Source organism: Helianthus annuus, chromosome 5, assembly GCF_002127325.2.
Source record: "Helianthus annuus cultivar XRQ/B chromosome 5, HanXRQr2.0-SUNRISE, whole genome shotgun sequence".
NCBI classification, from domain to species: domain Eukaryota; kingdom Viridiplantae; phylum Streptophyta; class Magnoliopsida; order Asterales; family Asteraceae; genus Helianthus; species Helianthus annuus.
This window is the reverse complement of record NC_035437.2, coordinates 123,270,356-123,342,444: the sequence shown is the minus strand read 5'-3', so window position 1 is coordinate 123,342,444 and position 72,089 is coordinate 123,270,356. Positions and strand designations below refer to the sequence as shown.

The 72,089-nt window shown below is 40.5% G+C and overlaps 2 protein-coding genes across 4 annotated transcripts; one reads left to right on the top strand and one right to left on the bottom strand.

Annotated features, from left to right (window-relative positions):
- The first annotated feature begins 28,733 nt into the window (after positions 1-28,733).
- Positions 28,734-34,034, top strand: LOC110943534 (membrane protein of ER body-like protein). Of its 3 annotated transcripts, none has more exons than XM_022185279.2 (8): positions 28,734-29,281; positions 30,261-30,386; positions 30,611-31,099; positions 31,194-31,514; positions 31,833-32,219; positions 32,313-32,561; positions 32,648-32,709; positions 33,303-34,034. In XM_022185279.2, the coding sequence occupies exons 1-8, from the start codon at positions 28,933-28,935 to the stop codon at positions 33,744-33,746; spliced, it is 2,427 nt and encodes an 808-aa protein (XP_022040971.1). In that variant the 5' UTR covers positions 28,734-28,932; the 3' UTR covers positions 33,747-34,034. The 3 variants fall into 3 exon arrangements, with proteins under 3 accessions (XP_022040971.1, XP_022040976.1, XP_022040980.1); XM_022185288.2 differs by lacking the exon at positions 28,734-29,281 and adding an exon at positions 29,441-29,629; XM_022185284.2 differs by lacking the exon at positions 30,261-30,386.
- A 1,290-nt stretch (positions 34,035-35,324) lies between these two features.
- On the bottom strand, positions 35,325-48,146 carry LOC110878094. Its single transcript, XM_022126350.2, has 5 exons — positions 48,037-48,146; positions 47,866-47,956; positions 47,501-47,545; positions 35,659-35,756; positions 35,325-35,571 (listed from the first exon to the last, which is right to left on the bottom strand). Exons 2-5 carry the CDS (start codon positions 47,917-47,919, stop codon positions 35,502-35,504), a joined length of 267 nt encoding a protein of 88 aa, XP_021982042.1. The 5' UTR covers positions 47,920-47,956; positions 48,037-48,146; the 3' UTR covers positions 35,325-35,501.
- Positions 48,147-72,089: the final 23,943 nt, after the last annotated feature.

Below are 72,089 nucleotides of genomic sequence, written 5' to 3'. Positions count from 1 at the left end.
TCTAACCCTTAAAAAAATCAAATGTCCACATAAAAAAAATTAGCGGAATCATTTAAAAGTTTAAGCTTTGATAAATTTCTGTCGTTTTGGCTGATTTGGTCGTATTGTAATGTAAAAGCGACGGAAGCTTAGCCATCTTTGTTTGCTTCTATAAGCTTCATAGTAGTGGTTATACATTTGCAAATATGTTTATATCCTAAAAAATCAAAATACAGTATCTGAATAATTTGTGAGGATGAGGTTGAACTAAAACCAATAAAATATCTTTAAAAAAATCGAATTCGGCTCCTTAATAAACTTTCAAACACGAGTTCAACGTTTTTCTACCCGGCGTCTTTGTTATTATATACTAAATACTAGGTTAGAACCCCGTGTATTACACGGGTTGAATAAATGTAATTTTATATACTAAATTAAAACAATTATTTTTTAAAAAAACTCGTTTATTACACGGGTTGAACAAATGTAATTTTATATATTAAATAACAAAAAAAATTATAACTCTAAGAACCCCATGTAGTGTACTGAATAAATGTAATTTTATATACCAAATAATAAAAACCCGTGCATTGTACGGATTGAATAAATCTAATTATATATACTACATAATAAAAAAGTTATATTTTTAAAAACACTGTGTATTACACGTGTTAAATAAATGTAATTTTGTAACCTTGTATATTACACGGGTTGGATAAATGTAATTTTATAAACTAAATAATAAAAAAAGTTATATCTTTATAAACCCCGTGTATTATACAGGTTCAATAAATCCAATTATATATACTAAATCATTATCATCATCATCATCATACTCAGTAAATCCCACCAATAGCAAAGCTAAGGTAGGGTCTGAGGATGGTAAGATGTAGACAGCCTTACCTCTATCCCGTATGAATAGAGAGGCTGCTTTCAGTGAGAGCCCGATGGTAGTTTTGCATCATGCCTTGGATATAAGGCACATAACACTCAACAATCGGAACAAAGACCGATTAGTGCATGGTCCCTTTTGTCTTTTTACTATCAACGCCACCACATGATGATGATACATGATTAACCGTCCTCCGCTTTTAACGTTATTTTCATGAACTGAGTAAAATAATGTTAAAATTAGTGCAATTTCACTTTTGCCTTCCGAGCGTCCACACATATACATTATATGCGCATACCGCAAGCGGGGCGAATCTATACTATATAATAAAAAAAATATCTTTAAAAACATCATGTATTACACGGGTTAAATAAATGTAATTTTGTATAGTAAACAATATGCTATTGGATTCGGTTTAAAAAAACATAAATTTGGTTCGGTTTAATTCGAATCAAGTCATAAACTTGGTTAAGTTTAATTCGAATTGATTAGAATCCCAATTTGAAAAATCGAAAACAGAATTATATTATAAGCTTCTCTTCCTAATTAGTGTTTTTTAAAGTTTGATCTAAGGTCTAATAACTTATTTTGTATATTTTGTTTGTATTTTAAATTTTTTTTATGAGCGTATTATTGTTTTTTTAAGTTTAAAATTATTGTTTTGTGTTATTATTTAAAAAATCTTTAATTTATAATTTAATTTAAAGTAAGATAAGATTTAATATTAATTGATTATTTATTATTTAATTATTAACTGATATAAGATAAGTATGAAAATGCAGGAAATTAAAATCTAGACGTCTTCAATGAGTGACACGTGTCCCAAAATTGATTTCTTTTATTATATTATTATTTTATATACATGTATAGTTATGGATTGTACAATCAAATACAAAGTATAGAATAAATAAAAAGGTAAGAAGAATTTTAGTCCATATATCTTAGATTTTAAAAGTTGAGTTTAAAAAAAAATAGTTTTTTTTTTTTTAACGGCAAATTTGGATCACTAACGGACCATTGGAGTATCATCGAGCCACCAGCGGAACCACCCGATCATATCTATCTCCACTAGGCATAATGCCTATACACCAATTCAGGAGGAAACCCAATAAATATGGGAAATCCCCCTTGTGGGAATCGAACCCGAGACCTATTGATCCCAAAGTCTTATCCCACCACCAAAATGTCACTAGGCTATAAAGCCATGGGCTAAAAAATAGTGGAAGTCCATAAACGAAATCCTACATTTATTGATTTTCTCCTCCCACGACCAAGTCACATGTCAATTCTTCATCAATTTAAAACGTCCATTATTTTTTTATACGGAATTTTTTAAAATACAAAATCACTATTATAACAAACGTTTTTTTAATCTTTAATATGAGTATAATATTCCTATAAAAAATAAAATAAACAATTCCACTTTTAATGAGTTTTCTTTGTATTGTGTTAAAGGTTCTGGTTATTGTGTCTTTCAATTGGGTTTTGGTCATTACGTTTTTACTATGGTTTCTAAAATATCCATTGTGTTTTAATCTGCTGTCAATTGTGTTTTAGATTGTTGTTCATGCGTTTTTAGCCTGTTGTCCATTGTGTTTTAGTCTATTATTCATTGTGTTTTACTCTATTGTTTATTGTGTTTTAGTCTGTTGTTCATTATATCTTTTATTTGTTGTCATCAATTGTGCTTTTAATCTACGTTGTTAGTTTGATATTTATTGTATTTTACATTCCATTGGTGTCTCTTACTCTTACAACATTAAAAATTGTAGAGTTTTTAAATAAAAATAAACATATCATATGCATAAAATGAAAAATAGATAATTTCACTTCACTTTTTTTAATGACTACATTTCATGAGGATTAAATACATGAACTTACCCCAAATGTTATCTAATTCAGCAAAGCCATCATACTATTCCCAAAAGTGGATATTTCACTTCACTTTGATATATTAACTATGTTAAAACAAACATAAAGTAATGTGCTTCAATTTCAACTTAAGATTTTTCTTTCCAATTGATGAAACAATGGTTAACTGGGCAGGGTTAACTCACTGGTCTCGTCAAGAAGGGTTAATCCTTTCCTCTCGAGGATCGCTGGCTGGATCACCGGTGGGTTGATCTCCTGCACAAGGAAACAAACCGTGACTCGTAACAAGGAGGATGGGGTGGGGGGTGCTCCTTGTTACCACTCTCCGGCGTGAGAATCAGTAGTTTGCTTGGGAAGCAAAGTAAGATAGTAGTAGTAGTGAGAGAGTTGTGAAGAGATACCTCAAACCTGGTTTGGGGTTGGTATTTATAGCCGAGGAGTGAAGGAGGAGGTGGATGGATAGACTGACGGCATGCTGCACCTTTGCAGGTGTGTCAGACATGTCGGCCGTTGAGACGACGCCATGTCAGTCTGTCGCTTCCGTAGATCTGACAGGTGACTGCCATTGGTTCCACTTGCACTGTGGTGTCAGTCCCACTTGTTGAGCGTATAGGATGCGGTGCTAGCCGCATCGCTGTCTGCGGTAACATCTGATGTTATCGCGTCTCTTGCTAGTGATCAAGAAATACGCGAGATGCGGTGCTGGCCGCATCGTCGCCTGTGGTGACTGTTGCTGTTATCCAGCTTCCTTGTATTGATAGAAGTGTTCACTGGACGCGGTGCGAGGCCGCATCGCTGTGAATACTTCCGTTTTCATACACCAGATGTGATGCTATGTCGCATCACTCTACCGTTCTCATGTTCCATGTAAGTCCTCCTTCGTTACTAGATAGATTGGATTCACCCCTTGTGTCGATGCGTTCTCGCATGGGCACAAGTAGGTTGTTAACTGGTGGGGGTTTTGATAAGGGTAATGGTCACTCGCGGTCGATGCTGACGCGAGATCTGGGACCATACCCCTTCAAGTCCCCCAGTCTAGTGTTGCTGCCACATACAAGTTGTATGTGGGAGGAGTACTGGACTATGGTGTTTAGAAGGTAGTTTGGAGTCTGGAGAAGATCCTAGACCATGTGGATGGTCTTTTCTGTTTGTAGATCAAGCTGGAGGTCTGGAAGGGTCATTTGACGCCTCTTCCGTACCGGTGAAAATGTTTCGTCTGATGCGAAATTCTCAGCCTTTGGCTGGTTGCCACCTGTTGGTGTGCCGAACCAACTGTAGGAATTAGTTGGAGGAAGTGTACAAACTTCGAACCAATCTTTGAGATGTGGTTGAAGGTGTGCACAAACTTCGACCCAACCTTTGAAGTGGTGAATGAAGAAGAGAGCATGTTGTTCCCATGATTGGATATCTAATGATGATTCCGTTCGTGGGGTGTTCATGTTCTTCCCATTAGCTCTCAAGTAACCGCACGTCTTTTGCGGTTACCTCGTTGCTTGACATTGTTGGCCACGGTTGTGGGAGCAACGTTGGGTACTTGCGTCATTGTTGACCATGTTTGGTCGAACAATGTGATTCTGGATAACGGTCAAATAAACATGATCATAGGCATGGTAATGCCCATCATTGTTTATTCTATCCAACGTACAAGTAGGGTAACAAAGTCATAAGCAGACTTGTTACCGCTTGTTCGACCGCTTGTTGTTCGACAAGGGCTCGTGTGAGTATTGTGGATTTCGTCCGCATCTCTTCCTTAGGCACCTTCCTTCCCGCTCCAATACCGAGGAGTTTTCCTTGGAGTAGTTTCGTCCCTCGATGTGGAGTTAGTTGTGGCTCCACCGTAGCAACCATTTCCGGAAGCTATGGTTATGTCCGCAGTGACTCATGAGTGTCACACCCCGACCCGCAGCGGAAAAAGGTGATCGGGGCATGATCGGGTTAACTCGAGAGCTTATGACTTGCTATTACTTGTTTTAACTAATAATTTATGCGTAACAAATGTTTCACATGACAAATAATTCGAATAAACAATTACAAAATAGACATTTATCAACAACCACTAAGCTACACTAATCCGTTTTTTGTTAACTAAGGCCCATCCTATGTCCACTCTTCTCTTCGTACCTGTTCACCTGTATCATGTGTAAAAATGGTTTTTGGGTCAACAAAAGTTGGCGAGTGAACCTTATTGTTTTTGAAAAAATAATATGTTTAAGTTTGATTTATGTGAAAACGTGCGTTAACCAATGTAAATAAATATGTTGTATGTCATATATCATAACTCATAACACAATCTTAAACAATAAACAAGCCAACTGAAATGATTCAATAAATGCACACATGTTGCACGGTATTATGGTGTGCCAATGAATGAATGTATGTTGCACGGTATTATGGTGTGCTGCAAGGTCTAAGCTCAATCAAACGGAGCTGACCTCGTATGGGTGGCAACGTCAAGTTCCGCCCATAGGTAATGGGGAACCGACGAGCCTATGATGATGTGATATCCCAAAATGTATGAAATGCACCAAGTGATAAACAACCAAACAACAAATAACACATCCTCAAACAATAAACAAACCAAATATAATGATTCATATGAATGTATGCATGTTGCACGGTATTGTGGTGTGCTGCAAGGTCTAAGCTCAATCAAACGGAGCTAACCTCGTATAGGTGGCAACATCAAGTTCCGCCCATAGGTAATGGAGAATCGACGAGCCTATGATGATGTGATGTCCAAAATGAATGAAATGCACCAACATGATAAACAACCAAACAACACATAACATAGATACTCCACATAATGGTAATTGCACGGAATTGAACTTGTGAAATGCGGTAAAAACATTGCGACACATGATACACCCCAAAACGTATAAATAAAATGGAAAAAAAAAGGGGAGTTGTAAGATTCACTCACAGTGGTTGCGTTTGCGATTTCTTGTAAAATAAAGCACGAGTAAAGATTGAGAAAGTCCAAGAGAACGAACGTAATGATTACCCTAGATATTTAAGATAACACATAACGAACTCGTTATTATTTAGGTTAAAATTTTAATATTCAATTTACAAATAATAATTTTCCTCCTTATTACATTTGATGCTATAATATTCTAGTTAATTATTATTTGTGTTTAGGTTTCAAGTTTTATAAGGAATAGAGTTATACATACACCGTTAATTAAAAAGAAATGTTTTAAAGATTTAATTAACAAGAAAGTAAATTTAAATATTGATTAAAAAAAGGAATTAGCATCGATCATGAACAGATACTAGCATCCTTCAGGAGTTGGTTTTATTATCAAAAAGAAACAAGTGGAGCGAACCCGGATCGAACCCGTCACCCCCGTGTTCATCGGAGGTGTACAGAACCGCTGGACTACTTGTTTTCTGATGTGTGTTTTGATTCAATTTAATATTTGATCATTTAGCAGATGATCGTCTTCTTCGTTTTATACCCAACCCGGTGCCCTAGTTCAAACTTCCCCAATGCTCAAGTGATACAGGTTATAACCATCGTCATAAAGATGAGGGTTTCACTACAGGATTAACAAGAAATCAAAAGATGATGATAAGGTATACCAAAACGGAAAGTGAAGGCTCGATGTCTTACTTTGGTTTTCATTTTGTTTTGAACAAGTCATAATATGATCATCTTCTTTATAACAAAAGTACTGTTAACATGTTTTATATACATAATTTCTTTTCAAAACTTTCAAGTAACTTCCTTTGAGCTTAAATGGAGGTTATGATGAATGTTAAATACAATTCACAAGGAAGATTAACAGGGATAAGATTTATACCGAACAGCCTCGACGGGAATAGGCAACGCATACCGAAACAAAGCGAGGCGGTCGTCCAATCAAGCGCCCAAACAAAACGAGTCGAGTCAAGTCCCGTCAAAACTCCGAATATCACCGGCGACGTTGCGGGTCCTCCAGCACGATCTCCTTAACTCCGGCGATGTGCAAGTATGGTTTTGTGTTTCGTGAGAAAAGATGAGATCGTTGGGTGTGCGGATGTCGTTTAAATAGAGTTTCACATGTCTCGCAAAGTATAGAAATGAACTTTTGATTGATTCGTATGTGTGTTATAGCATAAGTCCAGGTTCGTGATTCGGCTAAAAACGGAAACGCGGGACACATATAAGTTTCGAACAATCAGTGAAACTATACAAAAGGAAACTAAATTGATAAATTCTTCGTTGACTTTCATTTTTGAGCGGCAAACTTACTGAACAAGAAGTCACATTTTGAAATTGAGGAAGTATGGTTATATTGACACATTTGGCCCCTGAAGTTTGTGACACTTTTAAATAAAGCTAATTCTCAATATACTTTCAAATAATCGCATAATTAGTCCCTTGAGTTTCAAGATTTAACTAGCTTAAGTTATATTAACTTTACAACAAAACTAGCTAGGTTAACTTGTGTTACCATAAGCTAACTTTAAAACCTAATGAGACTAACTAGATTATTTTTATAAAATTTAAAAGAATAAAACTTTTATTTGTAAATTTAATTAATTTAATTAATTAATTAAACTAATGAATAATTAAATGACCATATTATAACGAATTAAACGATTAATTATTTCGCGAAGTTTTCGAGTTTCAAGGGTTAGGATCCAAATCTTCAAAACGGGTCGGATTTTTAGGAGCTCATTTTTGTCGGATGTTACAGTCTCCCCTACTTTTAGGAATTTCGTCCCGAAATTATGAGGGAACCATAATTGGTAACTGTTTTAGCATTTCCTAAGGGTTTACATTAAGGTAAAAGTAGAGTAGGATTTTGGTTCAATTGTGGCGGTAACGTTCCTGGTAGAGGAATCGTTCTTTGTTGCCAGAGGGATAAAAAATGAAAAGCGTCGTAACACAGTGATGGCTGGTATCATGACAAGGATTTACTGTTGAGTTGTAATCATGATGTCTAATTGGGATTTCCATCATGACAAGGGATTGAGAGACATTTGAAATGTCATTTTGATAGAGTTACATATGAAATCACAAAATGAAAATCATCAACACATCGTTATCCACTACTTCACAGAACCTCTCATGACAATCTAACAATGCTTTTGATCCTTTGACAAGAACACTTATATATAGGAAGTACCAGCGGCGTATCCACCATGTCCTTGTCAAATTTTCAGGCTTTGTTATCAGGTCATGATTAGTTCTATGTGACTCATCCTAAAATCTACCAAACATAATCAAACACAACAACCAATGCTTGAGTCTCGTATCAAAAGAAAGCAAGACTAAATGATGGCGGTAACTCTAGCTTGTGTTATAAGGAAGTGGTCAGTCTATGAAAAAGTGAGACGTGACCCACTCTACCTATAAGTTATGAGACGAGGTCCACCATGATGTATGGTGACATGAAATGATATGAATCAATGTAAAATGACATGATGTGCACAATTAGCATAGCATAATATTAATTGCAACAATGGAATTTATATGAAATAATGTTAATCTTGAAACGTTAAAATCCGAATTGAAAACAATGGTGACTTGGATAGTCAAAACAAGAAATAGAATTGACAAAAGCTTGAAATAAAATAAATAAATAACGGAGCAGAGCCTTGAGCCTTCATGGTGAGGAAAAAAAAAACTAGTTGGGTTGCTCGTTCGCACCATTGTCGTTGACTTCAACTGGGTTTGCGATTGGGGGTGCTGGGTTTGTCTGGTTCGCTTGGTTAACTGGGTTTGCTTGGGCTTGAGCGTTGATGATGTTAACCAGCATGGGGCACGTGTTTCTAAAATGTGTAGGGTCACCACAATTAAAGCAAGCTCGAACATATGGAACCATGGGATAAAGTGGTTATTGATAGAGTTGGATCACGTTTTGGGTAGGAGGTGAGGCTTGGTTTTGAGGTGCACGAAAAATGTTGCTTAAATGGCCATATCGTCCACAATTGACACACAGTCGGCAAGGACGGTGGGTTGATGGTGATAGTGGCAGGTGTTGCATTGAGCGTGTGGTGAGGACCAGTGTAGGGTTTCTTGTTTGCGATTTTACAAGAAATCGCAAACGCAACCACTGTGAGTGAATCTTACAACTCCCCCTTTTTTTTCCATTTTATTTATACGTTTTGGGGTGTATCATGTGTCGCAATGTTTTTACCGCATTTCACAAGTTCAATTCCGTGCAATTACCATTATGTGGAGTATCTATGTTATGTGTTGTTTGGTTGTTTATCATGTTGGTGCATTTCATTCATTTTGGATATCACATCATCATAGGCTCGTCGGTTCTCCATTACCTATGGGCGGAACTTGATGTTGCCACCTATACGAGGTTAGCTCCGTTTGATTGAGCTTAGACCTTGCAGCACACCACAATACCGTGCAACATGCATACATTCATATGAATCATTATATTTGGTTTGTTTATTGTTTGAGGATGTGTTATTTGTTGTTTGGTTGTTTATCACTTGGTGCATTTCATACATTTTGGGATATCACATCATCATAGGCTCGTCGGTTCCCCATTACCTATGGGCGGAACTTGACGTTGCCACCCATACGAGGTCAGCTCCGTTTGATTGAGCTTAGACCTTGCAGCACACCATAATACCGTGCAACATACATTCATTCATTGGCACACCATAATACCGTGCAACATGTGTGCATTTATTGAATCATTTCAGTTGGCTTGTTTATTGTTTAAGATTGTGTTATGAGTTATGATATATGACATACAACATATTTATTTACATTGGTTAACGCACGTTTTCACAATAAATCAAACTTAAACATATTATTTTTTCAAAAACAATAAGGTTCACTCGCCAACTTTTGTTGACCCAAAAACCATTTTTACACATGATACAGGTGAACAGGTACGAAGAGAAGAGTGGACATAGGATGGGCCTTAGTTAACAAGAAACGAATTAGTGTAGCTTAGTGGTTGTTGATAAATGTCTATTTTGTAATTGTTTATTCGAATTATTTGTCATGTGAAACATTTGTTACGAATAAATTATTATTTAAAACAAGTAATAGCAAGTCATAAGCTCTCGAGTTAACCCGATCATGCCCCGATCACCTTTTTCCGCTGCGGGTCGGGGTGTGACAATGAGTGTCTGCGGTTTTGCATTCCCATATTCGCTCGAAACGGGTGTGTTGCTCGGATGTGGCTCTTGAAGGTTCAGGAGTCAGGGTTGCTGATGTGCGCGTGCGTACATTCCCTTCCTTCTTCAAGTTAAAGAAGGTGTTCATGTACCCTCTGCGGTTGTGAACCGAACAGGAGGGATTTGAAGCTTGAAGAGAATGAATGCAATGCGGTTTACCTATTTCTGAGATGCGGTTCAGTCCAAAGAACAACGCTGGTTCTGAGTATCTGACACACCTGAACGGGCTCGTGTGTGTCATTTCCGCATATTCCACGTGTGCTCGTGGGTAGTGCGGAAAGGTATTATACCCCCTTATAGTGTGGAGATATATATTTTTGCCTATTTTTAGGGGTATGTAAAAAAAATGATATGCGGTATGGGTTATGGTGCGGTATACCAGAGAAACCGCATACCGCTTGCAATTGGATAAGGTAGTCGCTTTTTGTTACATACGTGGCTGAGCGCACGTGTGAGTTGGTGGAAGTTGGTGAGATTATCTGGCATGTGCTGAAATGAAAGGACATTTGCACTGCCCGAGGCATTAAATGCACTGTAGCAAAGAGTGTAAACGTCTCTTATGTCAGGCGCGTGGGCGGCCACGCGCGCGTGATAACCGTCAGCGAAAACGGCGCTGGACACGTGGTGTCGCGCAATTCGTTCTTTTTGAACGTGATGATTCGTTTTCTCTCTCCGCATTAATTGCGATGGGTATATAAGGGGAAACCGTTCGTGGTTTCCCCTCACTTGTTCAAAATTTCAAAAAATTTGCCGGTGAGAGAAAAGAAGTTACTTTGTCTTCTCCGATCAATTGTTTGAAGTTTCCGGTGAGATTTTCTGAGTTTAGTGTTTCTACTCACTTTCTTTCGTTTCTTCGACATTTCTGATGGCTGAACCATCAAGTCCACACAATGTGGAGGGTGAAAACCCGGAGCCTTCATCGCCGGTGGTGGCGGAGGAAGAAGAGGAGGGAGCCGTCGGTGGTGGTTTACCGGTGTTAAAGTGGACCAAGAAGACCTTTGATCGTCTGATTCGTGATATCCAAATGCCCCCTGAATATGGGGTATGTTACCCATCGGATGGTGACACCGGTGCCGATGCTCCGGCCGGTTATGTGACCATGTGGGCAGACTTTTTTGGTGACTGTAATCTCCGGTTACCTTTGCCTGTTTTTGTTGTTGAGGTTTTGGAGTGGTACAAGGTCCACATTTCTCAACTGAGTCCGTTTGGTATGATTCGGATTCGGAATTTTGAATTCACCTTTCGTGCTCTTGGCATCGAGCCTACCGTTGGAGATTTCCGACGGTTTTATCAAATGACGGTCTCTTTGGGGTTCTTTTCTTTCTGTCAACGAGAGGGTAGTCCCAAGCTGATGACTCCTCCCAAGGGGATGACGAAGTGGAAAATGAAGTTCTTTTACATCAAAGCTGCTGCGATTATTGGCAATATGACGTTTCGGAATGTGACCGATACGATCATATCAGAGACCATTGCAGTCCCTAGCACGAAGTCGGTGGAGTGGTTTCCGCAGTTGCAGAACATTGAGTCGGTGAAGCTGAGCAACACACAGTTGTGGGTGTTGCGCATGATGCTGACAAGGAGGAACAAGAAGTCAAAGCCCGTGGTGCGGGAGAAAAGTGGTGGTACGTACTTTTCATTTGTTTAACTTCCTTATCCTCGTATGCGTTACTGACTTGTGCGTTTGCTATCAGAGGATGCTCCGTTATGGAGGATGTTTGCCCCGGATTTCCAGGGTCAGGTTGAAACAGTTGTTTGTGCGGATGGCGAGGAGGAGTTTAATGTTATCATTCGAGATAACTTCCGGGTGCCTACTGAGGCCGCATTAGCAGTTGAGTTGCCGCGGGGCAAAGGTATGTTTAGGAATCCTTTATTCTTGTGATAACAATAATGGTTGCACTGACGCACCTCTTGGATGGTTTTCATGCAGGTGATCTTGGGGCCTTAGGGGACCCTGATGCGAAGGGTGTGCCTAAGAGGCAAACGGTGAAAGGCGTGCGCTTTCGCCAAAAGAAAATACCGGAGGTCACTGTTGTGCCTCATCTGGTACTGCAGGCGGCAGGTATCTCTCACTCTTCTTTCCGTAGATACTTGGATTATGTGATAGTATCTGATACCCTTGAGGGTTTGGGTACAGCTGCGGGCTCGCTGTCTGGTGCTGGGAAGAGGGAAGTAGAAGAGACGGTCGCTGGTGCCGGTGGACCGAAACGTCGGAGGTTGCAGTCTAAGAGGACTGGTTCGACATCAAAGAAACCGGCGGGTACTGTTGGTAAGTGTTGTATTGCTTGTCTCAAGTGTTATGTACAACTTGTGTTTTGATAACTATTTGACTTTGTTTTGCAGAGCTTCAAGATAAAGATTTTTCTATCTTTGATGCTCCATTGTCACCTCCGCATGCCACGGGTGCAGGTGCGGGTGCGTCAGAGGAACCTTCGGCACCCTTTGTCAAGGTGGTGCCTGATTCGACCGTGCAAACGGAGGGTACCGCAGAGAAGGTCGCGACCCAGATATTCGATATCGTTAATTCGTCCAACAATCTGATCTCTCCCAATGAGGGTGATAACTTGGGTCTGCGGTTTTCTGATTCTGGGAAGCAAAAGTCTGATGCAGAGCCGCAAAAAACTGATGCTGAGGTGCGGCAGCATGATGCTGAGCCGCAGAAGTCTCCTGCTGGTGAGAAGGGTACCGGTTCGTCTGCTGGTGGTGCGGGTTATGATTGTCACACCCCCAAAATCCCACACGCGGAGTACCACCGCTTGGAGGCGTGACTGACCAGGATCAAACCATCAATTATATCAAACATAGCATTTAATAATAATCATAAGTATAATTGATGTTCAAAACCAAACGTTATATATGTAGCGGAAGCATTAAATGTAAAACCCAAATCGTAAGTATCAATGTGTGAATGTAAAAGTGTTTAATATGCATTCATATGTCCTTGTCCACAACGACCCGCTTCTCCTCTGGTGCAAGCTCCAAATATACCTAAGGTCCTGCAAGGCATGCAGCAAATAATCAACAAACTAGTTGAGCGAGTTCACAGGAAGTAAGGTTCTAACATGCATAAGTGTAGCTAGTGGGGGCTTCCCATGTTCATCCTGGTTAATGAGGGCTTCTCATCAACGGTACTTACTAGACTAACTTCCGACCATGTGTTCTTCTTTACCGAGAACAGGAAAACGTACGGGGTCACGTAGGCTTTACGTGACGTGCCCTTCCCCGAGGACAGTGGTACGCGTGGGGGCTACGTAGGCTTTACGCAGCGTGGCCTTCCGATCTGGAAGCCAGTGAATGGTATTGGGTTACGTAGGCTTTACGTAACGTGTCCTTCCCGACCCGGGAGACATATGGCAAATATACTGGGTTACGTAGGCTTTACGTAACGTGTCCTGACTAACCTGAGGACGATGGTCTATAGTCTGGTATATGCGTAAGTACGAGTAATCATTCCACATTCATCATATCCAACCCAATTCCCAACCCGGGAATCCCATGCCTTGGCTGTGTGAACTCACCTTGGTTTGCTCGGCAGATACACAAGTGAACAGGTAGCAAGTAATGGTTAATCACGTCCTATCATGCATTTATTCAAGTCAGGTTCGATTCACGTATAGCACGTAGGGTTAAACAGAGGTAACAAGTTGCAAGCATAAGTCATGGCCCAAACAAAACTAATCAAATTGTGCGAGTGGTGACCAATCCGTCCGGATGGGCATTCCGTGCGGGTGGCATTTCGTGCGGATGGCCACTGGTCCATCCGGGTGGAAATCCGTGCGAGTGGCACTCATCCGGGTGACAGTTCGTGCGGACTGACAATCCGTGCGGACTGTCAGCTCGTGCGGATGGTCTGTTCGTGCGGTTGTCAGTTCATCCAGATTGGGCCTTTCGTGCGGTAGTTGGTTCGTGCGGATGGTCAGTCCGTCCGGATTGACAATCCGTCCGGTCGGAAACTCGTGCGGAACAGTTGGTGTGGTCCGTCCGTGCGGACAGTCCGTGTTATTCGGCCCAACAGTTCACTCGTACGATCGGATGTGTAACCGGACCAGCTTGTGTGTGGGTATCTTGTGCAAACAGATTACTTGGTGCGATTGATTCAATAATCCGAATATCATGCAAGCTGGTTACGATTAGATTATCAGTTACCTAATACCCTATCAATTAACACGATTTCCACAAGTCGTTTAACGTGAAATCGATCAAACAAGCACATTTAGTATTCAAGTCACATGAACCCTAATTGAACGATCTAACCAATTAACCAAGTTAATCATTCGATTACATGTGTATAACCGGTTCATGTTCATAACCCCAACCCTATCCGATCGATTAACAAGCAAGTCCGGCCGGTTATCAGGCCTATCCGGCCGATCAACAAAAACTAAATCAATATGTTATCATCAAACCGTATTATCTAATCATCCATTTAACCGATATCAATTCACAACCGATAATATAAGGGCCGATTAATAAACAATATCCGGCCGGTTAACAAACACGTCCGGCCGGTTAATCAAACATGTTCGGCCGATTCATTAAGCACATAAATCATTCAATTAACAAAACAATTAAACACTAACCGATTGAAAGGACGAGAATGATATCCGAACGATAAAGATTCGAGATGGTTGCCTTCGATTCGCGAACGAGAGGGAGAGAACGGGAGCTAGGGTTTGTGTGTGTATCCTTGTGTTGTAACAATTGAGAAAGTAACTAAGTCCCTAAGGTGTATAGTTGTTCGCGCATAAGGGGAGTGGGCCGGCCCATCCGCTTGGGCTGCCCTTGGGCCGTGTGTTATGCAATTCGATTTTTAATAACAACAAACACATTAAACACGTAATACACGTAGCACATAATAACATAACGTTCATTTAAATCGTAGCTCGTATAATTATAACACGTTCACATACGCTACACAAGGTAGGTCTAAAGTCCGAGTTGTCACATTATCCCCAACTAATTGGAAATTTCGTCCCGAAATTTGGTATGCACTCACTGAGGAAGCTAGGTAAACTGTACTGTTCACTGATTTTCCTGGGGTGTCACATCCTCCCCCCGTTGATCTGGAATTTCGTCCCGAAATTCCGAAGTAGTAGCTTCATCCTCAGTAGTGGTTGCCTTGTTCCCGAATAACTGGGGGTACTTTTCTGTCATTCTGTCTTCGCGTTCCCAGGTGTACTCTGGGCCACGTTTGGAGTTCCAACGAACTCGGACAAGAGGGATTCTCTTGTGTTTGAGGACCTTCACATCCCGGTCCGTGATTTCTACTGGTTCCTCAACGAACTGCAACCGCTCGTCGATAGTGAGTTCCTTAAAAGGAATGATGAGATTTTCATCTGATAGGCACTTCTTTAAGTTCGATACATGAAAGACATTGTGAACTGCCCCGAGTTCAGCTGGTAGGTTCAACTTGTAGGCTACCTTGCCAATCTTTTCTATGATTTCAAAGGGTCCGACATACCGCGGATTTAGTTTGCCCCGTTTGCCAAAACGTACCACACCCTTCCAGGGTGAGACTTTCAATAAAACCCGGTCCCCGACCTCAAATTCCAAAGGCTTTCTACGCTTGTCCGCGTAGGCTTTCTGACGGTCGCGTGCTGCCGCCATGCGTTGTCGTATCTGTGCTATCTTTTCTGTGGCGTCCACAACAATCTCTGGACCCGTGATCTGACTATCTCCCACCTCTGCCCAACAGAGAGGTGACCGGCATTTACGCCCGTACAATGCCTCGAACGGAGCGGCTTGAATGCTGGTGTGATAACTATTATTATACGAGAACTCCACCAAAGGGAGATGCTTTTCCCAGCCGTTGCCGAAATCGATAACGCATGCTCTTAGCATGTCTTCAAGCGTTTGAATGGTTCGCTCAGACTGCCCATCCGTCTGAGGGTGATATGCTGTGCTCATGTCTAAACGTGAGCCGAAAGATTTGTGCATCGCTTGCCATAGCTCTGACGTGAATCGTGCATCGCGATCCGAAATGATGGAGATGGGCACCCCGTGCCTTGAAACAACTTCCTTAAGATAGATGTCTGCGAGAGTGGAGAACTTATCCGTTTCCTTGATAGGTAGGAAGTGTGCAGACTTGGTGAGTCGATCTACGATCACCCATATAGTATCGTTTCCACGCTGCGACCTTGGTAAGCCCGTAACAAAATCCATGGAAATTTCTTCCCATTTCCACTGTGGTATCCTGGGCTGCTGTAGTAGACCAGCTGGTTTCTGATATTCGACCTTGACCCTCGCACAGGTCAAGCATTTTCCAACATACGTAGCAATGTGGGCCTTCATACTAGGCCACCAATAGGTTGTGCTGATGTCGTGGTACATTTTATCCGACCCTGGATGTACCGAATAGCGAGACTTGTGAGCTTCATCCATCACAAGTTCGCGTAGACCGCCATGAAGAGGGACCCAAATCCGGCCCGTTACATAGTAGGCGCCGTCTTCCTTCTGTTCCATTTGCTGTCGTGAGCCGCGTAAGGCTTCAGCCTTGACATTTTCGGGCTTCAATGCTTCTATCTGAGCATCTCGTATCTGTGTAGGAAGGCTAGACTGAATCGTAAGCTGTAGCGCTCGCACGCGCCGTGGTAGAGTGTCTTTCCGACTGAGGGCATCAGCCACAACATTGGCTTTGCCTGGATGATACTTGATAGCGCATTCGTAGTCGTTCAGTAATTCGACCCATCGTCGTTGACGCATATTCAAATCCTTCTGCTTAAGGATATGCTCGAGACTCCTGTGATCGGTGTAAATCGTGCACCTGGTACCGTACAGGTAGTGTCGCCATATCTTAAGCGCGAAAACAACAGCTCCCAGCTCTAAATCGTGCGTCGTGTAGTTCCGTTCATGAACCTTGAGTTGACGAGAGGCGTAAGCGATAACCTTGTCGCGCTGCATTAACACACATCCAAGTCCCCGAATGGATGCATCACAGTATACTACGAAGTCATCTGTGCCCTCTGGCAGTGAAAGAATAGGTGCGCTGCAAAGCCTATCCTTCAAGTGCTGAAAAGCAGTCTCCTGGGGCTCTCCCCAGCGATAGGTAATACCCTTCTGTGTTAATAGCGTAAGCGGCTGAGCAATCTTCGAGAAATCCTTGATAAACCGTCTGTAGTAACCTGCCAGACCCAAGAATTGTCGTATTTCTGTCGGTGTACGCGGTGCAGGCCAGTTCCTGATCGAATCTACCTTGGATGGATCGACATGGATCCCATCCCTGTTCACCACATGGCCTAAGAAGTGGACTTCACGAAGCCAGAAGTCGCATTTAGAAAGTTTGGCGTACAGCTGTTCCTTCCGAAGGAGTTCCAAAATAAGACGAAGATGCTGCTCGTGTTCCTCCTGACTCTTGGAGTAAATCAGGATGTCGTCGATGAATACTATGACGAACTTGTCAAGATAGGGTTTGCACACCCTGTTCATAAGATCCATAAATACAGCAGGCGCGTTCGTTAACCCGAATGGCATGACGAGAAACTCGTAGTGACCATAACGAGTTCTGAAGGCTGTCTTGGAGACGTCCTCATCCCGGACTCTCAGCTGATGGTACCCTGACCTCAAATCTATCTTCGAATAGTAGCACGACCCTTGCAACTGGTCGAATAAGTCGTCTATGCGCGGAAGAGGATAACGGTTCTTCACCGTCACCTTGTTCAGTTCCCTGTAGTCTATACACATCCTGAACGTACCGTCTTTCTTCTTCACGAAAAGTACTGGAGCTCCCCAAGGCGAAGAGCTTGGACGAATGAAACCCTTTTCCAAGAGTTCTTGCAGTTGCTTTGACAGTTCCTCCAATTCCGATGGAGCTAGACGATATGGTGCGCGAGCTATGGGTGCTGCTCCTGGAGCGAGCTCGATCTGAAATTCGACCTGACGATGAGGCGGTAAGCCAGGCAAGTCTTCAGGAAACACCTGAGGATAGTCACGTACCACTGGTATATCTTCCAGTTTCCTTTCCTTTGCTGATGCATCTGAAACAAGAGCCAAAATGGCTGTGTGACCTTTACGTAAGCACTTCTGAGCTTTCAAGAAAGAGATGATGCCAACCACTGCACCACTCTTGTCGCCTTGAACTTCTAGAGGTTCCTGACCCAAACGAGGAATGCGAATAACCTTTTCGCTGCATAAAATTTCTGCCTGGTGTTGAGATAACCAATCCATCCCAATTACGACGTCGAAGCTACCCAAAACTATGGGAATGAGATCAATAGAGAAGGCTTGACCGGCTAAGATAAGATTACAACCCTGAACTACGTGCGTGGCTTCTAGACTTTTACCGTTAGCTAACTCTACTACGTGTTTGGTGGGTAAAGGTGTTGGTGCACGTTTTAGCAGTTGACACATTTTCACAGACATATAGCTTGTATCCGCACCCGAATCAAATAAAACAGTAACGTAAATATTGTCGAGGAGAAACTTACCCATAACAACGTTGGGATCGTTCACTGCATCGCCTCGACCTAGCACAAAAGCACGACCACGAGCTTCATTGCCGTTGTTGTTGTTGTTCCCGCCGTTGTTGTTCCCGTTGCCCTGGTTATTGTTGTTGCGGTTCTGGTTCAACTGAGGGCAATCGCGTTTGAAGTGACCTTCAGCCCCACACTGGAAACATCCCCGGTTTCCACGCTGTGGCTGCTGCTGCTGCTGCTGGTTCTGTGGAGCTGGTTGCTGAGGCTGCTGATTCTGATTCGCAGGCCGTGGACTCCTACAGTCTTTGGCCTCGTGCCCCATCTTAAGGCACCTTTGACAACGACCCTTGTTACACGGGCCGTGGTGATGCCTGTTGCAGTTGTGGCACCTGGGTTGACTACCCTGATATCTCCTCTGCCTGTGACCACTAGAGGATTGCTGACTGGGACTCTGGTAGTGATCGATTTTCTGCTGCTGAGCTTGTGGCTGAACAGATGCTGAACCTTTGCTGGAATCCCCATCCCATTTTCTTTTACTGTCACCAGATGTAGCAGGAGTAACTGAGGTGGTGACGTTAGCAGTAGCATTAACACGCTTGGGCAGTCTATTCTGTTCCACTGCCTGATCAGTGATGCGATGAGCGAGGCGCTGGATTTCCTGGATGTTTTCGAGGTTAGCCGACGTCACGTGGCTTTGAATCTCTGGCGCCAATCCCTTGAGATACAACTCAATGCGCTTGTATGGAGGATCCACCATAGTAGGACACAGAACGGCCAGCTCATTGGACCGTTTGGTATACGCTTCGATTTCCGATCCAACCATTTTCAAGTTATAAAGCTCGTCTTCCAGCTTGTGAATATCCTCACGTGTACAGTACTCACGCTTGATGAGTTCCTTGAAATCGTTCCATGGGGTGGCGTTAGCGGCTGCCAACCCTAAGATCTGAACTTGGGCGTTCCACCAAGTCAGTGCTATCCCTTCCAAAGTGCCGGTGGCAAACTTGACCTTGCGAGCCTCAGGGCACTCGCACATTTCAAAGACTGATTCTAGCTTCTCGAACCAGTGGAGTAGTCCCACTGCTCCTTCCGTGCCACTGAAGGTGTTTGGACGACAGTCCATGAAATTCTTGAAGGTACACACAGATTGTTGCGGAGCGGGTTGACCTGCTTGAGCGGCTGCAACTGCCGTAGCAATGAGAGCCTCTAGCTGGGCTTGTGTCATGTTAACTCGTCCAGACATGATCTTCATTGTAAAAAGGTAGCGTAGGTAAGAATGGTTCGCGAACAGGGCGATGACAGAAAAGCATAGGCATATAGGTGTTCTCATGAATTCAAAGCATGTGTATCTAAGCGTAATGCGAGCAAAGTTCTAAACAGTTCTAGCAAACAGGCAATAACATAAACCTTATTACCTAGGATGTCGAGTCTTGCACGTGGAGCGAAGCGTCGTTGTGGATCGTTGAGAGCACTGTTCTGGTTATAGTCCGGTTTTAATAAAAGCGTTTACCCATATTAAAACCAAGTTCTCTATAACCAATGGCTCTGATACCAATCTGTCACACCCCCAAAATCCCACACGCGGAGTACCACCGCTTGGAGGCGTGACTGACCAGGATCAAACCATCAATTATATCAAACATAGCATTTAATAATAATCATAAGTATAATTGATGTTCAAAACCAAACGTTATATATGTAGCGGAAGCATTAAATGTAAAACCCAAATCGTAAGTATCAATGTGTGAATGTAAAAGTGTTTAATATGCATTCATATGTCCTTGTCCACAACGACCCGCTTCTCCTCTGGTGCAAGCTCCAAATATACCTAAGGTCCTGCAAGGCATGCAGCAAATAATCAACAAACTAGTTGAGCGAGTTCACAGGAAGTAAGGTTCTAACATGCATAAGTGTAGCTAGTGGGGGCTTCCCATGTTCATCCTGGTTAATGAGGGCTTCTCATCAACGGTACTTACTAGACTAACTTCCGACCATGTGTTCTTCTTTACCGAGAACAGGAAAACGTACGGGGTCACGTAGGCTTTACGTGACGTGCCCTTCCCCGAGGACAGTGGTACGCGTGGGGGCTACGTAGGCTTTACGCAGCGTGGCCTTCCGATCTGGAAGCCAGTGAATGGTATTGGGTTACGTAGGCTTTACGTAACGTGTCCTTCCCGACCCGGGAGACATATGGCAAATATACTGGGTTACGTAGGCTTTACGTAACGTGTCCTGACTAACCTGAGGACGATGGTCTATAGTCTGGTATATGCGTAAGTACGAGTAATCATTCCACATTCATCATATCCAACCCAATTCCCAACCCGGGAATCCCATGCCTTGGCTGTGTGAACTCACCTTGGTTTGCTCGGCAGATACACAAGTGAACAGGTAGCAAGTAATGGTTAATCACGTCCTATCATGCATTTATTCAAGTCAGGTTCGATTCACGTATAGCACGTAGGGTTAAACAGAGGTAACAAGTTGCAAGCATAAGTCATGGCCCAAACAAAACTAATCAAATTGTGCGAGTGGTGACCAATCCGTCCGGATGGGCATTCCGTGCGGGTGGCATTTCGTGCGGATGGCCACTGGTCCATCCGGGTGGAAATCCGTGCGAGTGGCACTCATCCGGGTGACAGTTCGTGCGGACTGACAATCCGTGCGGACTGTCAGCTCGTGCGGATGGTCTGTTCGTGCGGTTGTCAGTTCATCCAGATTGGGCCTTTCGTGCGGTAGTTGGTTCGTGCGGATGGTCAGTCCGTCCGGATTGACAATCCGTCCGGTCGGAAACTCGTGCGGAACAGTTGGTGTGGTCCGTCCGTGCGGACAGTCCGTGTTATTCGGCCCAACAGTTCACTCGTACGATCGGATGTGTAACCGGACCAGCTTGTGTGTGGGTATCTTGTGCAAACAGATTACTTGGTGCGATTGATTCAATAATCCGAATATCATGCAAGCTGGTTACGATTAGATTATCAGTTACCTAATACCCTATCAATTAACACGATTTCCACAAGTCGTTTAACGTGAAATCGATCAAACAAGCACATTTAGTATTCAAGTCACATGAACCCTAATTGAACGATCTAACCAATTAACCAAGTTAATCATTCGATTACATGTGTATAACCGGTTCATGTTCATAACCCCAACCCTATCCGATCGATTAACAAGCAAGTCCGGCCGGTTATCAGGCCTATCCGGCCGATCAACAAAAACTAAATCAATATGTTATCATCAAACCGTATTATCTAATCATCCATTTAACCGATATCAATTCACAACCGATAATATAAGGGCCGATTAATAAACAATATCCGGCCGGTTAACAAACACGTCCGGCCGGTTAATCAAACATGTTCGGCCGATTCATTAAGCACATAAATCATTCAATTAACAAAACAATTAAACACTAACCGATTGAAAGGACGAGAATGATATCCGAACGATAAAGATTCGAGATGGTTGCCTTCGATTCGCGAACGAGAGGGAGAGAACGGGAGCTAGGGTTTGTGTGTGTATCCTTGTGTTGTAACAATTGAGAAAGTAACTAAGTCCCTAAGGTGTATAGTTGTTCGCGCATAAGGGGAGTGGGCCGGCCCATCCGCTTGGGCTGCCCTTGGGCCGTGTGTTATGCAATTCGATTTTTAATAACAACAAACACATTAAACACGTAATACACGTAGCACATAATAACATAACGTTCATTTAAATCGTAGCTCGTATAATTATAACACGTTCACATACGCTACACAAGGTAGGTCTAAAGTCCGAGTTGTCACAATGATGGGCCTCCAATTCAGCCTTGGGAGTCTGAATTGGAGTATTATTACCGCACCTATACCCAGGGTCGAAGTACTGTTTATCACCGACCCCCCTGGACTGTTATGCAGGGGGATGATATTTCCAATGACCCTTCTGCGTGTAAGGAGATTCTGGGTGGTTTGGGCACCCCCTTTGAAGTGGAACGTGCCCGTGCCGCCCCCCGTGAGTTGCGCATCGTAGTAGTGGTCCTAGGTATGATTTGCGGTATAAGATATCGTCTCCCATTTGATAATGGCACGCCTTGTATTGTAGCTTGCGTGCCTCTGATTTGCTTTCGGGGGTCACACCTGATTGCAGATATGCGATAATAGGTGCCATCCATGATGTTGTACCGTATTGAATGACGTTGACTTGGCGCAGGGGTACCGAAGGATTTTGCAGAATTTCGATGCGTATCTCCTTTGCCAAGTGCTGGAAGCTGGTGGATGCAAGTTTTGATAGTGCATCCGCGGACTTGTTTTCACTTCGATTAATATGTCGGATATTGAACAAAGCGAATTTGGATGTTAGTTGCAGGGCTTGCTCGAGGTAGAGGATCATGATATCCCCCTTTGCGGCATAGTCGCCGCGTATTTGTCCTGCAACCAACAAAGAGTCGACGTGTGCTTCCAGATGCTGCACGCCGAGTTTGACTGCTAAACGTAGTCCTGCCAGTAGGGCTTCATATTCGGCCTCGTTATTTGTGCTTTTGAAATCGAGGCGGATGGCATATGTAAGTTCTTGGCCATCAGGGCTGACGAGTCGCAGACCTGCGCCCGCACCTTCCTCGTTGGAGGCACCGTCGGTAAATAGTGCCCAAGTTTCTGAGGAACATGGCGTTGGTGCAGGGTTTTGTGCTTGTTCGCTTTCTTGGATGCGATTCACCGGTACTTCGGCAGCGAAATCAGCTAAGATTTAGACTTTTATCGCGGGGCGCGGTTTGTAGTTCAACGTGTGCGCGCCCAGCTCTATTGCCCATTTTGCTAATCTCCCAGAAATGTCAGGTTTGGATAGGATCGGGCCGATCCTGTAATTGGTTAGCACTGTGATGACGTGATTTGCGAAGTAGCGTCGCAACCGTCTTGAGGCGTGCACCAATGCTAGCACCAATTTTTCCATTATTGAGTACCTTGTTTCTGGGTCGTTGAGCATCTTGCTGATATAATAGATGGGTGTTTAAACCCCCTCCCGCTCCACTATCAATACCGCGCCTACCGCGTTGTCCGCGGCAGATAGGTATAATATGAGTGGCTCCTCCTTGCGTGGTGCGGTTAAGGTTGGGAGTTGTATCAAACACTCATTCATTTCCCGGAAGGCGTTTTCGGCCTCTGCGGTCCACTGGAATTGTTCTTTCTTTAAACAGTTCCGCAGGGTTTTGATGAAAGGGTAAGACTTAGCTGCATGGTTGGCTAAGAATCTGTTGAGTGCCGCTAGCCTGCCGGCTAGTCGTTGCATTTCTTTCATCGATGAAGGCGATGGCATGCGCTCGATCGCCTGAACTTTCTCCGGGTTTACCTTGAATCCATCTTTTGTCACGATGAACCCAAGGAACTTGCCTTCTTCCATTCCAAACGAGCATTTCCCTGGGTTGAGCTTTATGTTAACGCTTCGCAGAGTCTGGAATGTTCTTTCAATTTCTGTGAGCATGGTATCTTCCTCCATGCTCATGACGACTAGGTCGTCCATGTAGATTTCGACACTTTTGCTTATTTGGCCGCGGAAAGTGTCGTTCATCAGCTTTTGATAGGTTGCGCCCGCGTTGCGCAACCCAAACGGCATTTTTGTATAACAGTAATTCCCGGTGGGAGTGCAGAATGCCGTTTTGTCTTCATCCTCAATCGCCATTTGTACCTGATGGTACCCTTTGTAGCAATCGAGGAAACACTTCCATCTGAATGGTGCGAGATTATCGACCTTTTCGTCGATTTCCGGAGGTGCGTAACAATCATTGGGGCAGGCTTTGTTAAGGTCTTTGTAATCGACGCACATGCGCCAGCCTCCGGATGGTTTTTCTACCATAACTGGGTTGGATAACCAAGTCTGGTATTTGACTACCCGCAGGATGCCTGCGGAGAGCAGTTCTTCGACTTGCTCTTGGATCGCCTGATTTTTAGCGGACCCAAGGTGGCGTTGGCCTTGGATCACCGGCTTGATATCTGGTCAGGTATTCAAGTGGTGTTGCGCAATATCACGCGGGACCCCTGTCATGTCTGCGGGTGTCCATGCGAAAATGTCTTGGTTCCCGAAGAGAAGCTGCTTCAGGTGCGCTCTTGTGGTCGGGGACAAGGCGTGACCCAATGTAACCTTTTGTTCTGGGTATCTCGCGTTGAGAACCCATTTCTCTGGTTGGTTACTGGGGGTAGGCCTTGCGACCTTGGTCGGACGTAGTTCGTCCGTCATCATGACGTCTTTTCGTGCGTAGATTATCGCGACCCCCGATTCGGTTGGAAAACCGACAGCAGAGTGGGGGACGGATGTAATCATATTGAAATCGCCTTGGGATTCTCTCCCAAGGAGTACGTCATATCTGGAGGTGTGAGGTAAAACCATGAAGTTTACCTCCTCTATTCTTGTGTGTCTACCGCTGGTAAGACGCACAGGAAAAGTGATCTGGCACAGGGGAAAGACAGTTTCCTCTGCGAACCCGGCCAATGGGTAATCTACTGCTTGCAATCGATCTTTGTCCTCCTGTTCGAACTGGTTGAAGCATTGTTCGTAGATTATGTCAGAAATACTGCCCGGGTCGATGAATAGACGCTCGGTGCAGTAATGTGCCAATTGGCCTGTAATAACGACGGCGCGCCTATCGCGCGGTCCGCCTCGGACTTTTGGAAAGACGACTTGCTCGTCTTTCCAGTCATTGTCCGGCCTTCTCGCCGCTTTGCGCGGCCTACCTTTGCCTCCGTTGATCATGTGGGAGGAAGCCACGTACATGGTTCTCTTTCCGGAGGAGGTACCTTCGCCATGAGGGGTGATGCGCTTCGTGGGTTTTTGCCCACCCGGCAAAAGGTGTTGCAGTTTCCCCTCTTTTAAGGCCCGCTCAATCTCCAGCCGGAGACTGATGCAGTTGTTGGTGGTGTGGCCCGAGTCCTTGTGATACTCACAGTAGAGTGTGAGGTCCTGATTTTTCTTGGACTTCATCGGTTGGGCCGGTCGCAAGAATTGCGGGTCTGCAAGAAGGACCTCGCTCGGCGACATGTTTATCTCGGTCAAGTTACGGTCCCGAGAATCTTTCTTTGGTGCCCGGTTGTCCCGTTGAGGGCTGCGTTTCCTCGGGTCAAACGGGTTGGTCCGCGGGACGTATGGTTTGGAAATATCGCTATTCCCTACATCCCGGTTGCGTTTATTGTTACGCTTGGACCCGTGGTTGGAAGTTTCGGCCTGGGGTTCTGCCTTTGTCACATGCGGTTCGAGGGACCGCTGTGTCTGGGCATATGTCTTGACTGCGGTCATGACATCTTCCCATTTTTTAGGCAAGCCTTCTTTGCCGGAGATGGTTATAACCATCTGCCTATCTTTCACGGCCCTGATGAAATGGTTCCGTGCCATTTGATCTGTCACGTCGCCTATTTCCAGGCACTCCTTATTGTATTGGACAACGAATGCTTCTAGGGATTCGTTGTCTCTGCGCCAGATATTCATGACGTCCAACGAGTCACGCGTGTGACGTCGTTGTTGGCTGAAATGAGCCAGAAACTTGGCATGAAAGTCCTCGAATGAGTCCAGTGATACCACTGGTAAAGAATCGAACCAAGCCCTGGCCAGACCCGTAAGGGTCTGGGGGAAAAAATTGCACCAAGTGGGTTCGTTCCACTGGCCGTTGCACCCTGCGCCTATAAAAATGTTCATGTGGTCATCCGGGTCGGATGAACCACTATATTTCCCAACGTTGAATGGGAATTTTGTTGTGGTGACGTGGGCGTGGGCTATTCGCGGGGCGAATTTGGAGATTTCGGCCGCAGCTTTCGACCTATAGGGCTGGTTTTCAGGGCGTTTTGCAGCCCTGAGGTATGTACTGCGGGGGTGAGTGGGAGGAACATAGTTGCGTCCTCCCGGTCTGCTGCAGGTGTCATGTGAATCCCCACAATATGTACGGCCGTCCGGGTCGGTACGACCATACCCTTCGGTGTATGGTTGTGGGCCCAACCGGCTCTGAATTCCAGAGCCATGTCGGGATGCAGACCGTCGTCTGTCCTCAACATAAGGACCTAGGCGGGTATGCACTGGTCCCCTGGTGTGGGACTCGTATGCGGAATCATCCTCGTTGATTGTGTGGACCGAACAGTAAGATGATCCGCGGTCCTCACGTCTGCTTCTCGAAGCTGGACGTGAACGCGCCCTGCCTTCGTATTGTAAAATACGATCGGCAAGGGTGTGCGGTGCTGGGGTTGGCCCAGCTTGTATGTGCGCTTCCGCACAAGCGCGGTTGTATGTTGCGGCCAGCAAGGTGGCCTGTTGGTCATACCAGATGTGGGGGTCCATGTTCGGGGGGATCACAGATGCGTACTGTGATAAGTCATGCCCGAACATTAGGGATGGACCCCTTTGCGTTGATGTGCCGATATGGCCAGGATTCGGTTCCGGTGGGGTACTCCCCACATTTCCTGTGTTGGTGGGGAGTGGATTATCCCCTGTAGTATTGTTTTGGTGATCAGTCATGATTTTGAGAGAGGACAAAGGATGATCGAAAAAGTGCTAAGAGTAGCGGTGGGCGCCAATGATGAAACAATGGTTAACCGGGCAGGGTTAACTCACTGGTCTCGTCAAGAAGGGTTAATCCCTTCCTCTCGAGGATCGCTGGCTGGATCACCGGTGGGTTGATCTCCTGCACAAGGAAACAAACCGTGACTCGTAACAAGGAGGATGGGGTGGGGGGTGCTCCTTGTTACCACTCTCCGGCGTGAGAATCAGTAGTTTGCTTGGGAAGCAAAGTAAGATAGTAGTAGTAGTGAGAGAGTTGTGAAGAGATACCTCCCTGGTTTAGGGTTGGTATTTATAGCCGAGGAGTGAAGGAGGAGGTGGATGGATAGACTGGCGGCATGCTGCACCTTTGCAGGTGTGTCAGACATGTCGGCCGTTGAGACGACGCCACGTCAGTCTGTCGCTTCCGTAGATCTGACAGGTGACTGCTATTGGTTCCACTTGCACTGTGGTGTCAGTCCCACTTGTTGAGCGTATAGGATGCGGTGCTCGCCGCATCGCTGTCTGCGGTAACATCTGATGTTATCGCGTCTCTTGCTAGTGATCAAGAAATACGCGAGATGCGGTGCTGGCCGCATCGTCGCTTGTGGTGACTGTTGCTGTTATCCAGCTTCCTTGTATTGATAGAAGTGTTCACTGGACGCGGTGCGAGGCCGCATCGCTGTGAATACTTCCGTTTTCATACACCAGATGTGATGCTATGTCGCATCACTCTACCGTTCTCATGTTCCATGTAAGTCCTCCTTCGTGACTAGATAGATTGGATTCACCCCTTGTGTCGATGCGTTCTCGCATGGGCACAAGTAGGTTGTTAACTGGTGGGGGTTTTGATAAGGGTAATGGTCACTCGCGGTCGATGCTGACGCGAGATCTGGGACCATACCCCTTCACCAATATAATTTGAGTTTTGGAGATAGGGTGGATAAAATCTCGGTGATTTGCTACTTATTGTGTACCCAATAAATCTAATCAAATTCTCTACATAAAAAAGGTCTAAAATATCCTCTTTATGTGTTTAAAATAAATCAAAATCAATACATTAGTTACACAACAACCACAACCAATAAAAGCCATGCCACAACCAATAAAAACCATTGATTGTCATTAATAATTTTTGTTCATCTACTTGCACTAAATCCTCTTCTAGAATAAACGTCCACACAAGACACATATATACGTATGACATACTAGAGAGTTACTCACGCGATGACGTTACATGATATATAATAAGGAGATTATACACAAAAAGTATAGAAAGCAACCATGATATGTCACATGTCCAAGGTAATTATGGGAATAATAAAACACACATAATAGATTCTTGAAAAATATGCGCCTCGCACCATTATATATTTTTAAACGCACCGTTATACATTCTTTACGCTTGAAGTGTGTGTATTATAATACTTATAAGGGAGATAAAAATGATACAATCATTTTAAACATATCGTTCACTTTTAATATAAAGAACTACCCTACGATTTTAAAACGACCACACATTTTTCATACGATAGTATTTAAAATTATATATCACAAAACAAGTATATCTATATTATAATGTTGTAGTTTTCTTTTTATTTTTATAAAACATTACGTAATTACCTGTGTATGTGTTTCTGGTCGCATCACACGGATACCTCTTCAGTGTATCAATGTATGTGTGTGTATATATATAGAAAGAGACCAATGATCTTTTGGTCTAGTGGTTAAGGAGGAGGTTAGAGCCTCAGAGGTGAGAAACTTTGTTTCTGTTGGAGGTTTTGGGTTCAAGTCTAGGCAAGGGGTTTTAATGCTAACTTGATGATACTAACATACTAACCTGTTAGCGATATGCTAACTATACGCCGCTAAAAAAAATACAAGAGAGAGAGGTGGGCCCATGAAAGTTTGGAAGATGGTTGATTTATTATTTATTTGAACGATGCATGAATCCTTGAAATTGCAGCAAGATAAGCTAGTTTATTGTATTTATGTCAAACATATATCACTGAAAACTTATAAAATATATATCATCATTAAATTTCCAAGAGTTTTACTTACCACCAAACAACACCTTATCCCACCCTCCTTTCACCAGCCTCCACATTTTCATCTTTTACAAAGCTCCTTTCACTCAGACTATTTGTTCCTTTCTTCACAATGGAAAATTCAGAGGTAGAAGAACATGAAGATCATCCATGGGACCAAGAAGAAGAAGAACTGGAGGAGGGTAATTTGGTTGCTAGAAGAAAGATTCTCAACCAAACTCCAATTTCCACCACCATTAATGCTGATCATACCACCAACAATGTTGACTTAAATGGTGTCACCGATGCTAAAGATCATCATCATCATCAACAACAGCAACATGAAGAAGAAGAAGAAGAAGAAGAAAAAGAAGAAGTGAAAGATTCTATCCAACAAGATGACATAAAAGTTGATGGAGATGAAAAAGAAAAAGAAAAAGAGAAACAACCTGAATTTCTTGTTTACTATGACACAGATAAAGGTAAAAACTTGAAGATCTAAAGTTCTAAATCCAATAGCACAGTAGTTGCATACTTGCATTTGAATTTGTTTTTTTATTTAAAAAAATTGAAAAAAAAAACATTTTTTTATTAAAAAGTTCTGTATTTTCCTTTCTTCTTGCAACTTCAGTACTTATCCAGAGAGAAGTGGGGTTGTTTGGGGTGGGTGTCAAAAGACACAAATACCCATTTGGACCAATCAATTCTTCTTCTTCTTCTTCTTCTTCTTCTTCTTCAACCTACCCTACTTGTTTCTACTTAATAAAAAATACCCAACAATTTTCTTTACATTTTAGACTGAGATCTCTTCTTCTGCTTCAAGATTTAAGGTGATTCTATGGTTTATTCTTGCTTTTATTTATTGTTTCTGCATAAAAAGATTACACCTTTATTTGGGGATTTGATCTTTATATTTTCTTGAAAACCTTTGTTTGTTTAGACAGGGTCCTAGATCATGTTTAGGTATATAAAGTTTCAATCTTTTTTGTTAATTAATTGGAATTTTTGATGAAGTTAGACATATTTAGTGTAATCTAATATGTGGGGTTGCTAAAAACCCTAAAGATTAGAGAATTTAATCCAACTTATCTGTTATATTTATTACCCCTTTTATTAGGATTCATACAGTTGACCTTATGTATCAAAGAAGTTACTGTCACATTTTAATATTGATGTGTGGGTGTTTATTTAATATCTGAGGAAATATAGGTGAGTTCATTAAGAACTATAATTGGTGGAGAAAATGTAATCAAATAGACAGTAATTTAAGATATGGCAAATACAAATTTGACTTTCAAAGTCAAAGGGTGGAACTAATATCAAAACAATTATAAAAGTCTATTTTTTTTTTTTACAATTTGTGACATAAATCTTAGGCTATTTGGAATGAATTGCTAGATCTGGACTTCAAGTATAGGTAATTGAGAATTTGCAAATTTTTTTCGTGTTTTATGACTGAAGGAATATGGAAATGTCGAATCTGCTCATGGGATAATCAGGGTAGAACATGTCTCACTCATCATAGTCAGCATCCTAGGTGGCACTCGCGTATGCTGGCGAATGCGAAAACCGTATATGAAACCAAAGGTATCTAGACCCTGTGATTTATGATGAATATGTGAAAGTTGCCATCATATGTAGACCGCAATTAGCATAGTTTATTTTTATTTTATTTTTTTGTCACCGTTAGAACCCGTTACCTTTAAATTCAGAGGATCTCTCCAATACCCTGCTAACCAATGTGATCAGGTCGAAAGTATGATGTTTCTCTCTTTTTTTAATTCATTATATTTTTTTTTTCATTTTTGCAGGTAACGAGAAAATTCACGAGCCAGAGAACACTGATATAACAACTAATAATCAAGAAAACGGGAATGGCATGCACTCGGTGATCAGCAAACAGAACGGAGAGCATCAAAAGCATGAAATATCATCGGAGGGTGACAAAAGTGCTTCATCATACATAAGCAACAAAACCGAAATCACGATTGATGAAATAACCGAATATGACGTGGAGACAATTTTAAAAAAGCAAGACACTCATGATTTGTTCTGTCCTAATTGCAATTCTTGTATAACCAAAAGGGTCATACTTCGTAAAAGGAAACGTAGAATCCCAGTTCCTGGTGCAGATGGAAAACGTAACAAACCGGAAACTCCAGTTTCTTCTGAATCGAACGTTGTTTTAGCTGATTCAACCGACGATCAAGTTCAACCACCAACATCTAATGAATATGATCCGCAAAGAGAGCCAGATGTATTCAGATGTTTGTCATGCTTCAGCATTTTCATGCCCACAGGTATCAATCTCATCTATCTATCTATCTATCTATCTTTCTTTTTTTTTTTTTTTTTCGGTTTTTGTGTTTTTATATAAATTGTTTGATGTTGCAGGAAATGGGTTTAAGTTGTTTCGCGGGTTTGGAAATAAAAACAGCAAAGAAAAAAGTGAACTTTCTGAGAAGGAAGTGCCTGTAAAGAAAAGCTGGTTTTCGAACATATTTAAATCGGAAAAGGTGGAGAATAATGTCACTAATCTTAACGTTTCAGTAGCCGTTCAGCGTTTAGATCCGGAAAATAACGTTGGTGAAGTCTCTTCTGTATCTTCTAACCTAAATCCGTCAATGCAAGAAGCTAGCGTGCGTATCTCCGACGGTACAACAGATTTGGAAAAAAATCAACTTCAGTCAGATAAAGTTATAAGCGAGAGCCACGGTCAGTAAATTTATTCAGAACATATTTCCGGATCAAATGAGAACCAATAAAAAATCTAATCAACATGAATACAATTAGTGAATACACTATACGAGTGTAGTGGCATTATCGTAATTAACGTGAACCATGTGTATTCAGTATTCACCAGTGAATACACTATACTACAAATGAATCGAATTTTGACTTGACGTGTTTTCACGTTAATTACGAAAATGCCACTGAGTAATAAAATCTTCATGAAACAGATCCGACGCCTATGTGTGTGTGTGTGTGTCTGTTTTAGTCAAATTACACAACTGCCCTTGCATTTTGTTACAGGAAATATGGCAACAGACCTTCCATTAGCAGACACTAACGGGCAGTTACTTACCTCGTACCATATCGAGAAAGAATCCAACAGCAAAAGTGAATATCCGGGTATGTTTGTGGTCAAACCGCCTTTAACTAATAACGTGGAGCCCACAGAAAGTTCAATATCTTCAGTTCAACATGACGGATTGAAGCTTCTTGTTCCTCCAAATGTGGGATCGTTAATCATTGACAATTCGCAAATGAACCAAGAGCTTGATGTAACCATTCAACACACTGTTCAAAACAATGTTGAAATTCACCTTGAAGAGCCTCTGAAGGTCAACAAAGATATCTTAACTGACGGTCAACAGGTTAATCTTCTTGATGATGTGAAGAACATTGAAAGGAACAAAGGTAAAACGTGACTAATAACGTTTAAGATTAATGACATTACATTCTGTTATGTATCTCAAAACAAGAATTCTTACAAATTTTGTACTACTATAGGAGAAGATACAATAATTACCATAGAAAGCAAGCAACTTGATGCATCTGCCTTTCAAAGACCACCTGACGAACTTGGTGAGACGTCAACTCCAGCACCGCAGCAGGCGGTGGAACGTGGTGGTGTTACCACGGCAACAAGAGGCAGTCGTAGCGTGGACATGGTTAAAAGTATTGTTTATGGTGGCTTGATAGAACTGATTGCGAGCCTAAGTGTTGTGGCTTCTGCAGCTGGTGCTGATGCCGCCACATGTAAGCATTACATTTGTCGCAAAAATATTTTAAAGAATGCTTCTGCGGTGACAAGCTATATAATCTTTGTTATACAATGCTTGCAGTGAATGTGCTAGCTCTGGGATTGGCTAATATATTCGGTGGGTTGTTCGTGATCAGTCATGATGTAAGTTGTATATTCCTTTCAACTTCGGTCTATTCTTCATCTCATCAGGGTGTGAATTTCTGACACGACACCAACCTCCTAACATGACATTCGCGGGTTTGGGTTTAGTCTAGACGGGTTAAGGGTCAGTTACAGGTCGACCCCATGATGTTTAGCTAAACGGATCGTGTTCGGGTGTTCGTGGGTTGACCCGTTCTGCCTGTTTATTCTTATAATTTAAAAAGAATTATGTTCATGTCATAACCTAAATGAACTGAATATTCCATGCCACCATATAAAAGAGAAATGAACATTATGTGTTATAGTTTAAACATAATTCTTGTATATACACATATGTATTTTTTTGTTGTAATTTGCAATCTTCGTATTAATATGCAAGAAAAATTAAATAAAATAAAGTTTTTGGGTTAAACGTATCGTGTTCGTGTCAACCCCTCATAAAAATACTTGTCGTGTTGAGGTTCATGTGTCATACATGAATTTCAAGTTCATGTCAAATTTTTGGGTTGGCACACGGAACACGTAAACATGGCCCATTCATTACCCCCTACATCTTATAGACCCGATTGAGTATTAACATGTAAACTTCACAGCTTTGGGACCTTAAAAACGAGCGAACAAGAAAGACAGAAGACCGATACCAACTCCTTTTGGGGCAACGAGCCGATTTCCCACTTCACATGACGGTTTCTCTGTTATCATACCTCGTATTTGGATTCGTTCCTCCACTTGTCTATTGCTTCTCCTTCTATGAGAGCAATGACAAAGATCTCAAGCTTTTGACAGTGGCCGCAGCCTCCATTTTAGGCATCATGATTCTGTCTGCCGGAAGAGCATACGTTCAGAGCCCACCAAAATTTTATTTCAAAACTATCAGTTACCATGTCATGCTTGGGTTCACGGTTTCAGGTGTTTCGTATTTGTCTGGTGGCTTGATTATCAAGTTACTGGAGAAATTGGATATATTCCAGGAAGGTTCAGTGGAGAACCTGAGAATCTATGGAGCGGGTTCAAAACCGGGCCTCGCGACATTCTAATGTCAAAATTGTCCTCATGTGGGCATTTTTGTTTCATGATTTTGTAGCTTTGTGTTATTAGCTTTAGAAGGAATAAGTTTTAGGTTTTAATTGTTAGCATGTTCAAGTGAAATTGTTCAAAGTCCAAGTTCAGTATGCATTTACTACAAAATCTGTAATGAGTTGATATCATATCAAACTATCAAAGCATCAGGTAGCTCCATAGTGTAGACAAAGAATTTTATGGTCAATCACATATGAAATGGTTAAAAAATTGTTGGGATACGGTTTGGAGTTATTTAGAATGAAGAGGGAGTTCCATATGTATTTTCCTTTTCTTATCACCAACATGGGATGATAACTTATTAGGCAGTTTGTATCGTATAGAGAGAGAACAATAAAAACTATTTAAGGTGTTGCTCACTTTGAAGCCAAGGGTTCGAGCCCCGTTGAAAACGTATTTAATGTAATTTAAGCCGTTCAAAAAGAAGGTAAATTTGGTGTAATTTAAGCGATTAAAAAAAATCATAAATATGCATATAAATTAATATATGCAAAGCTGTCAACTGTAAGCTATAAAGTATTTATTTTATTGTTACCAACTAGTTTTTGCCCCGCCCGTGTTGCGGAGTAATAGACCGAATATTTCTCTCTCATAACATGTATGTCTGTACAGAGAGTAAAATCGTAATTATATTTTGAACTGGATGCGAAATCATAATTTTAAACTGAGAGCAAAATCATAATTTTGAGCTAGGGGGGAAAACATAATTTTATTTTGAACTGTGGGAAAAAACGTAATTTTGAGCTAGAGGAGAAAACAACATTTTTTTTTGAACTGGGGGCAACAACGTAATTTTAAACGAAGGGCGAACCCGTAATTTTAAACTGGGAACAAAATTAAAAATGAGTTTTTGAACCGAGGGCAAAAGCGTAATTTTGAGCTAGGGGCAAAATTATAATTTTATTTTGAGCTGTGGGCAAAAACGTAATTTTAAACGAAGGACGAAAACGTAATTTTAAACTGGGAATAAAATTAAAATAAAAATGGGTTGGTCTAATAGGGAAGTGCCAAGCAAACGTAATTTTGAGCTAACGTAATTTTGAACTGAGGGCAGAAGCGTAATTTTGAGCTAGAGGAAAAAACAACATTTTATTTTGAAATGGAGGCTAAAACGTAATTTTAAACGGAGGGCCAAACCATAATTTTAAATTGGGAACAAAATTAAAAATTAGTTTTTGAACCGGGGGCAAAAGCGTAATTTTGAGCTAGGGGCAAAATTATAATTTATTTTGAGCTGGGGACAAAATCGTAATTTTAAACGAAGGACGAAAACGTAATTTTAAACTCGGAATAAAATTAAATAAAAAATAGTTTGGTCCAATAGGGAAGCTGCCAGGCACTATTCCCTGAGCTTGTAAATGTAAATGTAGGTAATACAAATGTAGATAAAGTTGATGATTGTTTTACAGAAAAATAAATCACGAAAAAGAAGAGAAACTAAAATTTCGCTTTCAAAATATGTTTACCAACTGTTTTGATTCAGTTTGGTGATTGGGTGGGTCGTCTCGGTTCGATCTCACTTGAACAGTAATATCTGGTGCAAATAACTTGAATGAAACAGATTTAAAAAAACTACCTTTGTCATGGTATGGTGCAAATAACTTGAATGAAACAAAGAAATCACTGGCAAATTCAAGTTACAAGTGAAATTATTCAATAAAGATGCCCAAGAGAAGTCAAAATCAACTTCCTTCTAAAAGCAATTATGATCTTCAGCTGAATTTTCTGCCTGTCATTGCCTCAGCCTCATATAATATGTGATTTATAAGTCCTCTTGCAGCACTGCAATGCATATGTAAATGTACCCTTTGATTCGATAATCTGTTGCAGCCATAAACAAGACAACAATGAAAAACCAGCTTAACTTACTCATCTTTCAGCTTCTGAATCTTCTCTGGGTCGGTTTCATGCATGTTTTTCCTGAACTGCTGCCTCACCATTTGAACAACGAGCTCTGTGTTATGTTGCTGCAGTTCAGTGGATCAAATTCAGAACCACATATCTGCTCATCTCACAACTATCCCAACACTTCTACTATAAGTTTAATCTCGAACAAGTCATATCAAAACACAAGTCAAAATCTAGTCTCTGTTCAAAACTCAAAAAGCAAGATGTTACTGTTGGATATAATGTTCAATTGTCCGATTAAAATTCGAAGTTGCCGTCAAGGTACGACCCAAAGAGTTACACTTTGGGCAACGAACATATAACGGTGTTTTAATCGTTAATCACCGGATCACGAAATAATAAGCGTAATGAAAGAAACATGTAATTATTTAGAACAATTACGGATAGTCGAATTAATATTATAATTAATTGTTAATTATAAATAATTATTAGATAATTAGAAGAAAATAGATAATTGTTATAATTATGAGATAATTATGAAGAGTTGTAATTAGATTACAAATCTTAATCCTTTTATTATCTATTAAAAGTTTGGTACCTATTAAAAGGGAATACCTCATATATGTCTCTTTGGTGATATACGGAAGTGGGATTCCAAGATTTTTAAGGTCTGCCAAGGCTTTTGAAAATCAAGAGTTTTCATACTTGATTAGAGGTTTTTGTAAAAACTCTACAATTCATTCAAAAGGATAACCTACTGGACGTTCTCACGCAATTGCAATATTTCAAAAGGGATACACAAAGCTTGTTGTTTCTTCAATTACGCAAACAAGGTAAGTAAAGTTTATGAACTTTATTTTTCTTTAGATTATGGTTTCGTTTGAAATCGTTTCAAACGAACAAATATGATTTCGTGGTCAACGATCATCTAGCGAGATCGTTCGTTGAACCAAGGTGTCTTACTTGGTAGTCACGATTCTTTAATTTTATATAACCTATTTTGATTGTAGTGAGATCACTGGTGGAATCGGTTTAGAACCGAACCTCGTGTACATGTTTTCCGCTGCGTTCAGTTTGTTTGACAAATTGATTAATTTTTTTTTTCCAAAAGTTACACGAAATTTCCAACAGTGGTATCAGAGCCACCTTACAAATCAAAGTAGGCTAATTTTATGATAGCGTTTATAGATCTATAAAATAGTTATAGAATTGCATGCTTAAAATCGAGTAGATTTGGCATAGGAACCTGTCACGTATAATAGTTATAGGCAAGTTTTATTAAGGCCAAACATGAACACTTGTCAAAGTTCTCTTTGACAAAATACTTGGCCTTAACCTATTTCGTTTAGCTTAATTATCGTACTATGCAAATTCGGGTTTAAAAAAAAAAAGAAATAATTTAATGACATCTGGCAAAGCTTGTATGCATTGACAGCATAGGAGTCCATGATTACAAAGGTAGAGGTGAACAGTTTGACGACTATGATTAATTTTCCATATTTCCCCATGGAGACTTTATTATCACATTTACTCCTGTGCTGTCTCCATTTACTTGTGGTAATTAAAAATTAACGTATAGCTTAATTTTATTTTAATTATCGGAAATTTAATTTATAAAAAAAAAATTTTTTTTTTGGATGGGATCCAAGATTAAGTGGGAGCACAAAAGGGTTTGTGCTACACTTAATGGGCTCGGTTCATGTTCTTGGGCTCGAACGAACCGAACATATTCTGAACCCGGAATTGCATATTTATTTATTTTATTATGCTTTTTGCCATGAGATGTTTGTTACGTACATAAAATTAATAATTAATACACGATCATTAAACAACAATTTTAATAAAAGGTTTATTAAGTATTGGATAGGTAATTAAAATAAACAGTTTATTTTAAAATACAAAAATCAAAATTGGTTTTACAAAAATTAAAAGTTAATTTGAAAACCGTAATTAATAAAAGTTATTAATTAAAATAAATTTGCGACACAACCAACTTAGATTAAATAGGGTATTTAAAATTAATCGGTCGAGTGATTGAAAGGTGTTTCAAGTCGTCACAAATTAAAACGTAAAATTGATTTTTACAAAGGAATTGTATAGCCTATGTTCATGCCATAGGCCGTACAAGTATTTTAAAACGACACGAACTGGTAATTTTAAAATATAACCCAAATTAAAATCGATATCCTACGCCACCCTAAATTAAGAACACCCGAACTGATCTATCCGAACCCCTGGTGCTAGTGTTTACCCTGCATCCAGGCCTATGGTTTTGGTTAGGGGTAGTTCCGCGATTTCCATGCTTACATGGGCCGGGCTACAGTTCTGATTTGAGGACAAATATCACTTTTGCGACACGAGAGCAAATGTTAGTGTTTACCCTGCATTTGTTTTCTACGGTTGTGAAAGTGGGCGTAGTTGGGGTTAACGTACCAATGCTTGACACTACTCGTCATGCGACCCCAAACCGAGAATTGTGTAATTGACACAATTGGTGATCGTCACCTACCCTTCAATCTATGCCAGTGAAGAGTGCTAAGTCCATTCACTGAGTTATGGGGAGATGGGTTCTCATCCTAATTACTAAAATTTTGTAAATCTTGGGTCAAAATTGAATTAGGTTAATGCATGAAAATTACTAATAAAATTTTCTTCTAAATTCTACAGATGTCTACAAACAATTCTGATAACACCAAATTCTCGCTTAAGTCCATCCTTGAAAATGCTAAACTTGATAATTCTAACTTCATGGATTGGTACCGCAACCTGAAAATTGTTCTCAGGGCGGAGAAAAAGGCTTATGTCCTTGAAGGACCAATTCCCGAAGCACCTGCTGCTAATACGGGTGCAGCCCGTAGGACATGGGAAAAACATGTTGATGATTCCCAAGATGTGACATGTCTTATGCTTGCTATGATGATTCCAGAACTTCAGAAGAATCTGGAAAACTTGGGCGCATATGAGATGAGTGAGTAGCTGAAAAACATGTTTCAGCAGCAAGCTCGTCATGAGCGTTTTGAGGTGATGAGATCTCTCATTACATGTCGCATGCAGGAAGGTACTTCGGTCAGTGCTCATGTACTGAAAATGAAGTCTTTCGTTGATCAACTGGAGCGTCTGAACGCACCCCTTAGTAATGAGTTAGCTACGGATGTGATCCTTAACTCGCTACCCAATTCATATCATCAGTTCGTAATGAACTATAACATGAATGGGTGGGAAAGAACGATCCCAGAGTTGCATCAGATGCTAAAAACTGTTGAGACAAACATCCTAACTAAGGGCAATCCAGTGCTGGCGATCAGGGAAGGAAGAATTACCAAGAAGAAGCAATCCAAGGGAAAAGGCAAGGCGAGTAAGCAAGACAAGGGCAAAGGCAAAAAGGTTGCCACTCCGAAGGCAAAGCCTCATAAAGATGCCAAGTGTTTTCACTGTGATGAGATCGGGCATTGGAAGAGGAATTGTCCCAAGTACCTGGCTTAGTTGAAGCTTAAGAAGCTGCAGATTGAAGAATCCTCAGGTATACATGTTATTGATCTATTTTCCTTTTCGAGCAAATCTTGGGTGTTTGACACTGGATGTGGTTTTCACATTTGTAATGATTTGCAGGGACTAAAAAGGATTAGGAAGCTGAAGCAGGGTGACTTAGAGCTGCACGTTGGGAACGGGCAGAATGTTGCTGTGAAAGCAGTTGGAGAATTTATTCTTGAATTACCTTCTGGATTGTTTATTACTTTAGACAATGTTTTTATGTTCCTAGTTTGACTAAGAATATTATTTCTGTTTCTGCTTTAAGAGAACAAGGTTTTAATTATGCTTTTGATATTGTTAATGGTAACATTTCTGCATTTTTAAATGGTATGTTCTATTTTGAGGCTAAGCCTCACAATGGTGTCTATGAAATAGATACTTCTAACAATAGATCAAATAATATAGTATGCTCTCTTTCCTCTAAACGTGTTAAAACTAGCTTTAATCAAACATATCGTTGGCATTGTCGTCTTGGCCATATTAACATCAATCGCATGAGGAAGCTCCAGACTGCAAGGATTCTAGAATCCACGGGTCAGGAGACTTATGATTTATGCGAATGTTGTCTAAGTGGCAAGATGACTAAGGCCCCTTTTACCGGAACTAGTGAAAGGGCCAAAGACTTGTTAGGACTCATACATACTGATGTATGTGGTCCATTCAGGACTATGTCAAGGAACGGGGAAAGATACTTCGTTACATTTACTGATGATTATAGTAGATATGGATATGTTTATCTTATGAAGTTTAAACATGAAACCTTTGAAAAGTTCAAAGAATTTCAAAATGAAGTACAAAATCAACTAGGGAAAACGATTAAGGCACTTTGATCCGATCGAGGTGGTGAATACATTAATCAAGAGTTTGATGAACATCTCAAGAAGTGTGGGATTATATCCCAACTAACTCCACCTGGAACACCACAACTCAATGGTGTGTCTGAGAGGAGAAATCGAACCTTATTAGATATGGTTCGATCAATGATGTGTCGTACAAACTTACCACACTCCTTTTGGAGTTATGCTCTTGAAACTGCTACACGTCTTGTAAATATTGCTCCTACTAAAAAGGTAGAAAAGACACCATATGAGATGTGGCATGGTAAACGACCTAAAGTCTCTTACCTTCGCATATGGGGATGTAACGCTTATGTTACCAGTGAGTCTTCGGACAAACTTGATCCTCGCGGTGAAAAAGTTGTTTTCATTAGATATGCATATCCGGTTGGTTATTATTTCTATAATCCTGCTGAAAATAGAGTTTTCACTAAGCGTCGAGGAACATTCCTAGAGGATAAGCTTATGGCGCGAGGAATTGGAGATAATCTTGTGGATCTTGAGGAAATTCGAGAACCACAAATTGATCAACCAGTAGTCGAATCTGCCTCTCAACAAAATATTGTTGAACCTGAACCTAAGAGGATTCAGGAATCTGATGTAACACTAGGCATCCGCAGAAGTACGAGGGATCGTCATGAACCTAATCGGTATTCACCTGATAGGTACGTCTTGATAATAGATCAAGAAGAGCCCTCAACCTACAAAGCTGCGATTTCAGGTAACGAATCTGAAAAATGGCTCGAAGCCATGGGCGTCGAGATGCAATCCATGTATGACAACCAAGTCTGGGATTTGGTTGACCTTCCTCCCGAATGTCGGACTGTAGGAAGTAAATGGGTTTTCAAGTTGAAAACAGACATGGATGGAGATGTGCAAACCTATAAGGCTCGGTTGGTTGCTAAAGGTTTTACTCAGACTCAAGGAGTTGATTATGAGGAAACCTTCTCGCCAGTAGCCGTGCTTAAGTCTATTAGGATTCTACTTGCCATAGCCGCGTATTATGACTATGAGATATGGCAAATGGATGTCAAGACCGCGTTCCTAAATGGACACCTTACAGAAGATGTCTATATGGAGCAGCCTGAAGGTTTTGTAGATCCTAAGAATCCTCATAAAGTTTGCAAGTTGAATAAATCCATTTATGGATTGAAACAAGCATCTCGAAGCTGGAATCTTCGTTTTGATCAGAAAATCAAACAGTTTGGTTTCATTAAAAACGAAGATGAGCCGTGTGTTTACAAGAAGGCAAGTGGGAGTTCTATTACTTTTCTAATCCTGTATGTAGATGACATACTTCTCATTGGAAACGATATCCCAATGCTGCAGGATGTTAAATCCTGGCTTGGTAAATGTTTCTCAATGAAGGATCTTGGAGAAGCTGCTTATATTCTAGGAATAAAGATTTATAGAGATAGATCTAAGCGGCTACTTGGACTTAGTCAAAGTACGTATATCGATAAGGTCATTCGGCGCTTTTCAATGCAAGATTCCAAGAAGGGTCTCTTGCCAATGGCAACTGGAACCGTACTGAATAGTCATCAGTGTCCCAAATTGGACAAAGATAAAGAGGATATGAAAAATGTTCCATATGCCTCTGCTATCGGTTCTATCATGTATGCCATGTTATGTACTAGACCGGACGTATTGTTTGCTCTGAGCTTTACTAGCAGATATCAACAGAATCCTGGTAAAAGTCACTGGATTGCTGTGAAAAATATCCTAAAGTACTTAAAAAGAACTAAGGATATGTTTCTGATATTTGGCGGTTTGGAAGAAGAGATGAAAGTAAATTGTTACACTGACGCAAGCTTCCAAACGGATCGAGATGATTCACGATCGCAGACAGGCTATGTTTTTACTTTAAATGGTGGTGCTATAACTTGGAAGAGTTCTAAGCAAAGCGTGGTGGCCCAGTCGACCACTGAATCAGAATATATAGCGGCTTCAGAAGCTGCTAAGGAGGTTGTTTGGATGAAAAAGTTCATTGCTGATCTCGAAGTTATACCAAGCATACAGAAGCCTATCGAGATATTTTGCGACAATACAGGTGCAATTGCTCAGGCAAAGGAACCAAGGTCGCATCACAGCACGAAGCATATTCTCAGAAAATTCCATTACATACGGGAAGTTTTGGAAAGAGGAGACATCGTAATAGAGAAAATTGATACTGATCAGAATCTAGCGGACCCGTTTACTAAGCCTATACCTCAAGTGAGACACGAGAAGCATGCTGACTGTATAGGTCTTAGATATGCTAGACAGTGGGTCTGATTTTGTAATTTAGTAATTTGGTGCATTTTGAACTGTAAACAGTATTTTATGTTTATTTGAATTTAATGGTTGAATGTCTTTTAAACTATTATATATGTGTTCAAATATTAGTACGTTAAGTATCTCTGAATATTGTATTCTAAAATGTCCGTAGTCTATCAGATTCGTGAGAACCAATCTGGTAAAAGACTATTATGAATTAGATGGTTGATCCATATAATGGATACTCAAAGTGTTGAGAACCATATTCACTGATATGATTAGTTGAATCATATTGGGCGTAACTCGCTTCAAAATGATCTTCATGGATCTTAGTCATAAGACGTTTTGAATAGGTACGATCATTGTATCCTTAGACCTGCGGTACATACTAGAACTAACTTAAATGAATGGTTGCTCTTTGATTCTATCTAACGCTGTACGTAACTGGCAGTAATAAGGATAGTTTTGGGAATGATCTGAAGTTTAGTGGGAGTTGTTTGTAGCCAAAGGGATCTGTACTTCTATACTTAGTAGAAGAACACTCTGGCGCCTTTCGTTGGTTTGAACTGGTGTTAATGCGTGGCCACGCTCGAACCAGTAGTAGTTTGATAAACCACTTCAAACCAGGAACGGATGTAGAAATGGTTGAATAATATATGAGAATGAATTGGATCCATGTCTCATGTTCAACAAGTGTTCAATACAGAGGGATAAATGAGTCGATAACCAGGGCTATAGTATTTGCATAACCAAAGGATTGATTAGTGCAAAGAATTAGTTGACATAAATTTGTCATACCTTACCGGGGGCAATATGATGCAGCTAGGCACCCACTATTGTCTACTTTGAAACTTAATCGGCCAATCGAGCAAGTGGGAGATTGTTGGATATAATGTTCAATTGTCCGATTAAAATTCGAAGTTGCCGTCAAGGTACGACCCAAAGAGTTACACTTTGGGCAACGAACATATAACGGTGTTTTAATCGTTAATCACCGGATCACGAAATAATAAGCGTAATGAAAGAAACATGTAATTATTTAGAACAATTACGGATAGTCGAATTAATATTATAATTAATTGTTAATTATAAATAATTATTAGATAATTAGAAGAAAATAGATAATTGTTATAATTATGAGATAATTATGAAGAGTTGTAATTAGATTACAAATCTTAATCCTTTTATTATCTATTAAAAGTTTGGTACCTATTAAAAGGGAATACCTCATATATGTCTCTTTGGTGATATACGGAAGTGGGATTCCAAGATTTTTAAGGTCTGCCAAGGCTTTTGAAAATCAAGAGTTTTCATACTTGATTAGAGGTTTTTGTAAAAACTCTACAATTCATTCAAAAGGATAACCTACTGGACGTTCTCACGCAATTGCAATATTTCAAAAGGGATACACAAAGCTTGTTGTTTCTTCAATTACGCAAACAAGGTAAGTAAAGTTTATGAACTTTATTTTTCTTTAGATTATGGTTTCGTTTGAAATCGTTTCAAACGAACAAATATGATTTCGTGGTCAACGATCATCTAGCGAGATCGTTCGTTGAACCAAGGTGTCTTACTTGGTAGTCACGATTCTTTAATTTTATATAACCTATTTTGATTGTAGTGAGATCACTGGTGGAATCGGTTTAGAACCGAACCTCGTGTACATGTTTTCCGCTGCGTTCAGTTTGTTTGACAAATTGATTAAATTTTTTTTTTCCAAAAGTTACACGAAATTTCCAACCATAGTCACCTAATACGCGGTTCGCTCCGGTTCGGGTACGCGATTCGGGTTCGCGATTCGCTAGTTGCGATGAATTCGGTTCGGAGGGGGGTAGGTTCATTTCGGTACGATTCGGTTCGGTGTATCATTCCGTCCGGTTCGGTATACACATTTCTTAATGAAATAAGAAAAAAAAAGTAAACAATTAATAAACGTTTTAAGTTAAAGTTGATAAAAAATAAAAGTATTGAGGTCTAAGGATGAAATATGTAACTTAATAAAAAAAGCTATAGATTAAAAATTATAATAACACAAACATAAAGGATGAAATATGTAAATAAAAGAGGTTTAGGTTAAAATAGATTAAAGAAACGCAGCCGTCATATTATGTCAGCCTCCATCTCCATCGTCTCCTCCATTTTCACTAGGGTTCATCATCATATCACAGGTAAGGTTTAATTTTTTCATCTTCGTCACCATTCTTGTGCATAAAAGTTTAATTTCACATCTTTGTACATAAAAGAAATTCGCTGAATTGATAAAGGAAATTCGCTGAATTCATGAACCTGATGCGCTGAATTGAAGAATAAGATACGCGAATTGGCATCGTATTATACGCATACGAATTCCGTATGGTACGAAACGTACCAAAACGAAATTCGCATCTTTTTGAGCGAATTATGTGACTATGTTTCCAACAGTTACGCCTTTACTCGTCTTCTGCCAGTTATATTGCTGACGGTGTTACTTCAACGTTGTGCTTACATGTTATGTTGGAATTTTTATTCTGTTACAAAGTTCTGCACTTCTACGTTCTAACTTAGTTTAAACTTCATATTGCTGTTAGTATAAACTTTATATTGCTGTTAGATATTCAATTTTAAATTTATTACTGCTGTCATTATAAGCATCATATTGCTGTAAGGTATGATGCCCAGTTTATACATACGTATGATTTTCTGTCAACCTTTCTTTTAATCAATTCCATCGATCCAGTTTATAGAACTATCTATATTTACGTACGATTTTCAGGTTTTATAATCTGATTGTGAAAAGAACCCAACAAACGTTGGTGTTTCTGGTTCCAATTTTCAGTCACCATCGGATACAATGGACCCAGCTAAAATATATGCTACAGTTGACCCCGCATATAGGAACATGTTTACTTTCAATTTTTGCTTAAAACAAACTAACGGAAGAGCATTTCAGTTAAGCAATACTTGGTTGGATGGTTTGTCAAAGAATGCCTCAGGTATCCCGAGATCCATTCCGAAGTAAAGAACTTTATGATGAAAAAGACCATAGAAAAGCAAGCAATTAACCCACTGATCGATGAATTTCGCGAATATGGTGAAGAGGATGAAGATTGTATGGTCACAACTCACATGTGTGAAGATGGTGAGTGGCTCAAGACAAGCAAGTATCCATAAAATGCAAGACAAGTCAAAAGTGTCCTATCGATATGTTCTTACTTCTTCGTTTATAAGCCCGAAGATATACTCAAAGGTAAAAAAGGAGAAAAACAACATACCATTAATGAACTGTGTAAAATAGAACCGGGGGGGATGCATGTAGGGAGCTAGCTATGTTGTTTTACAATGCGGGTCTTCCTTTCAATGCAACTGGTTAAGATAATTTTGTTATGAAAATGAAAGCAGTTGGACAATTCAGATTAATATCTAGACCACCTAATAAGCATAAACTGAGGGTACCTTTGCTTAATATCTAGACCACCTATAAGATACTCTCATTATCTATGGTCAGATTTGTTCAAGCGATAGCGGATAGTTTAACTTGTTCAAAAACTGGTCAACTGTATAAGGCGCCACATCATGTGATGCGCACATCACAGAATCGCATCACGTGATGCGATGTCATCACTGCATCAGATGATGCGCGCATTTTAAAACCAAGCTTATATCTTTTCTTTTTCAAAAGCCCTTTATAGGATATGTTGGAAACTAAAAGACACGCGTGGCACATTACATTGAACTAATGTTAAGAGAAAATAGGAAAGATTCCAGAGGTTCGGGTTCTTTAAAAAGGGTCATGTTTGTGAAGGGTTATGTTGGTCTTGTGAACATGATGAGGAGGTTCACAAATAAAAGAAGCATAGACCCACAACCGATCGGTTTCACAACATCATTCATCACTCTTACACAAATGCATAAGCAAAAGAACAACTCGTGAAAAGGATCAACCTTCCTGAATGGAATACTAGCAAGTGATCAAAAAACGCAGTGAGGAAGAAAGTACCATTATTCAACAAAAGATAGATTAGAAAAATACTGCATATGCTCTTAAGTTGGCAGAGCCTCTTGCTAAGGTCCTACGAACATGGTTATTGACATTTTGCATGTGCGTTGTAATGAAGGCAACCCCAGATCCTATTATTTTGCAAGAAATTGATGCAAGAAAAAGTGGTGGACGGGTGATACGGACGATGAAAATGGAGATAGATATGCTACATATTTTGTGTTAGATAGCGATGACTTAACTTTATATACGTTGGATCAATCTAAATGCTATGTTATCAAAAGCGCAAAAAGCACGCGCCTAGGCGCAGGGAAGAAAGGTAAAACAGAACAAATGACCATTAAAACACGAAACTCACGCGGGCCCGGGGTTTTCGGAGCTGCATTCGTGTCCGCAGGTGCGGGCACGCACGAGTTCAACCAAATTCAAGCTCAGAAACTCATTTTTGCACCCCCCCTGCGCGCGGGTAGGACTTGTGGTAAAACATGTCATAAAGCTACAATGGAGTAGTAAAGACTTTACCTTATAAACAACCACTCACTTTGTTCCCATACCAATGTGGGACAAAAATTTACCACCTTTTGAGACTTTTATTCACACACCCAAAACTTACAACATATAAGTCCTAAACTTTTGCTACTAACTATATAATAGTTTTTTTTAATTTTATATGTGGAATCTTATTTATTTTCAAAGCATAACATATTTTTTATATTTTTTTTCTCTATGTGCGCTTTTCTTAAAAAAGCCCACGCTTCTTTTGTGTTTTAACAACCAGATGTGTTTTTTCTACAAAACAAGTGTGCCTCTTGTACGGTAAGGTTGTATGTCTTGGCCCATCGCTTCGGATCTAGAACCCAACCACCTCAGTGCATTTCACACTTCTAAAACATGAAATTATAGTAACTAGTACAAGGATAGTATGAGCTTTGAAAGCATTACACAATAACTAAAGCATAGGCCTTTGAAATAACTCTTATGGCATTTTACTTTCTACATGCACTACAATTCTAATGCCAAATCCAGTTCATGATGATCACCTCTACAAATCAATATTTGCTTATGCAATTAACAAAAGTTCTTAGCAGTCCATTATCTCAATAAACTATACCTAATTGCATTGCATCCATACAATTTGCAAGAACCCAAAGTTCATTAAAAAATATAAAGGCCAACGATCCAAAATTTTAGCCGAAACATAAATCCATCAACCAAGATGCTTGTTTATATGCATAGATTATGATATATAGCAGAAAGTGCATACCTTATGACCAATGTACTTGGCTCTACGTAGGCATTCCCGATACAGCTACAAATCACAGAAAAAAAACACAAATTAGCCTACACTAGGTTTCACCATCCTTACAGGTAACTTCACAAAATCACTTTTCATAAACCCTAAATGATTCCTAACCTAATTTTTTGTACATATAATACCAAAATCACACCGTTTGAAGTATCTTACTATAAATTCATTGTCTGTAATAATCACCTAATCTTAAAATCTGAGTCCAAACTTGAATCAAAGAGTCATTGTTTGACACTAATTTAACAAACTTCTTAATGAAACGTATCAAACAACAGTGTGTGTCTGTGTGTGTATAGAGAGAGAGAGAGAGAGAGAGTAACCCTAATAGCGTTGTTGGCGAGTTCAGGAGGCAGAGCTGTTTGAAGAGACGGCATTTTGTTCACGATTTCTCTTCAGAATGGAGATGTTGATCTAGATATAATTAAAAGGCACATACAGTGACTGAAGAACGAATTTGTAGAAACAGAGGTGAAGAAGAGCAAATTCATTACCTGATCGGATGTGAATACGGCGGAGGCGGAGTCCGGTGGAATCTCTATACCTAGATGAGAAAGTTCGGGTCGGGTTTAGTTTGCAAGCTTTGAATTTTGGGTTTCAACTTTAACACTGTGTTCCAGAGTTTACTAATGGAAGGAAAGGAAAAGAAACAAAAAGAAAGTAAAAAACATTTTGTGTTCCAGAGTTTTATTTAAGGAAGGAAAAGAAAGGAAAATAAAACATGTCGTGTTCCCGAGTTTCATTTAAGGAAGGAAAAGAAAGGAAATGAAAGGAAAATTAGGCTAAATTCTTTAGTTTTTCTTTCCTTCCGATTTGGGAGGAAATGGTGGGAAAGACATCTTTTGTTTTCCTTTCTCGTCCTTTCCTTTCTCACTTTTACTTTCTTTTCTTATCACTCGTTAAGTTAACTCGGGAACAGAGCGTAAAGTTATATGGGGTGTAAACGAGCCGGGCCGAGCCCGAGCCTTCGACTACTCGAGCTCAGCTCGTGATGTATTTGTGAAGCTCGAGACCGGCTCGGCTCGGCTCGAGATGATTTGAGAACAACATTAATGAATATTACACAAATCAATAAGCCTCGTTAATATTGGCCTCATTAATTTACAACAAAATTTACATAATTCTATCCCCAATCTAACAAATTTCCCAAAAATAATAACATCAAAGAAAGGGTACCCAAACTTTCCACACTTTGACATCACAATCCAAACTCCCAGTTAATGTACAGAGTTCATATTTGACAGCCTAATCAAATATGTCCGTTTAAGTTCATATTTTTTTTTATTATAATGGAATCAGTATCAACATTCAAACCCTAACTGTTTTATCAGCTGACCCACTCAACAGTTGGTTATTATTATAAAATACAATTACAATCATCTCTTTTATTATCATTCAAATCCATCATCAGTTAATGTACAGAGTCGATGGTGTATAGATGTCAAATAAACAATACACAAAAAGATACTTAGTGTATAGAGGTCAAATAAACAACTTACTTGTGTGACGATGGCCGATGACGATGGCGTTGGCGTTGGTCGATGGTGTTCTACTGTTCTTGATCAGATGAGAATTTTGATTTCCCCTAAAATGAAGTCCCGTCGTCTGTCTGTGTTGTTGTAATATTAGGGTAAAAAGGTTTTGGGTAAATTACACTTTTCGTCCTTCATGTTTCTGCGTGTTGCAATGGATAGTCTTTAACTTCGATAATTACAGTCACAATCTTTTATTTGGAAAACGCATTACACCTTTCGTCCTTTAGCACTAACCACATTAAAATTTTCAGTTATGTCTATCCACTTAAGGGTATTCTGGTCATTTCATGTTTTTATTTAAAATAGAGTAAACTGCCATTTTGGTCCCTGTGGTTTGGCCAGTTTTGTCACTTTAGTCCAAATCTCAAACTTATTACATCTGGGTCCCTGTGGTTTGCATTTTGTTGCCATTTTAGTCCAAATCTCAAATTTGACTAGATTCCTTAACTTAAACCCCCCTATTTTGTCTTTATCCTCAGGGGTATTTTGGTCATTTAGATTTATTATAACTCAAATTTAATAAATAATAATGCCACTGCCAGAACAATAATAATACCACTGCCAGAACAACAACAAGCACCACCACCACCACCCCACCACCGCATCATACCCACCACCACCATCCCACTGCCGCCAACACCACCATCCCACTGTCGCCAACCCTCCCAACCCCAAAAACCCTCACATAAGTCAAAGCTGTTAAATCGGCAGTGAAGAAACCGGCTTCAAAATCTCCGACAATCAAACGGAGACAATCAAACCGACAATCAAACCCAACCCCAAATCAGCAAACATTAAAATCATCCCCCTAATTTTGCATCAAACCCATTAACCCACATGAAATCTGATTTGGGGGAAGATGATATGCTCAAACACAGAGAAATTATATTCTCAAACACACATGAGAAACTAACCCTCTCATTCATCATCTTCCTCAGACACACACACCCGGCACCTCTTGTTCAGCCGACGACCCCCCCCCCCTCTTCTCTGTATAACCGACAACACCCCCACCTCCCTGTTTTAGATGCGGTCGGCCACCACCTTTTGGTGGGTTGCGTACTGATGTGTGTTGGTGTGTATATAATTTAGATATATAATTAAGCCCTTTTTACACCTTTAGCCAAGTTTTAAATTTATAAAACACGATATTCACTAACACTAAACACACATATGGGCAAGTGCACCCATCGTGGACGTAGTATAGTGTTGGTAAGATACCGAGGTCGTCCAAGGACACAAGAGCTTTTAATACCGATTTATCCTTAACGTCTAATCAAATCAAAAAGTGAGAAAAATGTTTTTAAACTAAGAAAATAAAAACTAACTAAATGCTGAAAAATAAAATAAAAATAAAAACAGATAGACAAGATGAATCACTTGGCTCTGACTCGTGTATTAGTATAACCTTTGATTATTTTCGCACTTTTGCACTTGTTTAAGAGATTATCTTAGTTATTGTAGTAGGCCCCTCTTTTGAAGGCGAAGTTACCCTCAACCCAGTAGTTTGAGTCAGCAAGGATACAATCCTAAAGGGTTGGATTATTGGAAGATAATGAATTAAGTTATTAATGCAAATTATGGTAGGCCCCGCTTTTGGCGGTGACGTTACCCTCGGCTAAGTAGTCTGAGTCAGCAGGGATACAGTCCTAAATAGCCGGGTTATAGTATTAATAGTAGTTAACTTATGAGGGGGTCAAAGAGTTTGGATCCCCGCCATCCAATACCTATGGGTATTGAAGGAGATCCTACTAAATTTGACCCAGGTCCCTTGCAGGACCTCTAAACGCTGAACAAGGGCAAGACCCTTACCAAACCGTTCCCTTAACCCCCGACCAGGTAGCCAACATACCTCCATATAGACCGTGGAGATATGAATGGTGAAAATCTTTTATTTTATATAGACAGTAAAATAATGCCAAGACACCACGGACAAACGACAAGGAAAGATCACCTTCAACATAAGCAACTAGTTATTAAAGTCATTAATACAAAACCAAATAAAAAGTGCAAAACATTAAAAATAAAAAGTATTATACTAAACACTTGTCTTCACCAAGTGATGTAAGAGACTTAGGCAAACATGGCCTTGATTGTCAAGAACTCTTACTATCAATCTTGGATCCCGAGACGACTCACACACTCTACGATGGACAATGGATGATGGTGGTGGATGATGGTGTTATGGTGGTGGTGGGTGGTGGATGAAGTGTGAGAGAGGTGGTGTGCCAAGGGATGAGATGGAATGAAACCAAGCACTCCTATTATAGGCTGAACAGAAGGCTGGGCACGGCCCCGTGTCCGCTGGACACGCCCCCGTGCCCGTCTGACACTCTCTCTCCTCATTAATTGTAATTCGCAATTACAATTAATGCGCCTGCTGTACTTTCACCACGCCCCCGTGCTCATTGGACACGACCCCGTGGTGGGCAATAGAAGCTTCTACAAGTTTGTCTTTTCTGCTGCTTCTTGGGCACGGCCCCGTGCTGGCTAAGCACGGGGCGTGTTCAGGCTTTTGTTTTCTCTTCTTTGCTTTGGAGGATGCCGTTGAGGGTTCGGGCAGTCTACTTTTATTCCTTTTCTTGTATTTATGCTAGAATTAGTTGTCTTTTTGCTTCTTTTGTGAATTTGAGCTCATTTCATCCTGAAAATACAAAAGGAAGACAAAAACACTCTTTTTTCAACATTAGTACTTAAAAAGGGTTAGTTTTATGCCTTAATTGATGTAATTTATATGTTGCATTTTACACACATCAAATACCCCCACACTTGAACTTTTGTTTGTCCTCAAGCAAAACTCTTTTAAATGTGGCTTTCACTCCCAAATGGAATGGGTAGAAGAGAAGGTTTTCGGCTTGTCATAGAGTGTCGGGAATCCAAGATCTTTTTGGGTTTTATTTTTATTTATTTACAATCCTATTCGTTATGATTTACTTAGAACGTTTCATAGGATAAATTACTTATTTGGGCATAACATGCCTTTTTTAAAATTTTATTTATATACAAGTTCACATACCTCACAGGAGAAATCACTCAACACTCGGCCAGATGTGTATTTTTTTAGTGAATCACTCGAGAGCAACATGGAACTTACGCCTTCCATAGGCTTGCCAAGCAACCAATCCTTCTCCTTTTTAACTTTATACCTTTGTAAATATCAAGTGGACTTTTTGGGTGAAGGGTTAGGCTTGGGCTAAAGGTGGGTGGTTGGGTTAGTGGTTAGTAAAAGGGCGAAAAGCGTAAAAAGCGTCGGTTTTCGTAACACAATTTTTAGTGACTTTTTATTTTGAAGTATTTCTCCAAACAAGCTTTTGTTTGTATAGCTTTGTTTGTTTTCAACTTCATCATCATATAAATTTTTTTTTTAGTCACATAAAAGAACGAGCTTGCGAAAAACCGAGCTTGTTACTAAAATAAAGGGTGAAAAATAAAAAGAGTTTTTGGTGGGTAAAAAGGGTTTAAGGTAAAGAAACGAAAGGTTTAGGCTCAAAGGGGTTAACTAGGGGGATTTTGGGTAGGTGGTAAAAAAAATGAAAAATAATGGTGTAGAAAGAAAAATGGTTAGTCCTAATGCCTCCATCATTTACTTACTTGGGTTTAAGTTGGTAAGGACTGGGAATGAATCGTCGTGGCAAGTTCTAGAGTTTGTAAGAACCAAGCGGCTATTCACACAAGAAACGAAAAATGAGCATTTAGTCTAAAGATGTAGATTTGTATGCTCAATAAAGGCTCAAAACTCACTTTTGTGGGAATGAGTTTTTTAATGTGATCAAGTATATATAATCGAATTTTAACTAGACTTGTTATGCCGTTTCATAATTTTCTTATGTTGGTTCTTGTTATCACGACGCTCTCGGTTGTAAATTTTATAAAAATATAACCTTATTAATCTTGTGATTCCCAACTTAAACTTTAGACAAGTAAGAAAAAATGAAAATTTTTGAAAAAAATTGGGGTGTTTAGCAGTTCCAATTGAGTTTTGTGTAAGGCTTGTTGTTAGGACTTGCAAAATTTCAAAGTGTTAGCTTCCCCCCCCCCCCACACTTAAATTACACATTGTCCTCAATGTGTCCCAAAAATGAATTTTTAGGTTGATTGGATGTGTAATGTGGTGTTAGAAAGCAAAGATTTATGTTACTGGCAGTATGGACACGGCCCCGTGGGGACCGGACACGGCCCCGTGTTCAGGTGCCAGTAACAGAAATTAAAGAAATGAGATAGAAGCCTGGACACGGGGGCGTGTCTGGTGGACACGGCCCGTGTCCAGTTACCTGAACTGGCCGTTTTTCTGCAGGTGGCTCAGCACGGGGCCGTGTTGGTTGAGCACGGCCCGTGTTGAGCCTTCTGTGATGGAGATTTATGTCGGGTTGCTCCGTTCTTTGTGCATGGGGCCATTTTTCTCGTTCCCTTTTTTATCCATTACCACCACGAGTGTATTTTATAAACCATCAAACCTTAGAAACCATCACCTCATTGTGAACGTAGAGAATTACATATAGTTTTAAAATAGACTAAAAACTTAACTAAATAACTAGGGGGATACATGAGGTTATCATAAAGGGTTCTACTTATTTAAGAAAATTTCGGGAATAGTTTCCCGATGTAGTAAGACCTTTAGCCAATGGTTCCTCGGTTATTGTTCAAAGCCATTCTTCTATCTCCTTTGGAAGGAAGAAAGCGGCTTCATTCTCCTCAGCGGCTTGAGGAGGAACATTCACCGGGACTCCTTGCACCACCCTTTGCTGAGGCCCTTGGTGCATGGCATACCATTCGGCCGGAATAATGACCTCGGGCACTACATTCCACGCCCTTTGGGTTATTACGGGTACCAAAGGCGGGGAGGCGAGAAGATTTAACCTCTGGTGCAGGAGGTTCACTTCTCGAAGACAGCCCTCCAACCCCACCGTCAGATGGTTAATACGGTCCACTAACGCTTCTTCTACTCCCGTCATTTCGTCTATGGCCTCCCTTAAGGCGTAAACGTAGTTTACTAGGGAGTCTTCTGCTGTCGATGACCTTCTCCCATTTCGGTTACCCCTTGAAGATGATCCACTTGTTCTGCTGACCATTTTCTGTGAAAGAAACCGAAGATAGCTAAATTTTTGCGAAACAGTACCTCGAACACGGCCCCGTGCTCGCTGAACACGGCCCCGTGCTCGCTGAGCACGGCCCCGTGTTCAGTTGTCTGCAGGATTTTTGGCTAAGGATTCTTGGGGTTTTAAATTATTTTCATAGTTTTTAACTGTGGTTTAAGCTTAGATAATTTAAAACAAAGCTATACAACTAAATTCAAACAAGAATCCGTAGCAAATAATCTTACAAACTCCACATAGAAGGTTGGAATCATGGGGTTTTCAAGCTTCCATGGAGGAGATGTTGAAAAATTTTTGAAAGAAGGGGGAAATGAATAAAAGTGGAAGGGACAAGATGGTCCTTGGGAACCTTCTTTTAGCACTTACCTAGGATGGTATATGTGAAGATCACAGGAATCACTGTCTAGTGAAGTGGTCAAAAATGAGCAGGAATCAGGCTGCATTTAAAGAAAACGACAGCACGTTGGACACGGCCCCATGTCTGCTGGACACGGCCCCGTGTGTAGAGAAAATCCTGACACATTTTGTCCGTATTCTGACAAAATCAGCAAAAAATCTTTTGGGTGAGCACGGGGGCGTGTTGGCCGGACACGACCCCGTGTCTGGAGACTGCCTTATGGGTTTTTTGTTGTTCCTAAGGATCTTATTTATATCGGGTGGTTCCTTACTGGATGGGACAACCCCAAAGTGCCTAAGATACCTTAATTGTCCTATACTAAGGCGAGAACGCAAGAGGTTGTCGGTGAGGGTAATTCCTATTTTCATTCTAGGTGGACAAGTCCAACCCTTTCCCGGGCTCTCGTTAAAGAAGGTGTATGCCGAATCGCTCAGGTCTATGTATGCACCGAACGAAGTCGATGGAGAGTCCTTCACGGCACAATCGGCACAGGGACGACTATCGTCCAAGTCTTTTCTAGGTATGAAGGTATTTCGGGAGCAACGAGGTTGTCGGAATGCGGTTCCAACATTTCCTCATGGTCATCGTCTTGGGACGGATCAATAAAATCCTTCCTAAGTTCTTTTGACCAATTTAGAATCAGTTCTTCTAGTTGAAATAACTCGTCAAGGAGCATGTCCCCTAGAATATCTTGTTGGGCGCATTCGAGGGAGAGATAGTGCTTATTTTTACTTTCGCCCCTCTTAAGGTTATAAGGAATCGGTGGGTCTATATAGTGGGGCCTATAATTTAGAAAATAACATTTTAATTCTTCATGTTCGCCTCCACATAATTGACACCACATACCATAAGAGTGCCGAAAGTAAAAAGAATTACTATCACTCATGTTTGTGTCAGAAATTACCAACCGCCGGGATCTAACGGTTCTGTTTTCAGTAAGAGAATCTTGGGCACGGGGGCGTGTTGAGTGGACACGGCCCCGTGTTCAGCTTACTATCTGACTTAAAACAGGATTGCCAGTTCCAATGATTGAGCACGGGGGCGTGTTCAGCGGGCACGACCCGTGCTGAGCTCTGCAGAAGCTGAAAAACTAAGAAAATCCTAAAAATTAAAAAGAAAAATAAAAAAAATAAGATTAGGCCGTTGATTCATAACTTTCTTAAAATCCTTGTGTCCCCGGCAACGGCGCCAAAAACTTGATGTGTGTTGGTGTGTATATAATTTAGATATATAATTAAGCCCTTTTTACACCTTTAGCCAAGTTTTAAATTTATAAAACACGATATTCACTAACACTAAACACACATATGGGCAAGTGCACCCATCGTGGACGTAGTATAGTGTTGGTAAGATACCGAGGTCGTCCAAGGACACAAGAGCTTTTAATACCGATTTATCCTCAACGTCTAATCAAATCAAAAAGTGAGAAAAATGTTTTTAAACTAAGAAAATAAAAACTAACTAAATGCTGAAAAATAAAATAAAAATAAAAACAGATAGACAAGATGAATCACTTGGCTCCGACTCGTGTATTAGTATAACCTTTGATTATTTTCGCACTTTTGCACTTGTTTAAGAGATTATCTTAGTTATTGTAGTAGGCCCCTCTTTTGAAGGCGACGTTACCCTCAACCCAGTAGTTTGAGTTAGCAAGGATACAATCCTAAAGGGTTGGATTATTGGAAGATAATGAATTAAGTTATTAATGCAAATTATGGTAGGCCCCGCTTTTGGCGGTGACGTTACCCTCGGCTAAGTAGTCTGAGTCAGCAGGGATACAGTCCTAAATAGCCGGGTTATAGTATTAATAGTAGTTAACTTATGAGGGGGTCAAAGAGTTTGGATCCCCGCCATCCAATACCTATGGGTATTGAAGGAGATCCTACTAAATTTGACCCAGGTCCCTTGCAGGACCTCTAAACGCTGAACAAGGGCAAGACCCTTACCAAACCGTTCCCTTAACCCCCGACCAGGTAGCCAACATACCTCCATATAGACCGTGGAGATATGAATGGTGAAAATCTTTTATTTTATATAGACAGTAAAATAATGCCAAGACACCACGGACAAACGATAAGGAAAGATCACCTTCAACATAAGCAACTAGTTATTAAAGTCATTAATACAAAACCAAATAAAAAGTGCAAAAGATTAAAAATAAAAAGTATTATTCTAAACACTTGTCTCCACCAAGTGATGTAAGAGACTTAGGCAAACATGGCCTTGATTGTCAAGAACTCTTACTATCAATCTTAGATCCCAAGACGACTCACACACTCTACGATGGACAATGGATGATGGTGGTGGATGATGGTGTTATGGTGGTGGTGGGTGGTGGATGAAGTGTGAGAGAGGTGGTGTGCCAAGGGATGAGATGGAATGAAACCAAGCACTCCTATTTATAGGCTGAACAGAAGGATGGGCACGGCCCCGTGTCCGCTGGACACGCCCCCGTGCCCGTCTGACACTCTCTCTCCTCATTAACTGTAATTCGCAATTACAATTAATGCGCCTGTTGTACTTTCACCACGCCCCCGTGCTCACTGGACACGGCCCCGTGGTGGGCAATAGAAGCTTCTACAAGTTTGTCTTTTCTGCTGCTTCTTGGGCACGGCCCCGTGCTGGCTGAGCACGGGGGGTGTTCAGGCTTCTGTTTTCTCTTCTTTGCTTTGGAGGATGCCGTTGAGGGTTCGGGCAGTCTACTTTTATTCCTTTTCTTGTATTTATGCTAGAATTAGTTGTCTTTTTGCTTCTTTTGTGAATTTGAGCTCATTTCATCCTGAAAATACAAAAGGAAGACAAAAACACTCTTTTTCCAACATTAGTACTTAAAAAGGGTTAGTTTTATGCCTTAATTGATGTAATTTATATGTTGCATTTTACACACATCACGTACGGCGGTGATGTGACCAAATAAACGGAGAAAGAGAGGAGAGAGACGGGGTGAGAGGAAAGAGACGAAGGATAGAAAGAGACACGACGTCACCGGCGACCAACGCCGTCAGGGGCGGCGATGACGGTGGTGTTCCGTTTTTCCAACAGGTTCCGACTCCACTCCCCTTCTATTTTGACTTTCCTTAAGTTTTCAAGCAAAAGCCGGCAGATGATGTGACTTTTCTGTTTTCCGGCGACGTGGTGGTGGTGTTGGACGACGGCGGCGTTCACGGCAGTGGCGGTGATGTTGGTGCTTGGAGAGAGAAAGAGAGAGAGTGTGTTGTCGATGATGATGATGATGATGAAGAAGATGAGCTGCTATGTGTGTGTGTGTGTGTGTGTGTGTATATATATATTAATTTTTGAATTAAAATAAATGTTAAATGAAAAGCAAAATGACCAAAATGCCCCTGAACTAAAAGACAAAATAGGAGGTTGCAACAGTCAAAAAATAGGGTTTTTGAAATTTGGACTAAAATGGCAACAAAATGCAAACCACAGGGACCTAAATGTAATAAGTTTGAGATTTGGACTAAAGTGGCAAAACTGGCCAAACCACAGGGACCAAAATGGCAGTTTACTCTTTAAAATATTCATGAATTAAACACCATCTTCCCTAACACTAACCCTAGAATCCCTCTTCTTCATCATCTCCAACCAACCTCTACCACCAATTCCTCCACTCATGTTGCAGACACGAAACAAGTGTGTGACGGAATCCGACATAAGTGCCAAGAATCCGGCTCTGTGGCCCCCACTCTCCATAAGCTTCCATTTATTTTGGCAAAGCTTCGTTTTCCATCCATGATCAACGCTACGTGGTGTGGAATCGGGTCGGTTCCGTTTATTTTGGCAAACCTCCACCAAGCTGCTGCAATAACTAACAATCATCAGAGGTCCGTTGCTAATGGTGGTTCTCGATATTTGGATCCAGCTTCGCAGGATTCAATGATTTGCTTCTTAGCAGTTTATGGCGAAGGCCGTTTGGGGGAGGTGTGGTGACGCAGCAAGGATTGTCGTCTACCTCTGCAGAAACCAATAATCAGAGGTCCCTCATCAGTAAGGTTTTCTGATTACTGGCACCAGTAATGAAGCCCGAATCCGCTTTTGATCTAGTTACTCTTGGCTTGTTTTGTTTTGCTGAAATTAAGTCACAGGGGGAACCTGAATTTCTGTTGAAAACGCACCTTCAGATCACTATGGTTGGCATTACTAGTGTGCCCGTGTATGGCTTATTCTCCGTTGAAGAAAAGGGTATGAATTTCGTTGTTTAGTTTTGTTAGATTCTTGCAAAATATGACTTTTGTTGAGTTTACAATCAGCATTATAGGATGCTCTGTTTCAAATGTCAACATTTAGTCTAACTTCTTTTGATTTTCTTTTCGGAATGTGAACACAATCGTACTATTTCCATAAAGAATGATTTTGAAGAAAATTGTATCAACTTCATCTTTCAGTATTGTTAGATTCTTGCAAAATGTAAGTTTTTCTAAGTCTTTACAACTAGATTTATCGAATGCTCTATTTTCAAATGTCAAACATCTGGTCAAACTTCTTTTTTAATGTTTATTTCTGAATGCGAAAACAATCGTACAATCACCAATGAAGAATGATTTATCGAATGCTCTGTTTTCAAAGGCCTGATGATGATGATGGTATGTAGAGAGAGAATACAGGGGAGAGAGAGAGTACATGGGAGAAGGTGAGATGATGATGATAATGGTTTAGATTTATAATTTGTAAATTTTGACACTCTTTTTTTATTGTATTAAATGACTGTTTTGCCCTCACATGGGTTGCACATGACCTCACTTAACTGAAAGTTTTAACAAGGTTAGGGTAAAAGGACCTAAGGTGTAACAGGTTTTGCAAATAAAGGACTGTGACTGTAATTATTAAAGTTAAAGGTCATCCATTGCAACCCGCTACAAACATAAATGACGAAAAGTGTAATTTACTCAAACGTTTTTACTCAAGTATTATTAAATGGGCCTATGGGCTTTGGAAGAAGAGAAGTAATTTTCATACATTATATAATATATATATATATATATATATATAGAGAGAGAGAGAGAGAGAGAGAGAGAGGACAAAGATCCGTTAGGAACCACCCTTTATTTCGAGAACCGCAAGAACCAATGTGAACACAACAAAAAATGCCTAAAAATAGCTAAAAACACACATTTTTTTTTAATATTTTTTATATAAAAGTCGCTACTTTTAGTAGCCAAAAAAATTTTTTTTGGCTACTAAAAGTAGCGATTTTAACATAAAAAATATTAAAAAAAAATTACATTTTTTTAATTTTTTTATTTTTTTTAGATTTTTTAGGTTTTTTGGGGGTTTAGTTTTTAGCATTTTAGCTTTGGGGGGGGGGAGGGGGGTTTAGGTTTTTTTTTTTTTGTGGGGTGGGGGGGTTAGGTTTTTTGGGGGTTTTAGTTTTTAGGGGTGGGGGGTTTAGGTTTTTTTTTTTTTTTGGGGGGGGGGGTGGGGGTTAGGTTTTTTTTAGCTATTTTAGGTTGTGTTCACATTGGTTCTCGCGGTTCTTGCAATAAAGGTGGTTCTCGCATAAACCTTACCCTATAAATATATATATATATATATATATATAGTATAATTAATATAAAATTATGTTTATGCTCGTTTAGGCACGCGAGCCTAAACGATCTTCGTATGCAAAGCTCGAGCTCGGGCTCGATAGCTAAACGAGTCATATTTCAGGCTCGAGCTCGGGCTAAGGCTCGTTAAAGCTCGACTCGTTCGAGCTTTTTACCGATCCGATCCCGGGTAGCTCTCGAGCCGTTGTGAATCGTTTACACCCCTATTAATATTATGCCTAGGGATGAGCGTGGTACCGGTATTGAAATTCGTTAAAATTGGGTACCGGTATCGGTACTGAAATATTCAGTATGGTACCGGTACCAATATTTGAAGATAAAATTCGGTGTTTTATCGGTATCGATGTTGAAAATGCCAAAAAGTGGGTTACAGTGTCGGTACCGGAAAAAAATCGGTACGAAAAATTCGGTACCGGTACCCAGTACCAAATGCTCATCCCCTTTACAAAATTTCAAAAGCTTGATCTTTTATAAGTGAATTGCAAATTTTGTCTTTTATTTATATACTAAATTGCAAGTGGTGGTACTAAATTGCAAACGGTGTCTTTTGTCTTCTAAAATTGATAAATTTTGTATTTGATGTTTTCAAATGCTACACGTTGTTTCCTTTATCCCTAATCTGGTTAAAAAAAATTTGTTAAATTTGATGATACAAGGGTAATTTAGTCTTTTTACTCATAAATATATAAATATTTAAATTGACAATAAAACAAAAATAAGTTTAAAAACTAATATAATATAATATATTGGAACGGGATCAGGAGAGAACAGTGAAAAGTGTGAGAACGGTGAGAACGATTCCTGGCCCAACACGTGGCAGGGAGCGCTATTTGTTAGGCGGGGGTACGATTGTCATTGTCCACTTCCCGCTAAACAAAGGCGTTATGATTCCTTTGCCCAAAAAAAATTAAATATAAATGGCGTTTTCATCTTTATGCTAGTTTTACATGACGTTTTTTTAAAAAGTATATTTTTTACGAATGGCGTTTATGTTTTAATGGCGTTTTCATCTTTATGCTAGTTTTACATGGCGTTTTTTAAAAAAAAGTATTTTTTTAACAATGGCGTTTATGTTTTAATGGCGTTTTCATCTTTATGCTAGTTTTACATGGCGTTTTTTTAAAGTATTTTTTTTACCAATGGTGTTTATGTTTTAATGGTGTTTTATTGATTTCCAATAGATATGGCGTTTTTGTGTTTTCTACTTGTTTAATTTAGTTTTTTTAACCCTTTTTTTTAATGTTGTTGTTGGAACCTGAAGGTTTATTCATGTAGGTTAACAATATATAGGGATTGATCATGTAATTAGTTTATTATGTTTTGGGTTTATCAATGTGGTTTGGGCTAGAATAGGTGTCGCATGGGCTTAGGTGGTATCGGCCCTAATGTGTTTAGTATATAAACACCCCTAATCACTTGATTAGGGGTTGTTGGTTACGAGTAGAAGGCAGGCGACACAAGCAAAGGAACAAGGTTCCAGTCGAAATCTTGTATCAGTCATCAATCAAGTTGAATGCAAGTTTCGGTTTGTGTTTGTTATCTATTGTTTCTTATTTGATCTTATATTCATTCTTGAATCGACTTGTGTTTGAATTCCGCACTTACATAAGTTCAGATTGATATCATTGATAGATCCTCACGGGACTTACAATTGGTATCAGAGCCATTGAAGCCATTCAAGGGCTCGGTTTTGATATCATTCGGATTCAAGAACCTTCATATGTTACTAATCCGATTTGTTGAGTGTTTTGCAGAAACTTTTATCAACTGTTCTTGACATATTTATTGAAAAAAACACTGATTTTGGTTTGTTGATTTCAGTATTGGTGTTTGCTGAAATTTCGGGATATCGGTTCAACAGATTCAAAGATTACAATATCTTTGAATTTTGGAAATTGCTGAAAAGTCGGGATTGCGAGTAAACAGTTCTTATCACTTATTGTTTTGCAGGTTACGACTCGCAATCACCCAGTTGCGGCTCATCACGTTTCAGTTACGACTCGCAACCTCTGCTGGTTTCGGTTCATCCTGCCTTAGTTACGACTCGCAACCAAGGAATTGGTCTCCACTCGCAACCGTGGTTTCGGCTCATTCGGTTTTGTTACGACTCGCAACCATTTTAGTTACGACTCGCAACCATTCCAGTTACGACTCGCAACCATCAGAAAATTGACTCGCAACCACGTTTCGACTCGCAACGACATTGTGTTACGGACGTTTGGACTGTTGATTTTGGACTTAATAAAATTAATTAATTAACTGATTAATTAACCATGTCAACCAACAACAGTGAATTGTCTGCCCTAACTCAACAACAAGAACTGGATTCAAAGCTAGGAACCACAACACGTATTCCGAGATTAACTGATGCAATGACTTTCCCGAGTGGAAGTGGCGCTTTGAACAGCATCTGAAAGTTAAAGATTACAAGCTATGGCGCAGCATCTTGAGAGGACCTAGGGAGATTATGATGGAAAGCCCTACAGAACCTGATGTTAAAATAAAGAAGCCTCGAGATCAATACACTGAAGATGATCTGCTCATTGTTGAAGAAGATGATAGAGCTCTTTCCTATCTGACCATGGGTTTGGGTCCTAATATTGCTATGGGCTTTCGCACCTGCAAATCTGCCAAGGAACTGTGGGATTCTCTGGTAGAAGTGTATGAAGGTAATGAAGATATGAAAGAGAGTCGAAGGAACTTGCTGCAACAAAACTTCAACAATTTCAACCATATTTATGGTGAAACAGTAGATAATCAGATCCAAAGGTTTGTCAAGCTGGTGACTCAAATGCAAATGGAAGAAATTCATACCACAAACGCATCCACCAACAGACAACTTCTCAATGCATTGCCCAAGAGTTGGGATCATCATGTTGCTATGATCAAGAAAACCAAAGATCTTGCAAGATGCACCCTGTCTGAGATGATCTCGCATATCAAAGCTTGTGAATTGGATGATAAGCAGAGAGAGACTAACTACAAGAACAGCATGCTGGCTGCCGGATTCTCAATAGCTCCCACCACATCCAGTGACAGTAACACAGCTCTTCTGTCTCAAGGAGGATTCCAAATGTTTCGCAATGCTACAGCTGCTAAACCTGCTCCCACTTCAGCAAATGTCTACAACTCAGGGTCATCTACTCAGGCTTCCCCTACTAGTGCTGGAAAGGCTTCTGCTGCACCTTCTGCCTCTGTTGCGAGCAATGAAATGGTTGCCTTCTTCTCAAAACAGTCAAAAGAAAATCTTGAAATTGCAGCTTCAGTCATAAATTGCTTGAATGCCTTTACTGCGGGAAACCTTGGTCCTCCTAAGTTTTCCATGGATGATTTGGATCAAATTCATCCAGAAGATGTGGAAGAAATGGATATCACGTGGCAGATGGCTATGGCGGCTTTTAGAGCTAAAAACTTTGTGAGGAAGACAGGGAAAAACAAATGGCAAGGTCTTACGTTCTCGGGCCCCGCAAAGATGCCATTTGAGTTTCGTTGCTATAATTGTCATGAACAGGGTCATTTAGCTAGAAATTGCACGAAACCCAAGGTGAATGGTGAACAAACTCCAGCTCAGCCTGCTGCTCCTGTTACGCCCAATCGAGAAAGAGCCCTTGTGACTACAACTGGTGTGCCTGCTGATAATGTCAACAGCGGAAGCCCACAACCAATGGGATTGGCCCAAGCTTTGGTGGTTCAGCCTGATTCGCCTTTTGACTGGAGTTCAGAGATCGAAAGACTAAACATCTCAGCTCCTGAAAATCAAGCCAACTCAAGCAATATCGCTTTCATGGCCAGCAACGATTCGGTGAATGATGATGTGAAGGTTGCACAGGAGGAGGAGTCGTCATCTGAAAACTTCGCCTTCATGACTCAAATCCTGTCAGCACCTGTCAAGGGTCTCACTAAAGAAGAGGTAATTTCTGTTTTCTGCACTTCTGAATGTAGGGAACGAGTTGAGGCCTATAGAATCCATAACGCTGAGCTAATCGAAGACTATAATGAAATTAAACGCAAAAATTTCACTTTAACGAAAAATGAAAAACTTTTCAAAGAGAAAATCGAGGCTCAGCGTAAGGATATCGTCCAACTCAAAGACGATGTTAGTGTAGCCACGGCCCAACTCATCATGGTTAAAGAAAAACTGTGTGAGGTGACTAAGGAACTGGAGAATGTTAGGGATAAATACCAAATTAATCAGTTAAACATTAAAAAATTCGATTCCTCCAGTAAATTAGTCAAAAATCTCTGTGATCAACAATTGGCTTATTCTAAAAAGAAAGGGTCGGGATTGGGTTACAATCAGGCTCCTCCTCCGTACAATAACAATTATACTTACTTGCCTATGACCGAGGAGGAGATGCTGAATGAAAGTAAAATGACATACGGACCCAAAAATAATAAGCCCTCGGTAAATGTTGAAAGTTCCAAAAATAGTAAGTCCTCAATCAATGGCAAATTTGCTGAAGAGCAGGTAAAACCAGAGACGTGTTTTGTGTCAAAGGGTACCTTTGATCCTAACAGTTCTTCGTCATGTGCAGATAAAGTACCTGAAGTGATATGGGGAGATGTGTTTGGAAGTGAACAAGTTTTAGAATCTGATTCTTCTAAAACTTCTTTTGATAATACTAATTCTGGTTGTGTGTTTGGACAAGCGTTTTTGAACTCATTTCATAGTTATGTTTCGTCTTCTTTTGGGCCTGATGTTTTGGGCAAAACAGTGAATGCTTGTGATGAACCTTTTAAAAATGCGTGTGATGATGAATGTTTTGCAACTGCTGAAAATTGTGATTCTAATGTTTCTGATTCTCAAGGTGAAAATAGTGTGACCAACGATGTTCCTCAGGACACTTTCAGTGAAACCACTGAAAATGCTTCACAAGAAAACCAATCACACACTGATTTTTCGTGTGAATCAAATTCAGTAGACATTTCTACTGATGAATCTGATGGAACTTCTTTGGATGGCAACGATAGAAAGGAGTCATTATTTGTTGATGACGTCTCAGCCTCGATCGAGACTGAAACTCAAAATGATTTGCAAAACGAGAAAGAAGTTTTCTTAAATGAAAGTTTGAAAGAAAATACTTGTGAAGAAAATCATAAGCCAACATCTGAAACACCTAATCAAAATGATTTTCATGAAACAGTAAAAAATGAAAACTCTACTTTTTCAGATTCTCATGCTTGTGCCAGTGCTAGTTCTGATCCTCAGGCATCTACAAGCTCAGGGAAGGCACAAGCAAGTCAATCAAAACAGAACAAGCAAGCTCCATCTTCAAGACCCAAAAGACCCGCAGCCACTGTGAATCATCAAAACTCTTCCACAGTGAAACGACAGATTTGTTTCAATTGTGGGATAGCCGGGCACATTGCCAGAAATTGTGTTTCGTTGTCTTCCTCTGTGCAGTCTAAAACTCAACACGCACAACATCAGAAAGTCAAACCAAATCGATTTGGTCCTTCTAAGTCAATGAAGACTGATAGGTCTAAGACAATGAAGAACGACCATCGTAGGGTCAGGCCTTCTGATCAAGATTGGAATGCCGCCAAACGTAGACATAAAAATCAGCAAAATCATTTTTCAGAAAACAGATTTAAGGCGTTTGGTAATTATGCTAACAACTGGTCTAAACAATATTGGAAACCTAAATCTAAAGCCGTGCATTCCAACTTGCCTCATACACTTCATAAAAATTCTGCCAATGCAAATTCATCAAAATTTTTAAATAAAGACAATTTAGTTTGGCAGAGGGTAACGTATTTCGATGCTCAAGGAAAACCCAGATCCACTATGGGCTGGGTTCCTAAATCTAACTAATCCCGCTACTCGTGCAGGAACAGCTGTGGAGGACTACCGTGCGCCTCTGGTACATGGATAGTGGCTGTTCCAGGCACATGACAGGAGACTTATCCCAACTTGTGAATGTCAAAGAATTTAATGGTGGATATGTCTCATTTGCGGGAGGTGAATCTGGCAGAATCACTTTGAAAGGAACTGTTCAAAACGGTGTTCTCAGCTTTGAAAATGTCAATTATGTTCCAGAACTGAAGCACAATCTGTTAAGTATTTCGCAGATTTGTGATAGAGGGAATTCAGTTCATTTTACGAAGAAAGGGTGTCATGTTCTTAAGCCTGGGATTGTTATTCCAGAAGACTGGTTCTTGATGACAGCTGAAAGAAAAGGAAATGCTTACGTCATTGATATGAACAAGAAACCGTGTGAAGAGATCACTTGTTTATTTTCGAAGATTTCAGAGCATGATGGTCTTTTGTGGCACCGTCGACTTGGGCACGTGAATATGAAAAATCTGAATCGTCTAGCTAAAGGTCAATTGGTACGAGATCTTCCGATTAAGGATTTCATGTTGGTGGAAAAGTGTGTTGCTTGTGCGAAAGGAAAGGCTCATCGAAAACCTCACAAGACTAAACCAGTACCTTCAACAAAAGCTGTACTCGAACTACTTCACATGGATCTTTTTGGTCCAGTGAATGTGCTGAGTATCGGGAAGAAAGCTTACTGTCTAGTAATCGTCGATGATTACTCTCGCTACACTTGGGTGTATTTTCTCAGTCACAAAAACGAAACTGCTGCACTGGTGAAACAATTCATTACATTGGCTGAAAATCAAGCGAGTACTAAGGTGAAGGTTATTCGATCAGACAATGGGACAGAATTCAAGAATGTTACTTTGGATACGTTCTGCATTGAAAAGGGAATTGATCGACAGTTCAGTGCGCCACGCACTCCACAACAGAATGGAGTGGCTGAAAGAAGGAATCGTACTCTAATTGAGGCAGCACGTACCATGCTGGCTGATTCAAAGCTTCCTAGCTTCTTTTGGGCCGAAGCTGTTAGCACGGCTTGTTATATCCAGAATCATGCTTTAGTAAACAAACGTCACATGAAAACCCCTTATGAGATTCTGGAAGGACGTAAACCTTCGGTTTCACACTTTCGTATTTTTGGTTGTCCATGTGTATTATTACTAATGGACTCAAATGGAAAGTTTGAAGTCAAAGGTGACGAATGTTACTTTGTTGGATATGCTAAAGGCTCTGCTTATAGGGTATACAACAAAGTAACTAGAAAAGTTGTTGAGTCGTGCAACATCGAATGGCTTGAAGAGAATGCTACGGACGCTAGAGTCGGTCCAGATTGGTTATATGATTATTCTGCTCTGTTTAAATCATTTAACATTTTGTCAAGTGATGTTTCAGTTGCAGGTGAGTCAGTTCCCAAACAACCATTGTCATTTGAAGATACTGAGGACGAAGCACAGATGCAAGAAAATGTGATGCATCATACTGTTGATCCACCGGGAATGGTGTTCACGCAACATCCTACACCGACACCGATGGTCAATCAATCCTCTGAAGGTGCATCAACCAGTGACTCTGCCATGTTTCCTGATCCAATTCCTGAGGATTGTACCGTCACTTCTCCTGTAGTTCACACTACAAGTGCACCTGATGAGGGGGAGTGTAGCAACACCACCACCACTGCAGAGGAGACTGTACCTGATTTGGCCATACCGACGAGCGTTCAACGCAATCACCCAATCGAAAATGTGATTGGTCCTGTAAATGCAGGAATTTTGACCAGGAGTCAATCAGGAACCATTAACACTTGCTTATATTCTAGTTATCTTTCTCAAATCGAACCTAAAACCATTGATATAGCTTTGCAGGAACCTGGCTGGGTAGATGCTATGCACGAAGAGCTGAACCAGTTTGAAAAACTTGGAGTATGGAAGCTTGTCAAGTTGCCAGCAGGAAAGCGTAAGCTTGGAACTAGATGGGTTTTTCGAAACAAGCAGGATTCTGCGGGTGTCATTGTTCGAAACAAAGCAAGGCTGGTGGTTCAGGGATTTAGACAAATCGAAGGTCTAGATTATGATGAAGTATATGCTCCGGTTGCGCGACTTGAAGCCATCCGGATCTTTTTGGCTTACGCGTCGTACATGGGATTCACTGTTTATCAGATGGATGTCAAGACCGCGTTTCTCTATGGAGATGTGAAGGAGGAAATTTTTGTCGAGCAACCGCCAGGGTTTGTGCATCCAGATCATCCTGAGTACGCCTACAAGTTAGACAAGGCGTTGTACGGGTTACATCAGGCTCCTCGAGCTTGGTATGCCACCCTAACAGAGCATCTGTTGGCTCATGGATATACGCGTGGCACCATAGACCAGACTCTGTTTATCAAGAGGGTAGGACGTGATCAAATTTTGGTTCAAATCTACGTTGATGACATCATTTTCGGATCTACAAGCGAGGATCTGTGCAAGGAGTTCGAGAGAGTTATGAAGAAAAAGTTTGAAATGAGTGCTCTGGGGGAGATGACACTGTTTTTGGGTCTACAAGTCAAGCAGAGTTCACAAGGAATTCTGATTCATCAAGGGAAGTATGTGGATGATGTCCTGGCAAAGTTCAAATTCACGGACGCAAAGCCTGCTGAAACACCTATGGCTGAGAGACCATTATTGACTGAAGATGAAGAAGGAGAGTCTGTAAATCAACGTCAATATAGGTCAATGATTGGGTCATTGATGTATCTCACAGCTAGCCGTCCGGACATCATGTTCGCTGTTTGCAACTGTGCACGTTATCAGGCTAATCCTAAAACTTCTCATCTTATTGCTGTTAAACGGATCTTTCGGTATCTTAAAGGCCGACCTCGGTTTGGCCTGTGGTATCCGAGAGATTCCAATTTTGACTTGTTTGCTTTCTCTGACAGCAATTTTGGAGGTACTGACAGTGACAGGAAATCCACTTCTGCGGGATGTCAATTTTTGGGTGATCGGCTCATTTCTTGGCAGTGCAAGAAACAACAAACGGTGGCGATATCCACAGCTGAAGCTGAGTATGTTGCTGCTTCTGCTTCTTGCTCTCAAGTGGTGTGGATGCAACATCAATTGCAGGATTATGGTTTGACTTATCTTAACACTACTATTTACTGCGATAATGATGCTGCAATACAAATTGTTCGAAATCCTGTTTTTCACTCCAAAACCAAGCACATTGATATTAAAGTTCATTTCATTCGGGACTGTTTTGACAGAGGTCTGATTACGCTTGAACAAATCGACACAGATGCAAATGCTGCCGATTTGTTCACTAAACCTGTCAGCAGCTCGAAATTCAGAGTGCTTGTGGATTTTCTAAAAATGATCCGTTTTACTGATTGAGCATATTTTTGTTTTGTTTTGTTTTTCGTAGGTAAATTTGTTCATAAAGTTTTCTATTCTTAGGTAGTTTTTATTTATGCACAAATTTAGGGGGAGAAAAATCGAAAAATACAAAAACATTGAAAAATCGAAAAATACAAAAACATTGAAAAATTGAAAAAATACAAAAAGAGTTTCAAAAGGAAGTGTGGCTGGACTGGGAAATGAAATGAATTTTCACATTATGGTCAAGGGCTGACTCATGTAAGACCAGTATCGAAATTGTTTGACTCTAGTATGATGTGTTGGTAGGCTCTATCCTTAAGATTGGAAACAATAGCTGTTTCTGTTCAGAACTAAACCAGTACATGACCTCAGAAAAGAAAATCACTTGGAATTAGCTCATGTCTATTTGAATGTTTGTATGCTTTTCCCGATACACACAATTTTGATCTGATTCTGAAATCTTATCTGAAAAAGTCGTGTACCTCCTCTGCTGCATCCAGATACATGCTGACCTGGAGGTGCTAGGCAACGTCAGCTTCTGCTGCATCCAGATACATGCTGACCTAGCTGTACGTTGTCGATCTGTAGATCAATTAACACCCGAAAGAGGCCCTCTAGTGCCCAAAAGAAACCCAATAAACCTATATCAAATTGAGAAAACTCATTTGATCTGTATATTATATCATCTTAATCTAAGATCTATTCTGTTCTTTTCTCAATCTATTCCCAGTTAAGATTTCAGAAATCTGGATTGGACTTGTGAAATATGTGGTAGGGAAGATACTTGCATGATAGAGTGTGCTATTTATATTTCCGGGATTTGATTAGTATTTGTTTGGGTGTTCATGATTAAAATATCAAAACATGATAAAATGAAGTACGGGCAGTTATATGGAAAAGGTCTAGGGAGATGAGTTTAAGAGGACAAATATACTGACAGTTGTCTAGATCATTCTAAAATAGATCAGTGTTGATAAGTGAAGTCATGCCCGAGACCCTGTGATTTGATCCCTGAGCATCTATGCAAATTTCCTGTTTTATTTTTGTAAATAATATTTTATTATTTATTTTTGTTGTAGGTTTTTGTTTTGCAAAATAATGCTCAATGGGTTTAATGGGTTATTATTTGAAAATCAGATCTTTTTATTTGGGTTTGTTAAAATCATTTTTGAAAAACATTTCCTTAAGCCCAAGTGCTGAAAAACATTTTATTGAGCCCAAGTCAATAAGGCCCAAGCCCAACAGACTTGGGCCCATGAGAAATAGTGGACATATAAAAGGGACATTACGAGTCATTGTCTCCATTCACTCGCATCCTTGTTCAAATTCTCTCTCAACTTTCCGGCCGTAATCTCGATTCCGACTCAATTCCGGTTGCGACTCGCAATCCGATCAGATCATCAACAGGTAATATGACGTCATTGTTCAAGATTTTGCAGGATTTTTGAATTTTGTTTGAAGATTCCGGCGAATATATGAAGATTCCGATGAAGATATGAAGATTCCGATGAAGTCTCCGATGAGTTTTGAAGTTTCCGATGAAGTTTCCAGTCGCAATCAAGAACAACAGGACTCGAAACCATTGATTACGACTCGCAACCTCAAGATTGCGACTCATGATTGCGACTCATTCTGGCTTGTTGCGACTCATGATTGCGACTCGCAATCTTCCGGTTGCGACTCAGTTTCCTGGTTGCGACTCGTGGTTACGACTCGAAACCTTGGGTTGCGACTCATGGTTACGAGTGAACAGTAACAGTGTTTGTTTTATTTTTAATTTTTATCACTGTGCTATTGGAAACTTATACGTTTTGTGTGGTGTGCAGAAAAATGGACTTAAAGTTTATCGCGTCTCACAATCAAGTAGCATATTTGGCACCTCCACCTGTGAAGCATAAGCAGCTGTTCACGTCATTGATCAAAGGCCTAAGTACATGCCGTATTGCTCACGCTCTTCGTGAAAATCCGGTCGTTTATGAAAGCCTCATTCGAGATTTTTGGAAGACTGCAAAGGTGGAAATCATTGAAGGAAAAGGAGCTATAGCTGCTGAGATCGACGGGACGAAGATTATTGTGACGGAGCAGACTATCAGGGATGTGTTGAAGTTCAATGATCAGAAAACGGATCCAATCGAGCTTGCTGCTGGAACCATTGAAGAAATTTTGCCACGACTGAGTTATGAAGGAAAATTTCCTCCCTTGGTTAAGAAGTTTGTTCATCCATACTGGCGTTTATTATTGCACATGTTCCTGTTGTGCATGACAGAAAACCGAGGGGGAATTGATCAATTAAACACAACACAGACGGCTGCATTGATTTGCGTGATTACTAATGAGCCGTTCAACTATTCAAGATATGTTCTGGAAGCGATGAAGAGAAATGCTATTGGGCTTCGAAAGGATAAGTTTCTTATGTATCCTAGATTTGTGCAGATGATTCTCAATGAACGTTATCCTGAATTGAGGAGATCTGGTGATACTCTGGAGTTAAAGCCTATGGGCCCTTCGTGTTTTGGTGCTCTTACTACGAAGAAGGGAACAGAGAAAAAGTTTGAAGGTTTGATCGAGTTGGAGAAGTTTGGTCAGTTTGCAGAGACCGAAGACATTGTTGAGAATCCAGTCAGGGCACAAGCCGTACCTGCACGTGCCATTGTTGCTGAAGAACATGACATTCAAAGGAGAGCTGAAAATGAGCCTGAGCCAGAGTGTATCACTATTAACTCTGACGATGAAGGTGTTGAGATTACATGTGATTCAGATGATGATAACATAGAACTTCCTCCTGAAGTTAATGCTGAT

Bases quoted from the DNA above. Each gene is read 5' to 3' on its own strand.
- LOC110943534 (XM_022185279.2), top strand. From the start codon at position 28,933: ATGGAAAATTCAGAGGTAGAAGAACATGAAGATCATCCATGGGACCAA. The intron at 30,387-30,610 runs GTATCTAGACCC...TCATTTTTGCAG, and splicing joins AACCGTATATGAAACCAAAG to GTAACGAGAAAATTCACGAG. The intron at 32,710-33,302 runs GTAAGTTGTATA...TAAACTTCACAG, and splicing joins TGTTCGTGATCAGTCATGAT to CTTTGGGACCTTAAAAACGA.
- LOC110878094 (XM_022126350.2), bottom strand. From the start codon at position 47,919: ATGCCGTCTCTTCAAACAGCTCTGCCTCCTGAACTCGCCAACAACGCT. The intron at 47,546-47,865 runs GTTACTCTCTCT...TGTGATTTGTAG, and splicing joins TCGCCAACAACGCTATTAGG to CTGTATCGGGAATGCCTACG. The intron at 35,572-35,658 runs GTAAGTTAAGCT...TATGCATTGCAG, and splicing joins ATTCAGAAGCTGAAAGATGA to TGCTGCAAGAGGACTTATAA.